Here is a 72,089-nt window from a genome sequence, read left to right on the forward strand (position 1 = left end):
ATTTTTGCCGCCCGTCTTGTGTAAACTAATCTAAAAATAAAATAAAATTAAAAATTTTCAAAAAGAAATTAAAAGTCAAAATAGGCCTAAAAGTCCGAGAAAATTGTATTTTACCTTTTAAATTATACCTTGATGATCAATTTAATCTATGTACTTATAATTTTAATTTTGCACCTAAATTATTTGATTTTTGATCAATTTTATTTGTTGTTGTTAGCTGTCTTTTATAATCAAACGGACATTGTTGATGTGGTACTAAAATTTTGTTTGAAATTTTATTTTGTCTCCCAAACTATCTAAAAAATATCAATTAAATCTTAGATTTATATTGTTTAAGGATTTAATTGATATTTTGGAGATAGTTTGTGGGGTAAAATGAAATTTCAAATAAAGACAATAATAAGTGTTGTCTAATTAATAGATGGTAGCTGATGACAAAGGTGAAATTGATCAAAAATTGAATTGTTTCAGGTGTAAAATTAAAATTATAAGAAATATAATAGTCAAATTGATCATCGAAATATAATTTGGAAGCAAAATGAGATTTCTTCTAAAAAGTATACTATTTTTTATTTTTTTAAATCTTTTGAGAACTTTTTTTTGGACTTTTTAATTCATCTTGTTGGGTTGAATGTAGAAACATAAAACTTTTAAATTTTTTATTTTAAAAATCACTAAAAATGGCAAAAAAAAAAAAAAAAAAAAAGTCAATTCCAAACACTGATTATCTCATTCTGTCTTGACAACTGAACAAAGAATCGCATTTTCATCATTGAAAGAGATTCTGATTCCATCTTTTCATTCCTACTATGCCTAAGAGCCTTCTCGTCGTGAAATCTAAAATTAGGCAAAGTTTAGAAAATTCCAAATAATTTATCTTTTTATTTTTTTATTTTTTTTATCATATCACCTCTCTATTTTTCTGCACATCTTTTCATAAAAAGATAAAAAGTGCATTTATTTAAGTCATCCCAAACAACCCCTTAGTTTATTTGTTTGGATTAAGTGATTTAGAGAGGTAATAAAAAATTAAAAAAACTCAGGGGTGTGTGGTATTATGGTTAAAGTTTGGGGTTTAAGTCCCAAGTCACAGGTTCAATTCTCTCCCATAGGGCTAATCTCCTCAGCAAAGCATAGTTGGTTAGAAGGTTGACTCTCAAGTTGTCTAATCAGCACTTGGTGTGAGTTCAATATTCCTCCGCTGTATGAGTCCTGACTTAAGCGGAACTTGTCTTGGGAGGTCGGGGTAAGTTCCCAGGAGAAGCGGAGCTTGTTTTGGGAGGTCGGAGTAAGTTCCCAGGTTATAGTCTCCTTACTCGGAACGGCTAACAGGACACCCTAGTGATTTCTGCAAGGGGCGCTACCTTGGACCAGCGGGAGGGTAGAGAGGATTTTCTTGTAATAAAAAAATAAAAAATAAAAAATAAAAATAAAAAAATAAAATAAAAATAAAAATCAAATCTATTGGTCTTAATCTCCTATTTGGGTTATTGAGGAGAAAAATGGGAGAAAAAGAAAAAAAAAGTTGGAGAAAAATTAATTAATTTCTCTTATATCCACTATTTGAATATCTGTAAAATGGAGAGAATGAATGAAATGCTTATTTGATTTTGTATAGTATCAAAATTGTCCATTTAAGTACTAAAGAATTAGAAACATGAAAGACTATTTTACTAATATAATTTTACAATAGTTTGCCAAATTTTTTATGCAATATATTCAAATAAGATAAGGGAGAAATTTTTTTTTTTTTTTTGTTCTTCTTTTCTTTTCAACTTAACAATTGAAAGAGAAAACAATTTTTTTTTTTTTTGGGGTAAGGCTAAATAGAAAGCTAAAAAGACTAAAAGATAATCATTTTATTAAAACTATTTTTATTTCAACGAACCAAACATCACCTCAGTCTTCCTAATTGAAATCTTTCTTAGTCATATTTAGATCCACATTACTTATGTCTTTAAAAAAAGAGAGGAGAAATTAAAAAAAAAACAAATTCAAGATTTAAGTTTTGTAACAAAATAAATCTTGAATTTTTAATTTTATTGGTAATTTAAATCTTAATATTTTGATTTGTTTTCAATTTAAGCCATTTGTCTATTTCTGTTAAGTAAAATTAGTGAAAATTTTGTATTTTAATCATTATGCTCAGTGGTGGCTCTAAATGCAACCTAATAACTTGGTTGAACACCCATTCCTTTGTACACCCCAATTAAAATTTTAAGATATGTTTGGTAACGTTTACGTTTTCAGTTTATATTTACAAAAATTTTATAAATTGGTTTTTGTTTATTTTTTTGTTTATTTTTAGAAAAACATAAACTACAAACGTGTTTGGTAATTGACAAAATGTTTAAAAAATTTTAAAAATATAAAAAATAGTGCGAAATGGCAAGTGGTGGCAAGTAGCGGCGGAAGATGGTGGTGAAAAGTGGTGACGGTCGGTGGTGGCGGGTGAGTGGTGGTGGTGGTGGGTGGGTGGGTGACGGTGGTAGGTGGTAGCGAGGGGGTGGTGGTGGTGGTGGTGGCAGGTGGGTGGTGGCGGGTGGGTGGTGGTGGAGGGTGGGTGGGTGACGGTGGCGGGTGGTAGCGAGTGGGTGGTGGTGGCAGGTGGGTGACGGATGGCGGGTGGTGGTGGGTGGGTGGGTGGTGATGGTGGGTGGGTGGGTGACGGTGGCGGGTGGTGGGTGGTAGCGAGTGGGTGGTGGTGGTGGTGGCGGTGGCGGTGGTGGTGGGTGGTAGCGAGTGGGTGGTGGCGGTGGTGGCGGGTGGATGGGTGACGGTGACGGGTGGTAGGTGGTAGCGAGTGAGTGGTGGTAGTGGGTGGTGGCGGGTGGGTGGCAGGTGGTGGTGGGTGGTGGCGGGTGGGTGGTAGGTGGTGGATGGTAGTGGCAGATGGGTGGTGAGTGGTGGTGGCAAGTAGGTAGCGGGCGGTGGATGGTAGTGGCGGGTGGTGGCGGGTGGGTGGTGGTGGTGGCAAGGGGTGGGTGGTGGTGGCGAGTCGGTGGCAGGTGGGTGGTGGCTGGTGGGTGGCTAATGGGTGGTGGTGGCGGGTGGGTGGTGAGTGGTGGTGGTGGGTGTTGGTGGCGGAAGACGGTGGTAGAAAATGGTGGCGGGTGGTGGCTAGTGTTGGGTGGTAAAAAAAAAAAAAAACTCAAAAGTCAAAACGGAAACACATTTTTTGGCCAAATTTATAAACTGAGACCACTGATTTATAAATCAAAAATTTTACCAAACAAGTTTTTATTTGAGTTTTTAAAATTTTTGTAAATTTAAACAGAAAACTGAAAACGTAAGTGTTACCAAACGGCACCTAAACTTTTTTCTTTTATGTTCAACACTCCATTTAATCTCAACTTTACCCAACTCACTTATCTCTCCACCTCCATCGCCTCTTTGCTGGAGTCACCTCTGTCGCCACTTCTACAATTTTGTTTCTTCTTTTGCCACCCTCTCGTTTGCAATCTATCGGCGATCCCGCTGCCACCACATCTTCTTCTTCTCTTTCTTTTCCTCCTCCTCTTTCTTCTTTTGCTTCTTTACTCACCTTCTCCCTAAACCCTAGATCTAGGGTTTTAAAACGGTTTAAAGAGGAGTAGGGGGCTGGCCTGGGGATTCATGGCGGGAGAAGGGGTGCGATGGCAGAGGAGAATGACGTGGCGGCAACGATCGCAATGGTAGAGAAAAGGATAGAGAATGACCACATCAACTATATGTACATCAAATGATAGAGACCGCTGAAAATTACATTAGAACACAAAGATCTAGTAAAAAATGATAAAAATCTCAATATGCATGAATCTGAATAAATAATTTTATAACTGAAAACATATTACGTTCTCTGTCTCAAAATATTAATATTTTTTAGAAAATTTAACATTTTTTAGTAGTATAATTATTACACTTCAAAAATATTAATGATAATAAATTTAATGGTAAATTGCAAATACACCCCCTGAAATGTACTTAAATTACAAATTATCCTCTGTGACTCTAGAAATTACATTATGCCCTTAAGGTTTATAATTTCATAACAAATAGGTCTTTTTATTAATAAATCATCAAGTTAATTAACAATTTTTAATAATGTTAAAATTTTATTTCAATTAATAATTCAGATAATTTTATTATTGTATAGGTAAATAGTTAGAAATTTCACTTTTTTAATTAATTCTGTTAAATACAAATTTTTAACATGGAGATATTTGTAATTTTCAAACCATAGGGGACAATTTATATTTTAAGCAAATCTCAGGGGGTATATCTGTAATTTATTCTAAAATAGAAATTCATGTTGTTTTAATAATTGATTTTAAAAAGAGAATCATCATGTTTGGTTCTTTTTTTTTTTTTTTTGAATTATTTTTCTAAAAAGTGATTTGAAAACTCTATTTTGAAAAATAATCTTTGTTTGGTTCTTAAAAAATACATTATTGCAAATTTAAGTTTTCCTCCAATTTAAGGAGATAGATAATTTTTTTAAAAATATCACATCAAAAAATACTCTCATGTTAGTTATATATATATATATATATATATATATGTACATGCTATATATGTATATGATAACATAATTTGATCTGTATCCATTTATGGGTACATATTCTACCATTAAATGTGTGACTTTATCATAAAATTTTCACTCATAAATTTATATTTTCAATTTGTTTTCATAAATTGTTAAAGCTAATATAAATTTTGCTTCATATTTGAAATTGTAAATGTATATTTAAAAATTGTGCAAATAATTTTTGAAGCCCATTATTAATACACTAAATACCAAAAAGATTAAAAAATACAAAAAAAAAAAAATGTACATTTTCATATTTTGAAAATTTTATGAAAACTTTGTACAAAAAAGTGTACCAAAAGATTAAAAAATACAAAAAAGTGTACATTTTCAAAAAAAAGTGTAAACTCAAGAAAAAGTAATCACAAGTCAAATTTTGAAAACTTTGTCCGGTTTTAAAATAATCAAATAAAAACTTTAAAATTTAAAAAGAAATGAGTTTAGAAAATAAGAACCGAAAACAATGAATAATATTTTTAAAAAAGAAAAAATAAAATAAAAAATTAATATTTTAAGATAGAGAAAATAAAATAATTTAAAATATAACTTTTAATGACAGAAAATCACGTGCTACAAGAACTACACATGCTTTGTTTTTCATAAGGAAAATATCTCAGACCTCCAGTGGGGGTGACCTCTAGTACCCCACTGTTTTTTAATTAGCTCAAATTTATTTATTTATTTATTTATTTTTCTTTTTCTCAATCTTACTCTCATAACCCCACACGTGGAGGTGGGGGGTGATGGGGGTCATCTCCACTGGGGTCCCAACAGTGTTGTTTTCATAATTTCAACCCACGTGCTAGCTAGTAAAGTTGGTCCAGATTCTTTTGGCAAGTTAGGTTAAAAGCTGCGTTTATAGCTGGAGGGCTAAAAAAAATGGACAATGATAGAGACTATTAAAAATGGTGTTTTAAAGCAACCATTAATGATGTGACATTCACTTTTTTTTTTTTAAAAAAAAAAAGACACAACAACACTGTAGCAGTGGGTGAGACCTACTACCACATCATTAGTGGTGGTACTAATTAGTGCTCTCACTCATTTTTTAAAAAAATTAGATGACTTTTTTAGTTATGGAATTATTTGACGAGTGTAAAAAAATTATATATAAATTTTTAATTATACTTTTTATATTATATAGGGTTATATATGAGTAAAAATTGGGCGGAATAGTTTAGTTATTTTATTATGATGTGACATCATAAATAACTATTAACCAAAAAAATCAAAAATAACTTTTAACCATCTTCTCAAATTACTTTCTAAAAAATATCAAAAAACTTGATAAAAAATCAAAAATTAACTTTTTACAATCTTCTCAAAACACACAATGTGAAACTTTGAACAAAAGATCATTATGCGAACATAATTAAATTTTACTTACATTTTACATAACTTTATTTTATTTTCAAGTCTATACTGCAGGATTGTTGAGTTGAGGGTGTCGTTTTCGGAGCGCTTTGTTTGCGAAGTAGGTTATTTGAGTTTTTAGTTATTTAGGTTAAAATAATTGTGTAGGAAGATAATTGAATTTTTTTTATAGTTGATTTGAAGATTGTGAGAGAAAAAGTAAAATGATTAAATGTGACATTTTATTTTATTGACTATTTTAATCTATTTTATTTTTTAGTGAATTATTTTAACCTAACTCACTTCCCAAAAACACATCCTAAACTCTTAACTCGCGTTTTTACTTTTTTTTATTTTTTTTATTTTTATTTATTTTAATACTATACAATAATCCAAGGGGGTGTGATAATTTGGTAAGTTCTTGTGATAGAAACTTTGAGATTCCAGATTTTACTTTTTTCGGAGCTAGCTATTTGAGCTAGAGTACATATGGTTGGTAAGATGAACTTTCTAGGCTTGAACAAACAGTATATAGTGTTAAGAGTGTGGGTTCAAATTTATACCTGTTTATGAGTCCGCGATTTACTACTACATGGTTGAGTGGCTCTGCTGGGTGATCCTCAGAGGTCACCTCTCTGCGATTAGACCTGTAATATTATACAAACAAAAAATTCATACATAATGACGTGATTCATTATGAGCCTTTAAAACACCATTAAATATAAATTTATTTATAATAATAATAACGTCACATCATTCTTGTTAATTTTTTTCGTATAAATCTTATTTATTTAAAATTTTCCTCTTATTTATTTAAATTTCACACAACTACATAGTCGATCATTTATTTCTATTCCAAGACAATCAAAAGGTATAAATTAACGAAAAAATTACCAATAAATAAATTATATTATTATTTCACTACAACAAAAAAGGCTTTTGGTGACAGACTGATTTTGTCTCCAAACATCAAAATTTCGTCACTAAAGTGATCTGCGACGAAAAAAATTTGTCACCACGTTCGTGGCCTACACGTCGTCACTGAAAGTACCTGGTGATGAAAAACAATTTCGTTGCCTATTTTTCATTTTTGGCGACGAAATGTTTCGTCTCTAAATGTTGAATTTTTCGTCCTCTAAAACATCAATTTCGTCACCAAAACTAAATAATATTTTATTTTAATTATTTTTGGCGACGAAATATTTCGTCACCAAATATATTTTAGTGACGAAAGTTTTCCTCACCAATGATATGGGTTAAGGTGACAAAAAAATTCGTCACTAAAATGAGCAAAAAAGAAAATTATTCAATGACAAAAAATATTTTGTCACAAAATATTTCAATTTAGCGACAAAATATTCAGCAAATGTGACGAAATTATTTGTTTCGTACTATATCATTAATGACAAAATTATTCGTCATGTTTTTTGAAAACTAATAGCGACATTTTTTATTTCGTCACTAATAAAAATTAAAAAATTTGAAAATGGAGGTATTATTTTTTTTTCAAATTTTTTTCTTTTCAGTAACAATTTCCTGCGCATTTCAATAACCTGTTCAATAAAATATCTATTACAAATCAATACAAAAATCTGTTCATTTTCATAAACATCACAATCGAATTTTAGTACTATCCACAAAAATACAATATGAACTGCATGCGGATTATAAACATGTCTCCTAATATCCACAAAAAACGTCTATTAATATCCACAAAAATATAATATCAACCGCATGCAGATTACCAAACACATCTCCTAATATCCAACAAAAAACATGTTTACTAATATCAACAAAAATAAAATATTAAGGGCGGATTACCAAACATGCCCTGTAATACGAACAAAAATATAAAATTTATAACACAACCAAAATACATGTAAGGTAATATGAACAAAAACACAAAAATGAGCTACCATCTGCCCTCCAAATTACCAAACAAGTCCATATCAAATCTCGAATCTGCAAAAAAATGAAACACAAAATATAAAAAATAAAAAATGCAAGTTAGACAATTATTATCTTATCCATAAAATATTCAATTTAACATGCATTTTTTGAATTAGTTTTCAAACCGGGAGTCCCGTGCTAGTTCCGTAAGTTTCCACAACTCACATTGGTCCCTCCCGAGGTGTTTGAGGTGTACCCTGGGCCGTCTCGTGGCTGTTGCACGATTTTGGCCTCCATGGCCTATTTTTAAGCTTAAGTGTGAAAAAGTGTATTTTTTAACTTAGTTTCAAATCGAGAGTCCCGTGCTAGTTCCGTAATTTTTCACAACTCACATTGGTCCCTCCTGAGGTGTTTGATGTATTCCCCAGGCTGTCTCGTGGTTGTTGCACGATTTTAACCTCTGATGGCTTACTTTTCAAGCTTAAGTGTGAGAAATTACATTTTTTGACTTAGTTTTCAAATCGGGAGTTTCGTGCTAGTTCCAAAAGTTTCCACAATTCACATTGGTTTCTCTCGAGATGTTTAAGGTGTTCCCCGGGCCGTCTCGTGGCTGTTGCATGATTTTGGCCTCCGGTGGCCTATTTTGAAGTGTAAGTATGAAAAAGTGCAATTTTGGATAGTTTTCAAACCGGAAGTCCCATGCTAGTTCCATAAGTTTTCACAACTCACATTGGTCTATCCCGAGGTGTTTGAGGTGTTCCCCGGGCCGTCTCGTGGCTGTTGCACGATTTTGGCCTCCGATGGCCTATTTTGAAGTTTAAGTGTGAAAAAGTGCATTTTTGGACTTAGTTTTCAAATCGGGAATCCCGTGCTACTTCTGTGATACCCCTATTCCATAATATGTTAATTGGCCCTTAATATGAGTATGATTATGTGTTTAATATGATTTTGTGTGCTATTATGTGAAAATATATGGTTTTGAATTTCTATCTGTTCACCGTGGGAATATCTGTTTGATTATCTGCTTTGGAAATTAAATTGAAGGCCTTATTGGCCACAGAACCCGAAATTGATTGCGCCATTGTGATTGGCATAATTTTTAGAGCCTATGGTAAAGTTTAATTGAAAAATTGATTCAAACCAGATTAAGTGGATTAAATTGGTGAATTAGTACCCAATTATTTATTATTATTAAATGGAGCTAGTGGGAACTTATGTAAAGAGGCACTACACGCTCTATTCTCTCCTTATAACTTCATTTGGCTAATTGAACTCAAGATAGAGAGAGGGCCGGCTAGAGAGAGAGAGATGGAGAGTATTGTGTAATTTTTGGCTCAAGCTTGGGGATTTGAAGATTTAACTCAAGAATTGACTAGAGCTTGGGTGTTTGAAGCTCTTAGGTGAGTGAATTTGTGAATATTAGTTGTAATTTTGTGAATTCAAGTTTGATTAATGGTCTAGAACTTGGATTAGTTTGATTATAAGGAAATTGAGTTGATTTTGTTGTATTTGAAGCCAATAGATGCATGCATGTAGGAAATTACTATGAATTTCCATATTTGAACACAATATGCATAATATATGTTGAATCTTGTATGGAATCCATCTATTTGATCATCTCTTCACCAATTAAGTTGATATGAGTGAATATTTCTCACATGCAAGAGTAGATCATGGAGGTATGAGCTTTGCATGTTTGAATTTGATGTATTGGTGATGAGTTTGGGTTAATTTGAGGCATACATATAAGTAATTCAAGAAATGGAGCTTCATTGTGTTATGATTTGGTGTTGGTATCATGTGGGTATATGTATGTGTGAAATTGGAGCCATAATATGCAAGAAATGTGGTTGAAATGTCGAAATTGAACTCAAGAAACTATTCTGGAAAATCCAGAATTTATGATGTCCACTCGAGTGGGGGAACCGACGCTCGAGCGAGGAATTCATGCTCCCAATATTTTTTTGCAGCCATGGGTCCGCTCGAACGGGGGAAGTCCATGCTCGAGCAGGGAGCTATGTAGACAAACATTTCGCTCGAGTGCCCGAGTTCACGCTCGAGCGTGAATTTGATGCAACCAGCACTTTTGCAGACCAATTGGGTCCGCTCAAGCGGGGAAGTCCACGCTCGAGCGGGGACCCTGTTTTTTGAAATTTTGTTTATGCGTCCTGTGTTTCGTTTTCCGTTCTCCTTCACTTCTAAGTACTCTTGGACATGCATTAAGCATTGTAATTGAGTTAAAGAGATAAGAATAAAGCCTAAAGAGGAAAATGTGAATTTAAGAACAGATTGAATTATTGGTGACTCTTTTGTGTTCATGGAATGTGTAGGGTCGAGCTCCAGGGCAAACCAACAAACCAGTCACTGTGAGTAATATCAATATTTGGAAGCTTGTCATTTGTCCAATTGCTAATTTTCTTATAAGCCTTATGCCTTATGATTTGTTAGTTTGAATTGTGGACAAATGTCTGACATGAATGAATGGGCCAGAGGCCGTTTTGACAAGAAAGAATGAATGGGCCAGAGGCCGTTTTGATAAGAAAGAATGGATGGGCCAAAGGCCATTTTGACATGAATGGATGGGCCAAAAGCCGTTTTGACATGAATGGATGGGTCAAAGGCCGTTTTGACATGAATAGATGAGCCAGAGGCCGTTTTGACAGGAATGAAAGATAAATGGGCCAAAGGCCAGTATGTTTGAAACCACAGTCACTTGACTTAAATTGCGTATATAAACGTTAAATAAAAATGTAAATTGGGCCCAAGGCTGTTCGGAGTATGTTGTTCTACATATAGTTTGTATCTTCTTATTTGATATTATTCACTGGGCTATCGCTCACGCTCATTCATGTATTTGTAGGTGAGCCAAGAGAGGTCCAGACTTAGCCCCAGTGAAGTCTGTGTGAAACAACCGAGTTTTGGAGAGTCAGCTCTAGTGTCTCATGCACGAGACTCGTCTTCGCCCTTCTGCTATGCTATGTTATTTTTGTCATGTTGGCGAGGACTTTGCATATGTCTGTATATAGTTTTCATGGGTTAACTTAGTTTTTGGATGATCCTGTTTGTTCAGAACTTATGCTACTGTATTTCTACTGTGAGTTATTAATGTATATATGTTTGGTTGTTTGCAGGTGCCATGTAAGCACACTCTATGGGCAAAGTTTTGAACTACTTTTGTTTGGCCCCCATTAACTCTGTTAAAATACATTTGTTTTGGTTTGAGGCCGTAGGTAATCTCATGATTACTGGCCAGTTATGTCCTTAGCCCACGGGGGCGGGTTCGGGTCATGAAAACTTCCGTAAGTTTCCACAACTCACATTGATCCCTCCCGAGGTGTTTGAGGTATTACCTGGGCCGTCTCGTGGCTGTTACATGATTTTGGCCTCCGATGGCCTATTTTTCAAGCTTAATTGTTGCTAAAAGTGCATTTTTGGACTTAGTTTTCGAACCGGGAGTCCCGTGCTAGTTCCGTAAGTTTCCACAACTCATATTTGTCCATCTCGGGGTGTTTGAGGAGTTTCTTGGGCTGTCTTGTGGCCGTTGCACGATTTTGGCCTCCGATGGCCTATTTTTGAAGTTTAAGTGTGAAAAAGTGCAATTTTGGACTTAGTTTTCAAACCGGGAGTCCCATGCTAGTTCTGTAAGTTTCGAAAACTCACATTAGTCTATCTCGAGGTGTTTGAGGTGTTTCCTGGGCCGTCTTATGGCAATTGCACGATTTTGGCCCCCGAAGGCCTATTTTCAAGCTTGAGTGTGAAAAAGTGCATTTTTGGACTTAGTTTTCAAATCGGGAGTCCTGTGCTAGTTCCGTAAGTTTTCACAGCTCACATTGGTCCCTCTTGAGGTGTTTGAGGTTTTCTTTGGGTCGTCTCGTGGCTGTTGCACGATTTTGGCCTCCAATGGCCTATTTTCAAGCTTAAGTATGAAAAAGTGCATTTTTTGACTTAGTTTTCAAACCGGGAGTCCCGTACTAGTTCCGTAAGTTTCCATAACTCACATTGGTCCCTCCTGAGGTGTTTGACGTATTCCCCGGGCCGTCTCATGGTTGTTGCACGATTTTAACCTCCAATGGCTTCGTTTTCAAGCTTAAGTGTGAAAAATTACATTTTTCGACTTAGTTTTCAAACTAGGAGTCCCGTGTTAGTTCCGAAAGTTTCCACAACTCACATTGGTCCCTCTCGAGGTGTTTGAGATGTTCCCCTGGCCGTCTCGTGGCTGTTGCACAATTTTGGCCTCCGGTGGCCTATTTTGAAGCATAAGTGTAAAAAAGTGCAATTTTGGACTTAGTTTTCAAACCGGGAGTTCCGTGCTAGTTCCGTAAGTTTCCACAACTCACATTGGTCCATCCCAAGGTGTTTGAGGTGTTCTCCAGGCCATCTCATGGCTGTTGCACGATTTTGGCCTCCGATGGCCTATTTTAGAAGTTTAAGTGTGAAAAAGTTCATTTTTGGACTTAGTTTTCAAACTGGGAATCCCATGCTACTTCCGTAAGTTTCCGCAACTCACATTGGTCCCTCCCGAGGTATTTGAGTTGTTACCCGGGCCGTCTCATGGCTGTTACATGATTTTGGCCTCCGATGGCATATTTTTCAAGCTTAATTGTCGCTGAAAGTGCATTTGCGGACTTAGTTTTCGAACCGAGAGTCCCGTGCTAATTTCGTAAGATTCCACACCTCATATTTGTCCATCCCAAGGTGTTTGAGGTGTTTCCCAGGCCGTCTCGTGGCTGTTGCACGATTTTGGCCCCCGAAGGGCTATTTTGAAGCTTAAGTGTGAAAAAGTGCACTTTTAGACTTAGTTTTCAAACCGGGAGTCCCGTGCTAGTTCCCTAAGTTTCCACAGCTTACATTGGTCCCTCCCAAGGTGTTTGAGGAGTTCCCTGGGCCATCTCGTGGCTGTTACACAATTTTGGCCTCTGATGTCTTATTTTTCATGCTTAAGTGTGAAAAAGTGTATTTTTGGACTTAGTTTTCGAACTGGGAGTCCCATGCTAGTTCCGTAAGTTTCCACAACTTATTTTGGTCCCTCCTGAGGTGTTTGAGGTGTTGTCCAGGCCTTCTCGTGACTGTTACACGATTTAGCCCTCTGATGGCCTATTTTCAAGCTTAAGTGTGAAAAAGTACTTTTTTGGACTTAGTTTTCAATTCGAGAGTCCCGTGCTAGTTCCGTAAGTTTTCACAACTCACATTGGTCCCTTCTGAGTTGTCTGAGGTGTTCCTAAGGCCGTCTCATGGCTATTACACGATTTTTGTCTTTGATGGCCTATTGTCAAGCTTAAGTGTGAAAAAGTGCATTTTTAGACTTAGTTTTTAATCCGGGAGTCCTGTGCTAGTTTCGTAAGTTTTCACAACTCACATTGGTCCCTCCTAAGGTGTCTGAGGTGTTCCTGGGGCCGTCTCATGGCTGTTACACGATTTTGGCCTCCGATGACCTATTTTCAAGCTTATTTGTGAAAAATTACATTTTTAGACTTAGTTTTCAAACCGGGAGTCCCATGCTAGTTCCGTAAGTTTTCACAACTTAAATTTGTCCCTCCTGAGGTGTTTGAGGTGTTTCCCGGGCCGTCTCATGGCTGTTGCACTATTTTGGCCCCCGATTGCCTATTTTGAAGCTTAAGTGTGAAATAGTGCCTTTTTCGGCTTAGTTTTCAAATCGGAAGTCCCATGCTAGTTTCGTAAGTTTTCACAACTTACGTTGGTCCCTCCCGAGGTGTTTGAGGTGTTGTCTGGGCCGTCTCGTGGCTGTTTCACGATTTTGGCCCCCGATGGCCTATTTTCAAGCTTAAGTATGAAAAGTATTCTTCGTTATTATGAACTATGAATCACATGTTAGCCTTGTGTCCTAAAAGCCAATCTAAAAACCATTTGTAATTTCTACCTGGTAATATTGCTGAATTCGAAATAGTATATTTCAAAATGATTATAAAATATCTAAAAAATAATAACTATTAATAATATAATGGTGCAGAAGATGCATTTCATATAATTGAACCTTGTAATGATTTTGGTTTCCAAGGATGCTAAAAGAGGAGTTGAGCTCGCATCGGATTATCCTCAAATATGGAACAATTAACTTAATCTTCTACACAACTGGAACCATACATAGCCCATGAGAGAATGAAATTTGATATCATCAAAACACAATAATGGACCTAACGAGGACATTAGTATGAAAATTGAAGAATAGTATTCCACAACCATTTTTTCAAAGAAAAAAATGACATGTGTACATGTACGACTTACCAACCTAGAAAATAATGAAACGTGTGCAGTAGGCCCTATATGTATACATGATGCTTGTGTGGATCCACAATGAGAGATGAAGAAAACCAGTGCAATTCTCTGCAATGTCACTAGCACAACCAACCTATTAAAAGGATAACCATGCTACAATTGAACAAACACCTCAATAAAAATTTATTTCTACAGCCAAATAGAGCAAATAAATCAATAGACCGAACTCAATTTATGTCAAGAAATTAATTAATTATGAAAAATAAGACAGAAATTACAGGTTCTAGAGGATCAAGAGATTCATCATAAAACCATAGAACAATGGAGTGAACATTATGTAGACATCCCCGAACGTCCCGGGAGGAAATCCCCCGTTTTGTTCATTAGGCTCACTACAGTTCAGGACTCAAAGTCACGGTCCTGTATCTAATCTCGCAGAGTGCAATGCAAGACCGATGAATCATCAAAGAGTCCAAATCCAACAAATCATTTTTAAAAATAGATTTTTTTGAAAGAAGTGCCAAACATGGACTGCTTTGCCAGATACAGAGTCGCCACCTAAATATTTTATTTTGGAAAATTTAGGAAACCTTGACTCGTTGCCTAAGGCCACGTGTCCGTCATCACCAAAGTTGCATCGGCTCGGGAACTTGGGTACTATTGGGGAAGGTCACTTCGTGAGCACCCCCGCTCGCCCAATCAAAGATCGGCCTCTACTAACCATGATATCTAGTTTTGAAAACATTATGCATTCTTATTTCGGTTATTAGCCTAGATTTACTATGTGATGCGCACAGCATACAAGTATAGACTGGATCGCCTGAATTGGAACAAAACGTTTCATGTTTGTTTTTGAAAGCGGTTTGCTACTCGCAAGTAGGCTAAAAATGCAGATTTTGCCACCCTCGGGTGGGCTTAGAAAACATGATTTTGTCACTATCTAGTGGGCTTAAAACTCACAGTCAATGCATTATTCCAATTCAGATAATCCAACCTTCACCCACAGGCATTCAGGTAGTTATATCATATAAGCATATAGCCTCATGGTAAACATGCTGTCATGGCAACATTCACACGCATGCAAGATGCTAAAGCGTAAAAGCTTACCTAGTACTCCGAGCCAAAACAGAAACTAGGTTAGAAATCCATGCATGATCCTAACTATACAGAAATGCCTAATGCAACACATGCAAAAATGCAACTACAATAGGCTCGGCTATTTTAAAATGACATGTGAAATGCTACAGCTAACAAGTATTCAACTCGGAATTGAAATACAAATGCAGTTAGTATGATGTGCCGAGCCCGGTGCATGCAAGACAGATGAATGGATGCAAACATGCGAGCATAAGTATGCTGATTGAAACATGCCCTAAACTAACCATCATAAGTTGGTAAATAAAAAGGAGAAAAACGTCTCTGTTTGGTTGTGATTTGTAATCAATTTTCTACACGTGTGTTTGAGTATGATGTTTGGTTATGGTTTTGAAATCAATTTTTCACACTCTCTGTAGAGAACTCTGATGCACAGGCCGCATTTTTTGTCAAAATTTTGCCTGAGGAAGTCCACCCGGATGTCCTTGGGGACGTCCACCCGGATGTCCTCTGAATTCCAGATTTTTTTTTTTGGCAATTGATTTACATACTCGGGAAAAATATTTTCTGAATTTTTAAAATTTTTTTATGTGTTTTAAAATAATTTTGAGTTGTATGTTTAGTTATGAGTTGTAAATTTTTGTGTCACATATCAAATGTCACATCAATAATTCTCCACTCAAATCAAACCTCTTTTCCAAAACTATTTTCAAAACTCTTTACCAAACAAATTTTCTACACTCAAATCATAATTCTACAACACACAAACTCAAAATAAAACTCATACTCTCAAATCACATTTACAAAACACAACCAAACGCAGGCGTGGAGTTGGAATACATACATCACACAGACGCACACTTATTACAATTGTGCCCTCGCTCGGAGGGTCCGAAAGAATAATACAGTCCGAATAAATAATTAAATATTACAAAACCCTAATTAATTAACAAATTAACTAGGAAATCGGATAAACTAGCATGCAAGCTTATGGACCGCCTCAGCTCTGTTCCGAACGATGAAAGATGCATGCTTGAGTTGCCTGGTGCGGAAATCCATTGCGATGCCCCGATTCGCCTCTGTGCAAGGCTCTGGAAGGCTGTTGATTTCTGATTTGCTGCAACAGAGAGCAAGAAAGTGGCACAACAAAGTATTTTCACATATGTATGCATGACTACTCTTCAGGGAGTGTAGTCCTCGATCCTCGTGCCACCAATCACGTATCTCGATGCTTGATGGCCGAGGAGTCGAATTGCACGACTCGATGTGAAATGAATGCACATGAAAACGCAAGAAGACCTAAACTCCATCATAGATAATCCGGAGTGTCGGCGACCGGGGATTGAGACACGTTCCGTCACTCGAAGTACAAAACGTCCCTCGTTTCCCGTACTTGGGCTAACTCCTATCCCAAACACAATGCAAATGAGATGGCATATGCAATGCGACTAACATACAACCTAGCATACACAATGCTATGAAATGACATACACAATGCTCTAACATGCGACCTAGCATACACAATGCTATGGACCGAAATGGCATACACAATGCACGATGGACTTACACCAACATGAGTGGATCTCAGCCACACTCACATCAGTGCCCATATGATGGAAATGAGACAACTGAAACACATGCAAACATGCATGATGCAAGGAATCGATCCTAAGGCATCGAATGTCACTCTACCAAAGCATGGAAAATGATGCAATATGGCATACAAACACACAAATTCTAGCTCTGAAACATGATACAAAATGGTCCCGAAACATGCAAACATGGCACACAATGCAACTTAAGGGGCCCGGGTACTGAAACAAGTGAAGTGCGTTACTCTAGAGGTACCAAAAACAGTGCACGAATGGCAAAATCAACCCCAAACAGACCCTAGGCAGGTCTGAAACAGTAGGGAAATGGCCTAAAATGATGGCTTGGAATGCAACGAAATGGAGCTCATTCAATGATCGGTAAATGAGACATACAAGCCCGACTCTCAAACGCATTTAAAGAGTATAAAACATGACAACATGGCATTCAAACAAGCTCTGAAATGTGATGAATAATAGGCTTAAAACATGAACACACCTCAGTATATGCATGGAATGGATCTCAAAACTCAAAGCTAAGCGTGGACCTTGAACTACAAGCATGCAAAACTAACATCATTCAACCACAAGACCCAAAAACAGTGCTAGGGAAGCCCAAAATAAGCACATTATCAGTGTAAGGCATGGCCAAAATATGCTAGAATCAATGGCCTATAAAACATGCAAAGAAAGCTAGTGAACCATGAGTTGCTCTACAACTATATGAAGCATATGAGAGCTCACCCAACCAGCCAAAAAGAGAAGTATTTCATGCCAAAATATGCCCAAATAACTCTTGAAACTCAATCAACACATGCAAGAATGATGAGCCCCTTTGGAAAGCCACGCGAGGGGTTGTTCTACACATACATGATAGACAAACAAAAGGGCAAAACCACCTCTGGAAATAAGTTATGAAAGCCCTAAAACTCACCAAAAAGAGCCTGAAATTGGTCTAGGAAGCATGCAATGAAAGGCCCCCTTAAAAGGCCTTGAATGAAATTGTTCTACACATGCATCATAGACATAAAATATGGCCAAAGGGGCTCCGAATAGAGCTAAGGAAGATCTCAAAACTCACACAATAGGGCCTGAAACAAGACTTCAAAGCATGCAAGATGGAGCCCCTTTGGAAGGCCAAAAAGGCCAACAAACAAGACAAGGAGAGAGGGGGTTCCCCCCATCTGATTTTAGGGCTCAAAGACATATCTAAGCCACTGAAAATCCACTGGATTTCAGTGGCTAAAAGGCCAAACCAAGGCCAAACCAAGGCCAATGCAAATGCTCTAATGCATAGCCCCAAGCATGAGGGAATGAAGCATACAAAGGGAAAGGTGACCCCAAACAGAAAAGTGATCTTAAGTAAACATGTTTATAAGCTCAAAAGGAAACTTTTTTAATTTTATGACAAATCTCAAAAATTCTCACAAGTAGGGCTAAGATATGATGCAAAACAATGCTTAAAAGAGGGAAATTGTGTGTTACCCTTGAAGCTCAAGAAGATAGCAGCAAAAGGGGTCCAAACTCTGAGCTAAAACCAGATTTTGGAGCTCAAAATGATCCTCAAAGAACCTCAGTCCAATGGTAGTTGAGTTTGATCAAGGGTGCCTAGGCAAAGGAGAGGTATATCCCCAAATATAGCTCTTGCTATGTACACAAAGGCAAGAGAAGGAGAGAGAGACAGAGATTTGGCTCTGGAATTTCTAGTGAGAGAGGGATTTTTTAGAGTGAGAAGCTCCCAAAACTTGCTTAGGAAGATTGTTCTTGAAAATGAGAGATATAACTCATATATAGCCATATACAAGAGTTGGTTCAAAAAAATCTGAGTTTGGAACAACTGGAGGTTGTGGAAGACAGCTGGAGGATAAATATCTGAGTTTGGGACCTGTAGACCACTTTCTGGTCGGCCAGCCACTTTTTCTGGTCGGCCGACCACTTTTTCAGGAGAGGGTGGTCGGCCAGCCACCTTTTCGGGTCGGCCAGCTAGTTTAGGAAAATTCTGCTTTTCAGCTCCAACTTCAAATGGCCATAACTCCTTCATATGAACTCATTTTCAGGTCATTCTTGTGTCCAAATTGAAGCCCTGGAAGTTAGCTTTCCAATGGAATCAAACTTGCATTAAAATTCCTCTTGTAAAAAATGTTATGCCTATTTTGGTGAAGCCGCGCAGATTCGGTCCAACCGGATTCATGCTGAACTTCTCCCAAACTAGTTTTCTTCTCTCCTTTCCTCTTTTATTCAACTCCAAACCCCCTAAACAAAGTGTTTTGAAAGATTTTTCAAAGATTTCATCTCTCTTTCATTCATTTCTACTTTGTCCTTGCTCGGTTTATCGAAAAGCGCAACATTTGACAAAATGCGAGCCTCGGAACATCGTAAAAATTTTATTTCAAAAACGTTTTGAAAGAGAAGGTTTTGAGATCTAAAATCTTTTGATCAAGATTGTTTTGGTCCAAAAAGGGGTACGAAGTTGAGATTTGACTCTCTCATTGCCGAAGAAACTGAACCTTTCCCTTGCATACCTTTCTCCACCATGTAAAACATCAGTCGCGTCCAAGTCTTAAGAGCGGTAAAAAATGGGGTGTCTACACATTACCAAGAGCATTAAATGAAGGAAAGGTAATTATGAGACCAGTTAAATAATTCAATGGAGAAAAAATTGAGTGAACAATACCCCGAGCATTAAATGCATGGACTCAACTATTTATGAAGGACAATTGCCAAATGACTTTGGATCTCATCATGTTCACTTGAGACCTTGGAATCCAAGACCGTGGAGCCAAACACCTGACAAAAGATCAAAAAGAACCAAATGAGCTGCAGAGAAATGGTAATGTTGGAAAAATGTATAAACCAATACATTTAAACTGGTCTAGAGCATTAGTACCAACAGTATGTGCCAATCCCATTTGGTATTTAATCCTCTCTATTCATGACCTACATACAAAGAATTCAGATAATCTCTAGAGGACTATATGGCAACAAAGAAAGAAAACAGAGAATGTTGGTGAGGGGACCGCAACAATGTAGACAATATTATGCATAATTGAATCAATGTATGTCAATAAAATTTGACACATTAGATGCTATAATCTCTCACAAGATAGAGCAAAATGGATTGTTGTCATAAGGAACATCATAGCTAACAGCTACAAGCTAGCATTCATTACAATGGTTAGGTATACATATAGCGGGTTCAGACTTAGGGGGGTCGGGCCTTTTCTCTTTAGCCTTAGGTGGACCAACACCAATGAGATCTGCTACCTTTCTGGTCTTCCTCGCTTGGGTTGCAACTAAAACAGGATCAACATTCCCAATAATAGTTAGTATCCCCTTCTCACTATCCACCGATATCTGATCAATGCATGTTCATTCAAAACATATGTAGCATGATTTTACACGTCATAGTTCAAAACATAGTAAATTTCGACAAACTTGTCAACCCATTCTTCATACCTTGAAGTTTAGTGACGACTTCAATATATTACTTTTGCACTTATGGTAGTGAATGTTGACTTTGACCTCTATTTTCTACATAGAAATGCAAAGAACAAGAGCTGTGAATTTGAAAGAACTAGAATGAATAATAGCGAAATTTCACTAAAAACTAGGCCTTACCTTCACCTCCATGGCAGCGAAAATGATCAAATTGAACTATATGTTCCCTCAACCTAGGACTAATGTTGGAAACCTATTTGTAGGAGTAGGACTATAAATAATAATAATAATAATAATAAATGTCAACTTAGTAAAGAAAGATCGAAAGCAGAATATAAGGTGGTTGCACATTTAGTTTTTCATTTTTTCATTTTTCCTGTGATGCAGGGCAACATGAAGTCTATAATGACATGGACCAAGTAATAATGTGATGTAAATGTCAAAACCGAGTGGGATGTTTGTGGAAATTTAATAGCTTAGAAAATTCTTGACAGTGATTGTTTCCTTAGAAAATTGTTTGACAGTGATTATTTTCTTGAAGAAGGGTTCAAATCCTCCTCCCGAACAGCTCATGGTATTTTAGTGATGTAGACAAAGAAGTGAATTCCACAGGCCAATTCTTCCTAGGATATGTACTCAAACAACAAAATTAAGGTCACTAATGTCAATGGAGAGAGAGAGAGAGAAAGAGAGAGAGAGAGAGAGAGAGGGATTTTGACAATTCCATTATATGTATTTTATACCTTTTTACAACAAAAAAAGGAGGATAGGATTGAATCTGATTTGAAAGATTGGCATCTGCTAACAAACCACCACAAATCAGTACTTCAAAAAAGTTCATCACTAAATTATAATATCTCTGTGATATTTGCATCAGCAGATACTATCTTTTGGATTAGTTAAATAATGTTATTATAGTTTCAAATGGATGGATTTGAATGAAATAACTCCGCAATTATAGCTATTTGAAATCATCAAGATATATAAAGCTAAACATTTTCCCAAACATTTGCAAAAATTTGTCGCCTAAATGAGTTTTTATGATAGACCAAAATGCACAAACCATTCAGACTAAATTAAAGACAAGCTTTGGTATAATCATTATAAACAAATTGCAGACAATAATACCATGCTTAATTGAAGCAATGTATATACTAGTACACAAAAATTATTAAAATTTGAACACATTAGATGCCATATTCTAGAGACCACACACAAATACATGTATGGGCAAAATCTCATGACCGAATGCCTCAAAGAAACCTCATCAAGAATGGACAACAAGAACGCTCACTCATTTGCCTCTCTGTCATTAAGATTTCTTGTAAACAGTGATTCTTGTACCATTTAATTTCATGTAGCCCAAGTATAAAAATACCATTTAATTTCATGTAGCACAAGTATAAAAATAGCCTTCAAGCTGGAACTATGTATGACTTTGTTAGAGACACATAAAATTACAGAATAGTTGATGCAAAAGAGACTTAAGGGGTTCTTTTTTGTGATCTTGGACTTTCACCTTGAGCAGTGTTTGGTACCAAGGAAAGAAGAGTTTTTTCTTAGAGATGAGAATCCTAAAGAAAGGCAACGCATATGAATTATTAAAATAGAACTGGTAATGGATTCATAGATTCGAATTGAATTGATTCAGCCCAGTTTGAGCTCCACATTTAATATCCGTTACTTTGGAGATCTCCAAAAAAATGCTAAGTGAGAAATTAACCCTTCATTTGTGTTTCACACACACACATACATATATCCCATTTTAAAGAATGAATGTGTTGTTGTCTCTATAGCACCTAATTAAATGAAGTAAAACCTGATCCAAACACCACAACTACAGATATAGGATAGGATCCATTCACTCAACCAATTTTTGTTATGCTGTTCTTGAGGATGATGATGGTTGTCATATCCTTTCCCAAGTTAATTGCTGGCCATTAATCACATAGGTAATTTTTTTCAATAATGCTAGAGATCCATATTTTGCATCCAGATGTATTCACAATGATGTGACAAACGTAGTGAATCCCATATAATTGAGTATATTACCAACAAAAAATTAACACTTATCAAATTATATCATTATGAGTTGAATTATAAGAGATTTTTGAATGTCTCAAAACATTTTCTCTTTTATTGAAAAAATAACCATATGTCATGTCAGTTGCTGGCCATCAATCACAAAGATTTTTTTTTTTTTTTTTGGTTGAGAAAATCACAATTCAATGAAATTTTTAAAAATTAATTATAAATTAATGAAAAATTTATTATTGTATACTTTAATATTTGTAAAATTTATCATTAATTTATAAATTTTTTTTTAGATATACACTGCCATATAATCTTTAATTTTTCACCAAAGAACAAACTTAACTTGTGAAACATACTTATCCTCATGAGTACCGGGGGGGTCACGTGCCCCCCTTAGATTTTGGATTTTTTTTTTTTTTTTTGCAATCATAAAACAAAAATTAAATAAAAAATTTTAAAAATATTATTAGAGTGAAATGTCAATGACATTTTAAAAATTTTGAAAACAATAATGGTTGTTTTGATTGAAATGAAGAGACTATTATAAATAAACTATATTAGCTATGGAAATTTTTGAATGTAACGACGATGTCATTATTAGTAATATGCAAGTATAAGTAATCTCACTATAAAGATATGAAATTTATTAGATTGTTAGTTACATTTGACATGTGAGATTCACTCTTTATGCGTTTATTTACCATTAGTAGGTGATATTACATACCAATGATGACGTGATATTACCATTATATTGAATTTTTAATCAAATTTTGTATCAAAAAATAATTTATCATTATATAATTTATTTTAAGGCTTACATCCATATTTTTTTTTTGTATTATTCATGATACACTAGTTACAAATATATATATATTTTTTTATGTTTCCTGAAATCAATCGTAAAAAATTTACGTGAAATATTTTTGTAAAAATTATTATAATTAGTAAGTGCCCCCTCTGAATTAAATTTCTGATTCCGCCACTGGGTGGAAGTGATGATAGTAGTAGTGGAGAGCTAATGACAATGGCAGCAGCTACAATGGTAGGGTAATGGGGTGACAACAATGATGATGTGGTTATAACAGTACTAGTCAATATTTATACATAAACAATTAGAATTAAATAAGAATCCTGCTGTTTAAATTGTTTTGAACTTTTAATCTATATTTTAAATGTTACTTAAATTTGTAAGTCATACATTGTGATTATCAAATGACTTAATTAATCTTCACTTCATAAATTTAGTTTTAGATACTGAATGAATTATCAAACCCCAACTTATTAACTACTGATTAAGGCACGCATTTCACATGGACACATGGCTATTTACTTGTATGATCTCTTCTTCTACTATATAAATGTTGCTTCCTAAGCTCCTCAATTCTCAACTCTAAACTCTCTCTCTCTCTCTCTCAGAGTGATGGAAGCCTCAGCTGCTAAATCTATTTTTGTATTTGTTTATGTCCTCATCATCACACTCAGCACCCTGCAAGAAACAAATGGAGTTTTAAATGGAGAGACTCAAAAAATGATAAGTGAGGCTAACAAGAATGGCCCTTATCTAGGGTTGGTTATTCCAAACCTATTTGAGATGAACCCTCTTCTTCAATCTCCAAGCTTCACATCTTCCAACCTTACCATAGATTTTCAAGGTAAGTGTTCCCTTGAAAATAAAAAAAATTTCCTAGATCACTCCATTTTAGCCTAGGTTCAATTACCTTTTCTTACTTACTTTGCATTTCATGCATGGTTCTAAATCGCGGTATCGGGTAACGTAATGGTATCGATCGCGGAGTATCGATGTCGGTAGGTCGGTATGTATCGGGAATCGGGTGTCATGGCGATGAAGTTTTAAAAATCATTTCACAGGTTTTTCAGCTTTTTCTTTCATGTACTGGTCCAAACCGGTGAGTATTGACCCATCGTGGCTTGTGTAACGGTTACAGACTGCTACGTATCGGGACTTGGCTGATTTTCCTGCGATTTTCGATTTCAGCACTATACCGTCCTATATCTGTTGCGGTGCTCTATTTTTCCGATACAAACCAGCCGATACGTAGCGTATCGGCCGGTTTTTAGAATTATGATTTCATGTTTCTTTCTTTCTTTTTTTTTTTTTTTTGAAGGAAGGAGATTTTGATTCGGAAAAATTGATGAAAAGGATGTCGTATTGGTCATGACTGGACTTGGCATGGTACATAATTGAGAGTTCTTTATACACAAATTAGAGCACAAAAAGTAAATTCAAAGTCCACTTTATAATTCAAATTCATCCTATTGCGTGAGCCATGCTTAAAGTGAATCAAAGGTCATGAAATTCACTTTCCATGCATTTTTCTATATTTTAATTCTGTACACTTAACATTTATGTTCTTTTATATTTCTATTTTTTATAAATAATTTGGCATTTGTGTATATATATTAAAGATAAATGCAGGGATAACAACACAGCTATTGGTGAGTTTATTTGAAGTGGAAGGAATAGTGCATTATGGAATAGCAGGGAATGCAAACCCAAGTCTGATATAGGGGATGTTTCCATTCCTCAGTATTGGTCCCATACTGCTCTTTGTATTCTCCCCCTACCGACTTAGGTGGAGATATCAACCATACCCGTCAAAGTTTGACACTTCAAATGTTTGTCCCTCGACAAAGTCTTTGTCAACATATCTGAAATATTATCACCTGTGTGAACCTTTTCGAGTTGCAACAATTTCGAATCTAACACATCACGAATCCAATGGTATCTCACATCAATGTGTTTCGATCTCGAATGAAAAGTAGAATTTTTACTTAAGTGAATAGCACTTTGACTATCACAATAAAGCACATACCTTTCTTGCTTTAAACCCAATTCTTGCAAAAATTTCTTCAACCATAACTCTTCTTTGCAAGCTTCTGTAATAGCAATAAATTTAGCTTCGGTAGTTGAGAGAGCAACACATTTTTGTAATTTAGATTGCCATGCCACAGCTCTCCCCGCAAAAGTCATCAAATACCCCGAAGTAGATTTCCTAGAATCAATATCACCGGCCATGTCAGAATCTGTGAACCCATCAAGCATCGGCTTACCATCCCCAAAACACAAACACACCTTCGAAGTCCCTCGAAGATATCTTAGAATCCATTTTACCGCTGCCCAATGTTCTTTACCCGGATTAGAGAGAAACCGACTCACCACACCAACGGCGTGAGCAATTTCCGGCCTTGTACAAACCATGGCGTACATCAAAGAATCAACTGCTGAAGCATAAGGAACTTTCAACATCTCTTCTTTGTCTTTCTCATTTGTAGGACATTGATTCGAACTAAGCTTGAAGTGACCCGCAAGTGGACAACCAACCGGCTTTGCTTTATTCATGTTGAACCTCTCAAGAACTTTCTCAATGTAGCTTTCTTGAGACAACCAAATCAGCCCTTCTTTGTGATCACGAACAATTTTCATACCAAGAATTTGCTTTGCCGGTCCCAAATCTTTCATAGCAAAAGACTTGCTCAACTCCAATTTCAACCTGTTTATCATGGTAGAATCTTGACCTACAATTAACATGTCATCAACATAAAGCAAAAAAATAATAAATTTGCCATCCGAAATTTTTTTCATAAACACACAATAGTCCGAAGTGGTTTTAGAAAAACCATTATTCATCATGAAAGAGTCAAATTTTTTGTACCATTGTCGCGGGGCTTGCTTGAAACCATACAAACTTTTCTTCAATTTGCAAACAAATTTCTCTTTCCCTTTTTCCACAAAGCTTCCGGTTGCTCCATGTAAATTTCTTCGTCAAGATCACCATAAAGAAATGCGGTCTTCACATCAAGTTGCTCAACTTCAAGGTTCATACTTGCAGCCATGCCAAGTACAACCCGAATAGAAGACATCTTTACAACCGGTGAGAAAATTTCATCAAAATCAATACCTTTCTTTTGCCCAAAGCCTTTCACTACAAGACGTGCCTTGTGCCTCAGATTATTGCTATCATTCTTCAATTTGAAAACCCATTTATTTTTCAAAATTTTCCTCCCTTTAGGCAACTTCACTAAATCATAAGTCTAGTTTTCAAGCAAGGAATTTATCTCCTCGTTCATGGCCTTTTTTCAATCACCTTTCTTTACATGCTCAATTGCTTCTTGGTAGCTCTCAGGCTCCTCTTGATCATAAATCAACACAAATTTATTAGGAGGATACTTTCTTGAAGGTTGTACATCTCCCCCGTTTTCATCATCAACTGAAGATGAAGGAGATAAATCCATGTCAATAAGATCACTAGCTTTTGGCTCCGGTTGATCGCCTTTGCCAAAGTCTTCAATTGTTTGGTCTTCAAGAAACACAACATCACGGCTTCGAATGACTTTCTTGTCGACCGGATCTCACAATCTATACCCAAATTCATCACGCCCATAGCCAAGAAAAATACATTGTCTTGACTTACTATCAAGCTTGGACCTCTCATCTTTTGGAATGTGAACAAAAGCTCGGCAACCAAACACTCTCAAGTGCTCATAAGACACATCTTTACCGGTCCAAACTCTTTCTGGAACATCACCATTCAAAGGATAGGAAGGAGACAAATTGATCACGTCAACCGTTGTCTTCAATGCCTCACCCCAAAAGGATCTTGGCAATTTAGCTTGTGAAAGCAAACACCTTGGTCTTTCCACAATGGTACGGTTCATCCTCTCAGCAACTCCATTTTGTTGAGGAGTCTTCTTAACTGTCTTTTGATGCTGAATACCTTGGTTGCAACAATACTCATCAAATGGCCCAATGTATTCACCACCATCGTCTGATCGGATACACTTCAATTTCTGCCCTGTTTCTCTTTCAACCATGGCCTGAAAGTGCTTAAATACTTCTAGAACTTGATCTTTAGTTTTTAGTAGAAAAACCCAAATTTTTCTTGAATAATCATCAATGAAAGTGACAAAATAAAGTGCACCACTATGTGTTCTAACTTTTAAAGGACCACAAACATCCGAATGAATCAACTCCAAAACATTTTCTTTTCTAGAAGCAACATTTTTATGAAAAGAAACTCTATGTTGTTTACCCGCCAAACAATGAACACAAATTTTAAGATGTGTTCCTTTCAAACCGGGTAGATGCTCTTTTTTGAACAAAACTTGCAGCCCCTTTTCACTCATATGGCCAAGCCGCTTGTGCCACAATTTGGTAGAAGTATCATCTTGAAGTGCATTGACAACACCTTTACAAATTTTTCCTTGTATCGAATAAAGTGTATGAGTCTTCTTGCACTTAGCCACCACCAAAGAACCTTTTGTGAGCTTCCATATTCCATCACCAAATTTGTTGTTGAAGCCTTTATCATCTAGCTTCCTAGTAGAGATCAAATTGAGGCGAATGTCGGGAACATTTCTCACATCTTTAAGCAACAACTTGCAGCCCAAATTTGTTTCCAAGCAAACATCACCCTTACCAATAATCTTGGACAAACCTTCATTAACCATTCGAACAGAACCATAATCTCCTTCGGTGTAGGTAGTGAAGAAATCAACTCAAGAAGTCACATGAAAAGAAGCACCGGAATCAATCACCCAATTGCTCTCTTGGCCCACAAAATTGATACAATCATCTTCACAAACGACCATGAGATCACCATTGGTAGTAACTGCCGTTGTGTCTTCTTGTTTCTTGTCTACACTTTTGTCACGCCTTTTCTCCTTATTCTTGAGCTTTTGGCATTCCCGCTTCATGTGCCATTTCTCATGGCAATAATGGCACTCAATGTCTTTCTTTGAAAAAAAACCATCTTTTGATTTGCCACGACTTTGATCACGACCATGAGGAGTCTTACTCCTCCCCCTTGTTTTTCTTCGGCCTTTCACAACAAATGCTTTTGAATGAGAGGAACCCGCTGATTTTCTTCTAGTTTCTTCATTCAACAGGCTACTAGTGACTTGGCCCATTGTGACAACTCCATCAGGTGCCGAATTACTGACGGTCACAACCAAAGTCTCCCAACTTTCGGGCAAAGAACTAAGTAGCATCAAAGCCTGCAACTCATCATCAAAAACAATTTTCATAGAGGCAAGTTGGTTAACAATACTCTTTATTTCATTCAGATGTTCCGGAATAGGGCTGCCCTCTTTATATTTTAAATTAACCAACTTACGAAATATAAAAGCTTTATTTGTGGCTGATTTTCTATCATAAAGGCTCTCTAATTTTTTCCATAAATCATGTGCTGAAGTTTCAGTAGCAACATGATGAAACACACTGCCATCAATCCATTGACGGATAACACCAATAGCTTTTCGATTAAGCCTATTCCATTCATCATCTTTCATACCCTCGGGTTTGCCACTAACACCCTCAATGGGTCCATACAAATCTTTACAAAATAATAGGTCCTTCATTTTAGTTTTCCAAGTTACCCAATTACTTTCATTGAAGCTAGACATACGACCCACATTCCCCTCCATTGATTTACACAAATAAATACCAAATAAATCGTAAGCTCTGATACCAGTTGTTAGGGAAAATATGTGATTCCCCACAAGTAAATCAATCAATGAGAATAAAAACTAATGCGGAAAAATTAAATCAAAGGCAACACAAAAATTTTTACGTGGTTCCCTCAATGTGAGGTACGTCCACGGGATCGAAATCCGATTCCACTATCAACCAAATAAGTTCCAAACGATTACAAACGAGACACTAATGGTCTCACAAAACCACCCTTAGGTGAATTCCAAATGATAACAAATAAATAAGAGGAAAGACCTCACCAAATAGATGAACCAAAATCTTCAGAACTAGAGTTGAAGAAGACCCAAAATAACGACCCAAATCAATTTCACCAAAGCATCCAAACAAAGATGCACCAACTTCTTGTTGTTCCACAAAGCAAATCCCACCAACAATTGATCAAAATTGTGCTGCAACCTCCCAAGCAAAAAACAACGGCTGCACTTTTTCTTTTTGGGAAAGATAATGCCAATCATAATATTGTGGATCTAGGGTTTATTATCAAACCTTAGTTATTTCTAAATTGGATTGGATCTCCACAAATATAATATATAAAAATATATTATACCTAAACCAAGTCAAATTAAAATTCTTTAACAAACCAATTGGGTCCCACACTCCAATAAAGAGGTATACCCAACACTTTGGAATTGGCAGGTAATAAACCCCTCCTCCTACACCAACACAACACCTAGCTAGCTTTAGGTTTCGTTTGACAATATTAATTTTTAGTCTAAAAGTTAAAAATTATTAAAAAAATAAAAAAACCCATAACTTATATAAAAAAAGTCAAATTTTTTTTTTCTCTCTACTTTTTACACATCTTTTCATAAAAATAAAAAAGTCATTCAAAATATATTGGCTATTTTATATTATATTTTAGTAAAAAAACTAAAAAATTACTAAAAAAATATGTTCCTAAACGAGACATTAACTGCAAAGGAAATCAAATAATAATAAAATGTGAGTTTGGAGATCAAAGTCTCAAATGGGAAGACAATTAATTTATGGAGCATTGGTCACGTTTAGAGAGTGGGGCTATATTATATGGATATAGAGATCCTCTCCAGCAGTTTTGATCATGAATGTGTCTAACTAATCTTGTATAGGATACCATTCTATATTTATCCTCCTTTGGCAGTTAAGCCGATGTCATAACTTGATAATTATTAGTTAAACAATAATGATTCATACCATTAAAAAAAAAATCACCAATAATACTAATGCATTGAGAATGTCAAAAAAAAAAAAAAAAAAAAAGCCATAGGCAGTGGATGGGGCCTACTACCATATTATTAGTGGTGTTATTAGAGCATCACTTTTAATACTCTCAATCATTTTTCTTAGTTAAAATAGTAAAACTCAATATTTTATGTTTTTAACAAATAAGTACTCATAAGATTGAGAACCCCTAAGCGAATGCCCCCCTTGGCTTTGGCCTATTTGTAACCCCAAAATATATATATATATATATATATATATATATATATATATATATATATATATGTGTGTGTGTGTATGACTAAATTTGGTGGTCATAACATTCAAAATGATATGCATTAGCCTCTGTTTGAGAAGAAATGTTGGGTTGGGTTTGGATTATTTTAGTCATAAAAAGAAAAAATGGATTTTAGCTTAATAAGGCAAAACATTTACATTCAACCTGTAATTATTATGTTTTTTCTCTCACAAAAAGTTAAAAAAATCAAAAAAATCCTTTCTAAACGAGACTTTTTAGCTCTAAGCTAGAATACCCAAAAAGCTAAAAAGCTAACTCACTTCTCAAACGGCCTCGTTTGGCAAGTGACCTTCTTAGCAAAAAAAGTCAAAAAGTTACTAAAAAAATCAAAAAGCCAACAATCCATACAAAAAAGTCAAATATTTCATTTTCTCTCTACTTTTTGCATATCTTTTCGTAAAAAGTCAAAAAGTCATCCCAAATATATTAATTTTTTTTATATCATATTTTAATTAAAAAATCAAAAAATTACTAAAAAAGTCTGTTTATGTGCACACAAAGTAGTGTCTAGTCGGGCTAGGTTGGAAAAAAAATAGAGATCAAGCCTATTGGCCAAGCCCAATATAATTTTTTAACGAGCTCGGGCCGAACTGGATCATGGGTCAAAATCTTAAGCATAAGCCTTACACAATGGGTTTGGCTCAGACGAAATTAATTTTCTACTTTTTCCATAATGTTTTCATAATTTCTAATGGGCTCAAGGGTTGGCCCGATGGGCTGCTTCCCACGGGACAAGATCGTAGGCAAACCAATAGATGGGCCCATGACGAGGCACTATTAACAACACTCTTATCACTATTAAAAACACTCATTATATCATCCTCTAATAAATATTTATTTGTATTTAGAATTAACGGTTTCTATTTTACAACTTACAAGAAGATAATAATAAAATGATTGATTTCATTTGCTACCATTGTTTAGGTTTTACCCCACCTTTATGTGAGAACTTTTGCATTCTGTGCACTGATTTTCTTTGTAAATAATAGTTGTCTTTACTAAACTCAAAACTTGAAATCATGCAGAGGTATGGAGATGGGCCTGAAGATGAACTATCACTGGAAGAGAATGGAGACTACACAAGAGAAATTGGATACATAAAGTATGCAAATTATGCAACAAATGTAACAGAATGCAACTTACATGACAACTTCCTCAACAATGTTTGGTACCAACCAGAGGAAGTTTTCCCCATTGATGGAACTCCTGAGGAAAGGCAACATGCCTTTTGGATCCCAGTTGATTCCCATTACTTTGAATTATCCAAAAACCTTGAGGTAAGCCTCCTCACAATTATTTTCTCATTTTTTTTAATTGTCCAGTTGCACAGTTCGGAGTACTATGGAATATTGTTTAAATGATATTTTTAACAAATAAAAAATTAGAAAACATATTAAATACGATGTCATTGTCTCCCAACTACCTAACAAAGGTGAGTTGTTATTGTTTTAGTTGAGAGTATCATGTAAACAATGTCACATGATACTTTGGGATTATTGAATACACTATCCATCCAGTTGGGCTCTTGAGACTTACCACGAGTTCTATTTTAATAATTGAATCTATTTATTTTGTAATTTCTATGTATAAAATTCATATATTATGTTATTACAATTTTTTTTCAAAAATAAAAATAAAACAAAAAAATAGATGGTAAGTATGAGTTTGATAATAAACAGTCGATTTTGTTTGAAAATAAATATAATGAAATAATATAATTATGATTGATAGATTAATTTGATATATTTATTTATTTTTATTTTTTTATGAATAATTTAGGCAAAAAGACCTACAAAAATTAATGAATGGATCAAAAACAGCCGTGGCCCACGAACCTAATTAGACTGTCTAGCAGCACACCAAGACGGACTAGGAATAGTATGCTCCTTCACGAAATAAAACAAGGAAAGGCTATGGCACATCCACTTCATAGAATTTAACATCAAAAATTTGTTTTTTTAGTTTGGTTTAAAAATAGGACATTCTGGTTATAAGTCAATTTATTAATTTTTTAGGTCAAGGTCAAAATTGTAATTTTTTTTGGGCCAAAATATACAATTTGTTCAAAAGGATAATTATTTGTCGAAATCAACCTATCTATCTATTTTTTGAAATCATCTAATCTGTCTATCTGTTAAAATTCACCAAACTATTTGTCTGTTGAATATTACACATTTCACTATCTCACCACCACCATTTGCTGCTGCCAACGACTTTTCCGGCCAATTTTCTGGCTCCTTTTTCGACGTCGGTGAAATTTTTTGAAGATTTTTCCAGCGCCTGCGACTTTTCTAACACGTCGTTATTACCAAATAATATTTTACCTTGGATCTAATGCTTTACACCCTCTTTAAATTGGATTTTTCACTAATTTTCTCTTAAAAATATTGGTACAAAAATAAAAATACCATGTGTTTTAAAAGAATTTGTTGTTTTTATTTCTAAAAAACACTTTCCTCTAGGATTGGAGGGTCTAGGTTGTGAATCGACTCCGGGCCCAACTAATCAGTTATCTATGAATTATTTTTGTAGATTATCAAATTAATTGAATATCAGTAGTCATACAAATGTGATCCAATTCCGTGACTACTAGTGTCATATAAGATAAACGATCATCAGATTGATGCCATGTTAATGTTAAGTGTTGAATCTATACAACTCTCTAAAAAACTCTCTCTAAAAAACCTCCATCTCTGGCCTCACCGCTGGCCAACCGGTCACCGCCTTTGGCCATGGCGGTTGGCTGGGCTAACTTTTCTTCTTGTGTTAGTGTTTTTTTCTCCTAATAATCTTGAGCTCCCATTTGTTTTCCCTTTTTCTCCTATTCAGATCTAATCTCTAGATTTGCCTAGGATGCTCTTTGTTTTGGGTGATTGTTTTCACAGCTTTGTTAGGTGGGTTTGGCGGATTCTTTCTTAGATTGAAGAGGTTCGGTGGTAGTGGTGCTTCGGCCATGGGGTTCAGTTTCGGCCTTGGATTTCGGTTTACGGGAGTTGCGTTGACCATGGGTGGGTTGGTTCAGGAACTTCATTCGGGCACTTCTCTGCGAGCGGGAGTTTGAGGGGTGGAGGATCCAGAGTTGTTTAAGATCTTCATTTGAGCGCTCCGTGTGAGTGGGAGTTTGAGGGGTGATTTTTGTTCAACTTTATGGTGGTCGGAGCTTGTGTTCGGTTAAGAGGAGAATGGAGCCGGGTCTACAAAGAGGGGTCTGTTCAGCGTGTTGGTGAGGATCAACCGAGGGAGGTGTTTGGGAGAGGAAAACCGTGGGAGAAATTTAAGATGGAAACTGGATTTTCAGGGCAGAAGCGTTGTGAAGAAGAACCGAACCAGTGGCTGCTGAAGAAGAACCAAAGAAGAAGGTAGCAGCAGCAAAAAAGGAGGCACCAGTAGCAGCTCCGGCAGAGGTCGAAGTCGAGAGCAAGGAATTTGTTGACTCAAGGAGGAGAAACCAGCAGGTATTGAAGTCACAGGTGGTTCTCGGCAGCAACCTGAGTGTCCGGCAGCAATGATACAGACTCAAGCGTAGAGAGCAAGGCGTAGTGACAGCAGCCCAGTCGAGAGCAAGACGTGGGTGTCCGGCAATGGTGGTTCGAGACAGGTAGTTCTCGACGGCAATGGAGCCTGTGTGTCCGGCAATTGTGGAGGTTGAGTGCCCAAGAGAGTCAGGCGCGAGGCAGTCCGACAATGGTGTAGGGTGTAAGAATGTGTGGCTCAAGAGTGTATCAAGTGTCTTAGTTAGATGTGGGGTGTATAGCTGTGTGTTAGGTGTTAGGTGGGGGCTCAAGAGTGTGTTTTATTTTACTCTTTTCTTTTTTCTTTTTTTTCTCTAGTTGCTTTTTAAAATTTAAAACCGTGAGGCTAAGAGGTTGGTTGTAAGAACGCGAGTAGCAGTAGTAGGAGAGTGAATTTTTACTCTTCGAATCTCTCTCAATGCGTTTTATCTCCTTGTACCTTCAAATTTCATATTTAATGGAATTTTTCTTTGCCGATCAAAAAAAAAAAAAAAATATAAGATAAACGATCTACTTGAAGAGCACCATATGGTAAGAGAAATGTTAGAGATCATGAAAGTTTTGTCATGAAAAGGGTCATGAAAAATTTGTGACCCTTAGATTACCTTGATTATTGTGTGGTGCTTTATTGTAAGTGTAATCCAAAGGTCACAAATCTTTCATGATCATTTTCATGAAAGATTTTTCATGATACCTAGCATTGCTGATATGGTAAATGCTTGAAATTATCAAAATGAACCCAAAGTGAGCACATAGCACATAGAGAAACTAATCCCAAAAATAAAAAATGGAGAAAATGAAAAGATAACTAAACTGGTTCTAATTGTGTGGATTACATAATGAATTTCCATTAACAAATTTTTGAAGTACACAGAATTCAATCACAATATCCCTCTCACACGAGTCTAATTCTATAATCACATTCTGTGCACATAAAACCCCAACAGCTGACTTCTTAAACCCGTCTACCTTGTTTGATCATTTAGAGTTTGGAACTAGAGGGCTGCCTAAACTCAACAACATGTTTGTCTGAGACACCAAAGGTGACAAGAGTCCTAAGAGGAACTAGTGCAAGCATATACCTAGACAATGCAGCTTATAGAAACTTCTTATATAGAAAATTCAATGTGAGCCCAGTTGACATGGAGAGTGCAGCTGTGGCACTCATTTGTTTTCAACAAAGAATAACTTTCATCACCATCAGGGCTCTCTCCGACTTGGCCGGTGGCGGTTCTGCCCAGTCCAATGAGGCTGCTACTTTCATTTCTCTTGCTGCTAACAACTCTGTCACAGTTGTTGTGGAATTCATCAAGAACTTGTCAGCCAATTACATAATTTCAAGTGCTTAGATGATCAATCAGAGAGTTTGATTCTAAGTAGATTGTCTTGCTGCTACTATGTTTGAATTAATAAGAGGCATAGCATGGGACTCACTTATGCTTTACTGTTTTTTTTTTTTGTTTTTTTTTGTTTCTGTTTTTGTGTGTATTTAATGTTGTATTTTCATAACTTGTTCACTTAACTAGTGGTGGATGAACAATAATTGGCTATGTATTGATTCTGGGCTTAAGGCCATTTTAGGTGTTGTGTTCAAAATTTTCGTTTTTTTTTTGTTTTTTTTTAACTAATAAAATTAATAAAAAAAGTTCGGAAACATTCATGGTTTTTATTTTGTGCGAAAGTGATTTTAAAAAATTCAAGAAACAATTTAAAATTATTTCTTAAAAAATGGTTATCTTGAAAAAAAATTCTCAAAAACAGTTTGCTATACAAGTTTTTATTTTTTATATAATGTTTCGTATTATCTATTTTCAAGAATAAAAAATAAAAAAGAAAAATGATAGCAAACACATCTAGTTGATCCCTTTCTAAGATTGAGGATCAACAAGTGGCCTAAAAGGGTGTTCATGCAGTAGAGCTGATGATAGTTTTTGATGTTGCTATTGGGTGTTCATTTCAGTTGATTAATGGGATCTGTCAATAAGTGTAAATTTGGATATTTGGGCTGGAATCTGATAAAGTGCACAGGGCAGCAGGAGGCTGATGTTGCAATTCTTGTTTGCTGGTGTATTGCATATAAGCTGCTGGTGGTGTTTGCGAGGGGTGGAGTTGGGCAGCCCTTGCTGTTAGATAAATGAATGGCTAGGCTCTGGCTGTGTGTTTGGCTATGCTATGCTTGAATGGCTATGCTTAGGTGCTAGATGAATGATCTGTTCTGCTCTGTCTGGGTTGGGATGGGTGGCTGAATGGCTAATAAAGGCTGCTTGAAGGTCTGGGTTGGGATGGGTGGCTGAATGGCTAATAAAGGCTGCTTGAAGGTCTGCGTTGGTATGTGAGTTGATTACGGCAGAAACTTTGGTCTCCAACCTCCTTTTTTATGTTCGTTTTCATTTGGCTTCTCGCCAATCTTGGGTTAAGTGCTTGCATATGATTGTGCTTCCTTTATGGTGCCAACCTAGTTGGGACTGTGAAGGTTAGCTATGATGCTTGTACACTTCCCTGATTTATTGATGTATCTTTGCTTGTAATTTGCTTCTTTCATCAATAAATCTTTTCTTTTGCTGATCAAAAAAAAAACAAGTGGCCTAAAAGCCACACAAAGAACCCCTTCCCCCGTGAAGCACCAAAAGAACTTGAAAAGCTCAGTCAATGAGTAAAAGTCTCTACATATTTATAGTCACTGAGTTCTTCATCAAGTTAATCTAAGTTAAAATATGTTTCCTTGCAATTCAATCCAAAACTAGTAAGAAAACACTCAAAACAAAATTTTAAGAAATCAAGATCAATTCTAAGTTTTCTCAGGAATCCGAACCCAACCATACAAAGAATGGGAGTCTAGTTGCTCAAACAAACTAAAATACTAATTTTGACGCAGATAAAAAATATCCAAGGCGGCGCCTTACACTCTGACTACACCCGATCCCACACGGACAATAGTAAAAAAATTCCTGCAGCAGTTCTACACTGAAGCACACAAAATTTCTACCCGAGCACATCTAGACAACATAAACAAGGCAAAAAAAACACCACCAAATCAAGAAGTTTTAAGGTACCAGACTGCTGCAGAATGAATGACTTTTTTTGCTCGTCGGTGACTTTTATTAGATTAATGACTTTTTTTGCGCATCTTTAGCATTTTTCATAAATGAATAGGATAATTTTTCCTTTAACCATTTGCTTCCCAATTTTTATTAGATTAATTAAAAAGATTAAATTCTCTTGAGAAATTCAATCTACTAAATAAGAAGCTCGCAACTAAATAATATTAAGATCATACAAACCAATTAAAACTAGTTCAGTTGATCAGAATTCTTACATGTCAATTACACAACATAGAATATCAGGCATTGGTTTGAGATGGTTTGGCCTACATGCTACACGGAGTGAGTTTATCCGACTCTATGGTGTGAAAACTATGAGACGAAGATTAGACTTGTTCTTGCTCTTCCAATTCAGGAAGACGGAAATCACGGGTTGGGTTGGTCCAACCAAGAAAGGCATGGGAGTCTTTGGGCATTGCTTGGGCTGAGTTAGGTAAAGACTGGTTGCCTAGAAAGATCTCTCACTGCACACTTTCTATATATCTGTCTCTATTATTGGCTGCATGCTATAGTTATGAATCCGAGATAGAACAATGGGGAGGTTGTGTTGGGTTGAGATGATGAGAAAGAACAACATTAACTTCTTTTGACCAAAATATGGCTTTGAATTTTTTTAATAGAGCCATATGGAAGAATAGATCCATGTGGCTGACCGAAGTAATACAGATTAAGGCTGGTTGAGTTAGGTGGTAGAAATACTTGGGATGGTTACACTAGCAAAGAATCATTAAAACTTTGGCCTCCCTTTAAGTCATATTTTTTTTTGGAAATGTTGATCACAATTGGTGTTTAACTTTGCAGCAAGGATTCCCTGTCTCCAAAAATTTCTGTCCTCTGTCCCAAATCACGCATAACCATTGGATTATTTGAGAATCTCAAGACATATTTAATGATTGTAAATAATTTAGGACATGGAGACAGAAATTTTTAAGGACAGAGATCCTTCTTCTGTTTGCCATTATTTTAAATAATTTCTCTATCAAATATCCCAACAGTAGTTTAGTAAATTGGTGCCTCAAACAAGTTAATAATGAAGACATTTTCTTCTGGGTCATATCATCTTTTATCCTTTGCTTTATATGCCATGTGCAGAAATTTAGAAATGTCTTTTCGTTTCTCATACTTTAGTATCCGTCTGTACGTAAGTTGGAGAAGAAATATCAAGTCCTTTCCACTCAAACTATTGAACTTCAACCTAACGTTATTCTCATCTTAACTAAGGTAGTGATTCAGCATTTTCAGCCCAATACTCTGCAGGTGTAGTTTGTATTCATTATGTATACATATAACATAAAGTAGTTTAATTAGTGTCTCCGAACAGATTTAGGACTTGTTAATTGGGTTTTAACTCTAAGGATCCAGACTTTTGTGAAAATCTTTAGTATCTATAGGCCCTCCATTCAAAATTTTAGCAGCAGAAACAAGAAGAACGAAAAGAAAAAACAGGTGTAAATATGAGAAGTCAACTTTCTTCTTTCGTATTTGAATCTCTCTGTCAAGATTTTAGCATTAAAAAAAAAAAAAAAACAATAAAAAAAAAACACATGCATTGCTAAACAAGCAATAAAACGATGAATGTTTCGGAAGTTCACTGCTACTTTTGCACTTTTTTGATCTATCCACTTTTCACAATTTTCTCTTGTGAAATTTAGGGCTTCATTAAAATGAAGAGGAACTGCTGCAATTTATGACAGAGTTCACATTGCTCATAGAACTTCATTTCATTTTTATTCAGCCTATTTAACCGATAAGAATATATTATTGCGTCTCTGTTTCATTTGACAATGATCAAAGATTTCCTTAGATTTGCTCAAATTTGATTTCTGACAAACTTGCAAGTGCGATTTTACATTTTGTTTTTTTTCTTGAATTCTATCAAGGTTATTCTCAACATGTGCATAGTTAAGATAGTGCAGTCACATCATTTCTCCGTGTCTGGAAGGCAACTCAGGATCGTCCTCATTATGTTTTCAATAAAATTGAGGATTGTTTTTTTTTTTTTTTTGCATGCAAAACGAATTTATCATTGAACCTTAGCTGTTCATTAAATTATACATTTTATGAATCTTGTTCCTATATGTGCAATGCGTTAACTCTTCTATGTCAAATACATATATTACGGATTGAAAAGTTATGGAGGTGAATCAAGGAGGTTGGAAGCCGGTGTTGAGAAAGCATGGTGATCAAGGTTACAAGAGCAGAGAATGGATACTGATATTCACACGATTTTCGTGGATAATTTGCCAGAATCAATGGATCCAAAAGGGTTGTTTAAAGTCTTCACCAATTTTGGGATTGTAAAGGATGTGTACATCCCAAACAAAAGACGGAAGTTGACGCGATCCAGATTTGGTTTTGTACATTATGTCTATCCCGTAGCAGCAAAGATGGCAGTCCAGAAAGCTCATGGACTCTGGTGTGACAACAAAGCATTGAAAGTAAAAGTAGCGGATTTTGCCAAAGGTAAGGAAGAACATCAGAGGTTATCAAAAGCATCAGTTGGATGGAGGGAGCTTGGTCATATTAACAGAGTTCCAACTGAATGGAGGGCGATTGGTAATACTAGTAGAGCTCTAGGTATGGTCCAAAGGGGGAAGTCATATGCACAAGCTGTTAGTGGAAGAGGGCTTGAGATCAGTACTACCATGACTATAAATGCTTTTGAGGAAGGCATTGGTTGGCTCTATAACAGTGTGATTGTTAGATTTAAGCCATCAAGCCGTGTGGCAGAGTTTAAAGAGGAGCTGCCGATTAAAGGAAGGGGTGACATTCAGGTTAGACACGGAGGAGGCAGAGATCTAGTTCTGACTTTTGACTCAGCAGGCAGCATGAAAGAGAAAACAAAACAAATGGAGGGTTGGCTTTCTGAGTGGAGCGAGTCAGTCAAAGAATGGAAACAGGGGATGGCTATCAATCATGAGAGGCTGATTTGGCTTACATGTTATGGTGTGCCTCTCAATCTATGGAATAGTAAAACGTTCAATAGTATTGGGAGGTTGTGGGGGGAAGTCATTGGCATGGATGATGATATACTTAGAATGCACTCATTCCACTGTGGAAAGGTACGGGTAGCCACAAAATGTATGGAGTTCATTAATACAATTATCAACTTAAGCTGCAAGGGGACAACTTACCCAGTAACAATATGTGAAGATCAGGTGGCTAGATCAGAGATGCTGTATCAACATTGTAAGCGTTACAATCTGCAGAAAAAAGGGGATAATCGCAGCTCCAATGGTGAAGGAAAGGAGTGGAGGTCAAAAGTGGAGAGCAAGAGGGTTGAGGATGAAGCTGAGGTGGAACGCCAGGTCAGAGGTGAGCTGGACAGAGAAGGTGATGTGAAGGTAGCAGGGTCTGGGACAAGGCATGAAGGGCATAATGATACTGCTGATCTAGATAGGTGGCGGAGCAGGTCTATGGTTGTAGAGACTGACATCAACTTGGGAAAGAAAAACAGTGGGGACGCATGCAAGGGAAGGTCAGATACACTAGTGCAAAACTCTATGCAACTTCAAAATGTTGAGGCTAAAGAAGTTGTTTCTCCAGGTTTTATGAGAAGTCTAAGTGGGTTTGAGAGGCATAGAGCTGGGTTTAACATTGAAGTTTTATTACGTAAGGCCCAAGATGAGGGTGGAAATTTTTTGGGCCCAGCTTGTCTGGGGAAGGTATATCCGAGTTCCAGCCCACAAAGGATAATTTTGCTCATAACGAAGGAGTGCTGGAAGCCCAATTCAGAATCGAGAAGGAGAAGAACAGTGTGGCCAAGAATAAGTCTGTAATGCCAGCTCCAAAAAGAACAGTGAACAAGAAAGGAAAAGCAAAAAGGACGCTGAACTTTCAAGGTAAGAGGAAAGGATCTCTTCACCTAGGGGATGGACCATCTTTGAATCTTAAGAAATGAGCAGTGTTTCGGTCTGCTGTTGCAGCAATATCCCTATCAATGGCCAGCAAAGCTGGTAGTGGGCAGCTTCTACTCAATGAGGCAGAGGCATCCCTCCAATTAGGGCATGTTCTTGGGTTGAAATGTAAAGGTAATGAGAAAGAAGTCATTAGCAAGTTGATGGAGCTGGAGTCAAATGATAAAGAAAAAATGGTGAATAGGGGTGGTCAAACCGACTGATTTAGATGACCCGCTGCTTTGGTGAAAATTTGGTCTCTAATGAAGTTAGTTTCATGGAATGTAAGAGGGCTTGGTCAGTCTATTAAAAGAAGGAAAGTCAAAAAATTATTTGTTGAGAGAAAGGTAGATATGGCGCTGCTTCAAGAAACTAAGAGGACATCAATTGATGAAGAGTTTGTTAGATCATGTTGGCCGGTTGAGAAGATGGAGTTCATGGCAGTAGATTCAGTTAGAGCAGCTGGTGGCTTGCTTTGCATTTGGAACCCAGATGTTTTTTAACTTGTGGATTGCTGCTATAATAGGAATTTTATCCTTTTGACAGGTACTCTTTATGGTAGCTTTGATTGTGTGTTTGTTAATGTTTATGGTCCAAATGATGTTACCAGCAGAAGTAGGGTATGGGCTATTTTGCATAGGCTGAAGTCAGGGGGTGAAAAACCTTGGTGTTTGGGGGGTGATTTTAATGAAGTTAGAAGTATATCTGAAAGAAAGGGTTGTTCTAGAAGGGATAGAGGTATGTGTGATTTCAATGAACTAATTGAAAACCTGGAAGTGTGTGATATTCTAATGTTGGGAAGGAAATTTACCTGGTGTAACTCTCAACAAGGAGATAAATGGAGTAGGCTGGACAGGTTTTTGCTTAGTCCAGAATGGTTGCAGAAGTTCAATTTCAAATTATGGGGTCTACCAAGAAGGCTATCTGATCATTGCCCTATACTGCTCTTGGAAGATGAGAGGGATTGGGGTCCAAAGCCTTTCAAATTCCTGATTGCCTGGACCCTTCATCCTCTTTTCAAATCCTTTGTAGACAAAATTTGGAAGAAAACTCCTGTAGATGGCTGGGTTGGTTTCCAATGCTTAAGGAAACTTAAATCCCTTAGAATAGCACTGAAACAATGGAACCAGGAAGTTTTTGAAAATGTGGATTATAAACTCAAGCTCTTGGAGGAGGAATTACATGTTCTTGATCTGACAGCTGAGGAAAGGCCACTGTCAAAGGCAGAGTTGAACAGAAGAAGAGAGGCTAAAGAGGAAGCATGAAAGTTAAGTACTATGGTGGAATGGGTTTGTTTACAGAAATCTAGAGTTAACTGGGTTTTGAAAGGTGATAAAAACACAAAATTCTTTCATGTGATGGCTGCATCTAGAAATAATAGAAATGCTTTGTGCTTGCTTTCTGTTAATGGGGTTATAAAGGAGAATCCAGCTGATATAAGGGCTGAGGTATTGCTTCATTACATAAAGCTTTTTTCTGAATCCTGGTTCAGTAGACCAAGTTTATCTAGCCACTTTCAATCCATTGGAGGAGATGAGGTTAGAGCTGCTTTAGAAGCGGAGTTTTTAGAATCAGAAGTGTTAGTAGCAGTTAAAACTTGTGATGGAAACAAGGCTCCTGGGCTTGATGGGTTCAACTTGATGCTGTTTCAGAAGTGCTGGCAGTCAATAAAAGGGGATGTGATGCAGTTTATGAGTGAGTTTCATCAAAACTCTAAACTGGTGCATGGAATTAATAGCTCTTTTGTTGCGTTGATTCCTAAAAATGATAATCCTACTTGCCTCAGTGACTACAGGCCTATTAGTCTCATTGGTTCGCTTTACAAAGTGCTTGCAAAAGTTTTGTCAAACAGAATCAAACTTATAGTGCCAAGGATTATTAGTGAATCTCAATCAGCTTTTATAGGAGGTAGAAGCATCTTGGATGGAGTGCTGATTGCAAATGAAATTGTTGATGGTTGGAAGAAGAATCAGAGGAAGGGTATTGTTTTGAAGCTGGATTTTGAGAAAGCTTACAACTCAATCAATTAGGAATTTCTCTTCTCTATGCTTGCAAGCTTTGGGTTTGGCTCTAAATGGATTAAGTGGATGCAAGAATTTGTCTCATCAGCTAAGATCTCCATTTTGGTTAATGGATCACCGACATCTGAATTTAGTCCTCAAAGGGGGCTTAGGCAAGGTGATCCATTATCACCTTTTCTTTTTAATATCGTGGCAGAGGGTTTGAACATATTAATGACTAGAGCTAGGCTGATAGGCTTGATTAAAGGTGCAGTGGTTGGTTTAAATGATCTCAGCATTACTTATTTGCAGTTTGCGGATGACACAATAATTTTTTTGTGAAGCAGATAGGGAGGAGGTTCTTACTATTAAAAGGATTTTGAGGTGCTTTGAAATAGTGTCTGGGCTGAAGATTAATTATTATAAGAGTGTGGTGTGTGGGATTGGGCTTACTGATGAGCTATCTAAGGAATATGCATCCATGCTAAATTGTGTTCATCAAAGTTTGCCTTTAAATTATTTGGGTATGCCCTTGGGGGGTAATCCAAGGAGAAGACGGACTTGGAAACCAATAATTGATAAAGTTAACCAGAAGTTGGCTTCTTGGAAAAGGAGGTTCTTATCTTTTGTTGGTAGGTTGACTATGATAAAGTCTGTGCTATCATCCTTACCAACATATTATCTATCTTTGTTCAAGATGCCTGAAGGGGTTGCTAAGGAGATTGACAAAATCTAGTCCAGATTTTTATGGGGAGGTGATGCTCTAAGAAGGAAAATTCATCTAGTAAACTGGGGGGAAGTAACACAAAGCAAAAGTTATGGGGGAATTCTTCAGTTGGTGGAATTCTTCAAAATTAATATCTCCCTTATTGTTGGTGATGGAAGGAACATCAAGTTCTGGCTTCATAATTGGGTTGGTAACGTATGTCTCAAAGATGAATTTCCAAGACTATATTCTCTGCCTCTTGACAAAAATGAATCTGTGGAAAGGTTAAGCAGTAGGAGAAATGGAAATGAAAAGTGGAGGCTGGTGTTCAGGAGAGCCTTGTTCCAGTGGGAACTAGAAGATTTGAGGAGACTGAGAATAATGCTTCTTAATGCTCCAGCTATTCGGGATGGGATGGTGGACAGGTTGAAATGGAATGCAAGAAATTCTGGGGTTTTTACTAGGTCTTCTGCCTATGAGTGGAGTGCAGCATCTGTTGAAGCTACTAGTAACTTAGTAGGGTGTATATGGAAGAATTTGGCTCCACCTAAGGTGCAGCTCTTTCGGTGGTTAGCATGGAGGGAGAGAATTAAGACAACCAGCTATCTTCAAAGACTAGGTGTCCTTAATGCTGCTTCAGACATTAACTGTATTTTCTGCAGGGATAAAGTAGAGAATATAAATCATGTGTTGCTGTCTTGCCCATTTATTTGGAGGATTTGGTCAAATAATATTAGTTGGTGGGGTGTTTATTGGGCAATGCCTAGATCCGTGTTTGGTTTGTTGCAGTGGTGGATTGGATTAAAACTAAAAAAAAAGGAGTTATCCATCTGGAAAGCTATACCATTGGCGGTGTTTTGGTCTATTTGGAAGCAGAGGAATGAAAGCATTTTTAAGGGCTCGCCGGTGAATTTTGAAGGGCTATGTGATTCAATAAAGGTCAGGGTAGCTGTATGGGTCAGAACTTCTAACCCCTCATTTACTTACTCAATTAATGATATTGTGTATAATCTTAAGCAGGTTAGATTTTGTCTGAGGGGCTGATTTGGTCTGGATTTGATTTTCCTGGGGCTTATGTGACTTTGCCTGCTGTTGTATGGTGTGCACTCAACCAACTTTGAAATGCTGAGTATTCTGCAGCCCAAGTTCTGCATCTGGTCTGAATGTTGGACTGATCTGTCTTGCATCTGAGTTGCATCTGTGTCTCTAGGCTTTTCTGCAGCCCAAGTTATCATGGTCTAATCAAAGGAAATGGATTCTGCTTTTTAGGTCTGATCTGGGCTGAATATGATCTGTTCTATATGTGTGAATCTGCTCTGTTCTATTTGTGTCCTGAATCTGCTATGATTGGCAGTGCTGATGGGTGGAGTGTGTTGCTTTGGTTTGGGTTGTTACAGAGAACATTATGTTCTATTAGAGGGATTCAAGCCCAATGCTAATCTGTGGAATGCTGAATTGGTAGGTGATAATTGAAGGAGTCAATGTACTGCTATGTTTAGTCTGCTAAGTTGGTTGTGGTTATGCTATGGTGTTTAGCTGGAAGTCATCCTAGCAGCTGCTCTCTTTCCATGCTAGAGTGTGGCAATCAGTTTGAGGATGCTTAGTCTTGGTGTTTGCTGAAGGTGTGGGTATGCTGTACCCAACTGCACTTTTGGTGGCTTCTTTAACAAACTCTGGCAGCTGCTCTCTACTGCTGCTATTCCAAGTCAGTTTCGATGTTGCTTTTAGGTGTTTAAAGCTGCATGATTTGCTTGAGGTTGGGAGCTTATCTATATAGATGGTAATTATGCTAGCAATAAGAGCTCAAGGCTCTCAAAATGAGGTCGAGTTTGGGCTATGTTTCAATTCTGTTTTTTGGTTTGTTTTAGTGCTCTATGGTGTGTCTGCGTTGGTCCCTTACCAACTTTGGGGTGCTAGCAAATGATAGGATGAACTTTGTGGTGCCAACCTAGTTGGGATCATTTAGCTCATTGTGATGCTTTTGCACTTCCCTTTTCTTTGTTGATGTAATCTGTCTTGTACCTTGTACTTGTTTTATTCCATCAATAAAGTATCTTTTTTGCCGATCAAAAAAAAAAAAATGTGCAATGCGTTGATTTTTTATTTTATTTTATTTTTTAAACATGTAGATTATATTGGATGTTACAAGTAACATGGCAGCAGAAGTTGGAGGTAGACCATGGTTCAACATCTGGAAAAGCAAGACATCAACACCAGAAATAGTTAGCCGTGTTTTTTTTTTTTTTTTTGATCAGGAAAAGAAAATTTATTGATGAAAATCAAATGTACAGAATACAAAGATGAATATCAATAAAAGGAGGCGAGTGCGAAAGCTTCAAAGCAAACTAGACGATTGCAACTAGGTTGGGACCGGAAAGCAAGCCAATCATTTACTAGCATTACACCATGGCTGCAGAGAAACCAACCGAACAAACAAAAAGCGAAGGAAATAATAACCACTCTCACACCCAAAACACTGATCTTAACAGTCCATCTACACCTCATACCAAACAAAATCCCTTTCTAATTTGGACCCTCATAACAAATAATCACCTCAAACCAATACCCCATCTCTTGAATTTTGGAAGTACCAATGATGCTTTCAATAACTTCTTTTTCCTTTCTTTATTCCTTTGACTCGCATTGTTGGGATATGAGGCCTTATGAACACCTCCACCCTTATGCCTCTTAGAAGATTCCTCAATCTTAACCGAATTACTACTCACTATCGGAATAGAATATTTTTCAACAATGTCAACCCCTTCCACAATTCCTTTTGCCCCAAGAGAGAAAAGTGAACTTGGCTCATAAGATACTTGCACAATCTTATTTTTTCCAATAGGAACTCCAAAATCTACAGCAGTGGATTTGGGCCTCCAAAATAATGAATGAACACGCCCATATATATGTTGTGGGCCAAGTATAATCTTTAAATTAAGAGGTCTCATTTGCACCAAGTTTACCAGAGCTCCTCCATAAAAACCATTTCTCTTCACACACTGATTGCTAGTTGATGATGACTCGTTTGATTTGTTTGAATTTGAGGAAAACACCATTTTTTGTCTCCAAACTCTTTTTTCCCTATTGACAGAGATTTGATCTTTCCCTACACTAAATTTGACTACTACATCTTCATGAAAATCAAAAGGTTTCACATATCCTAACAAGGTAAATGTTTCCTTTGTACTCCAAACTTATCACCGTATTTATAGGCTTCATGCTATTTGTTATCAATCTGACCTTGCCATATTCAAGAGAATCTGAATTGTTAACTTCAACAAATTGGATTACCTCACCCCATAAGCTACTAATGCTTTTGAATGTGTTAGCATTCCATAAGTTAAATGGAACTCCATAACAGCACAGCCAAACACATCTCTCATAATTGAGATTTACCCCTTTTCTTCATTCTGTTACTAAAACACACCAATCATAGATCCACCCCTTCAATTGCTCATACCCCTCCTTCATAGCTTGTGATGAGTTGAAGGTTAGGACTACACTTCTACCTCCCCCTCTTCTGACTAATATCTCACCCAGACCTTTTTTTGCATAAATCGTCTCTAAATGCAGGAAAAGAGAAAAAGTTTTTGAGCTTCACTATCAAACTCACAGAGAGCCATTCATTATCTAACTCAAAAGCTTTTGCCACTAAATAATCCTTCTTATCAGTAACTCCACTTTTTACTGCTTCAGCATAAGATTTCTGACCTCCTACCACTATTAAACCTTGCTTAGACCACCTTTGTAAATCCATCTTCAAATGTTTATTTGATTCTGGCTTGTGTTGCTTTAATTGAGGCTTGGTAAACATTGCATTTTTAAATTTTAGCTCCTTATCCTCAACCCACAAACCATTTGCCTTTTGAACAGCCAAATTTTTTGCTACTGAGCAATCGAATCTAATGAAGCCGAATCTTGTACCTGTTACTATCCTTCTCTTCGCCGGGATAAACACATCCTTCACTGCCCCAAATTTGTTAAACATGATATACAAGCTCTTTGGACCCATTGATTCAGGAATGTTATCCACAAAAATAGTGAACAATCCATCATTTTGGACACCGATATTGCTACCCTCTTTCCTCCTCAGAACTGGGTTCCAACCTCTACTAACTCTACCCTCTCGGAATCTTTTTTCCATCCCGTATGACTCTACTCTTTCCTCCATCCCATAGCTGAAGTTGCTCTGTATATCTCACTGTTCTTAACTTCTCCAAATCATAAACCAAGAACAAAATCAACCCCAATATTGACACAAAGAAGTCCAAACCCAATAGTGTAATTAAAGGATACCAGAGTTACAAAGAGAGACACAAGAGTTCACAAACAAGTCCAAAACACAAGCAGAGAGACCGAACCCAATAGTGGAATTAAAGGAAACCAGAGTTCACAAACAGAGACCCAAGAGTTCACAAGGATGAAACCTCACCTTGTAAGATCCGTCGCTGAAGATCGAAGTTCACATGGCGCGGATCTGACCTGCGGACTCACCATGCAGATCCACATCTCTTCTCCCCCTTGTTTGCCGCTAGAGCACAGATCTGATGGAACAGATCACTGTTCGCCTGCTCTGGATCGAACGAAACCAAGAGTGAAACCAAATCGATCCAATTGAATGAAGAGAGATAGAGAGAGTTTGTCGCCCAATCAAGCAGTGATCTTCGCACCCTGAATGTGGAAGGAATATCGTTGGCTTTTTCATCAAATCACATTTGTATTTTAAAAAAAAGATAAATGTAATTTGAAATATAAAACTCAATACAAATGTAATTTGATGAAAGAGATAACAATATCCGATTGACGTGATTTTTTTACAGGTATATACTCAATACTTTCTAAAATATAAACGGTTCAAATTATCGAATTAGGCCCTGAAATGGGCCCAATAACGCACGCACCAGTTGCTGCTGCGCACCATGCGTAGCAGCAACCCCAAACTCAACGAACATTGTTGATGTGGTACCGAAATTTTGTTTGAAATTTTATTTTGCCTCCCAAACTATCTAAAAACTATCAACTAGACCTCAGATTTATATTGTTTAGGAATCTAATTGATATTTTGGGATAATTTGTGGGGTAAAATGAAATCTCAAATAAAGATAGCAACAAGTGTCATCTAATTATAGACGACAGCTGACGACAAAGGTAAAATTGATCCAATATTAAATAGTTTCAAGTGTAAAATTAAAATTATAAGAAGTATAATAGTTAAATTGATAATTAAAATATAGTTTAGGAAGCAAAATAAAATCTATTCTGAAAAGTCAACTGTTTTTTTATTTTTTAAAATCTTTTGAGGACTTTTTTTTGGACTTTTTAAATTTTTTAATTCATCTCGTTGGGTTGAACGTAGAATAGAAACACAAAACTTCTAAATTTTTTATTTTAAAAATCACTAAAAATGAAAAAAAAAGAAAAAGAAAAAAACCATGACATAAGTCAATTCCAAACACTGATTATCGCATTATGTCTTGATAACTGAACAAAGAATCGCATTTTTACCCACGTTTGAGGTTTATTTAAATTATAAATTATTTTTTTATAATTTTAAAAATTATATTATGTCTCTTAAGTTTTTTAATTTCATAATAAATAGGTTCTTTTATTAATAAATAATCAAGTTAATTAACAGTTTTTAATAATGTTGAAATTTTATTTCAATTAATAATTTAGATAATTTTATTATTGTATAGGTGAACAGTTAGAAATTTCACTTTTTCAATTAATTCTGTTAAATAAAAAATTCTGACAGAGAGGTATTTGTAATTTTTCAAATCACAGGGAGCAATTCGTATTTTAAGCAAATCTCAGGGATTGTATTTATAATTTATCCAAAATAAAAATCAAATCTATTGGTCTTAATCTCCTATTTGGATTATTGAGGAGAAAAATGGAAGAAAAAGAACATCAAAATTGGAGAAAAATTAATTTCTCTTATATCCACTATTTGAATATATATATGTAAAATGGAGAGAATTAATGAAATGCTTATTGATTTTGTATGATATCAAAATTGTCCATCTAAGAACTAAAGAATTACAAACATGAAAGACTATATTACTAATATAATTTTGTAATAGTTTTGTTAAATTTTTTATGCAATATATTCAAATAAGATAAGTGAGAAATTATTCATCAGGTTTGGTTCCATTTTTTTGAATTATTTTTAAAAAAAGTGATTTAAAAACTCTATTTTGAAAAAGGATCATTGTTTGGTTTTTAAAAAAAATGCATTATTGCAAATTCAAGTTTCCCTCCAATTAAGGAGAGAGACTATTTAAAAAAAAAAATGTCACATCAAAAAATACTTCCATGTTAGTTATATATATACATGCTATATATGTATGAAAACATAATTTGATATGCATCCTATCATTAAATGTGTGATTTTATCATAAAATTTCCACTCATAAATTTGTATTTTCGATTTGTTTTCATAAATTGTTAAAGTTTATATAAATTTTGCTTCATATTTGAAATTGTAATTGTATATTTAAAAATTATGCAAATAATTTTTGAAACCCATTATTAATACACTAAATACCAAAAAGATTAGAAAATACAAAAAAAAAAAAGTGTACATTTTCATATTTTAAAAACTTTATGAAAACTTTGTACCAAAAAGTGTACCAAAAAAAAAAAATTGTACATTTTCAAAAAATGTGTAACCTCAAAAAAAAAGCAATCAGAAGCCAGATTTTGAAAACTTTATCTGATTTTCAAAATAATCAAAAAAAAACTTCAAAATTTTCAAAAAAAATGAGCTTAGAAAACAGGAACCAAACATAATGATTATTTTTTTTCTTCTTTTCTCTTCAACTTAACAATCGAAAGAGAGAACAATTTTTATTTATTTATTTTTTGGTAAGGCTAAATAGAAAGCTAAAATCGATCATTTTATTAAAACTATTTTTATTTCAACAAACCAAACATCACCTTAGTCTTCTTGATTGAAATTTTTCTTAGTCATATGCAGATCCACATTACTTATGTCTTTAAAAAAAGAGAGGAAAAATTAAAAAAAAAAAAAAACAAAAAATTCAAGATTTGAGGCTTTTTCTTCTTCACTCACATTCTTCTTAATCCCTAAATCTAGGGTTTTAGAGGGGTTTAAAGACGAAAAGGGGGGCTGGCTTGGGGATTCATGGCAGGAGAGGGGATGCAACGGTAAAGCAGAATGACGTGGCGGCAATGATAGGAAAAGGGTGTCGCAATGGTAGAGAGAAGGACCACATCAACTATATGTACATCAAATGATAGAGACCATTGAAAATTACATTAGAACACAAAGATCTAGTAGGTGTTTGAGTTAACCTAAAAAAGGTAAAAAATCAAAAAATCACTATAAAAGTAAAAAAATTTATACTATTCACAATTTTTTTTTGGTGGAAAACAATAATACTAGCCAAAGGCGAAAAAGACCGAAATGCCCCTTTGAACAGGAAACATGTAAAAATTCCTCGGGAAAAAAAAAATATATTAAACTTTGTACATATTGGCCATGTTTGTTTGGACGGACTGGATTAGTATTCCCATGACTAATAGTTTTAGGATTACGAATCCATTGGATTATGTATCCTATCTTAACTAACAATCAAGTTTAAAATAATTAGTCCGTACTTTAATTGTTTAACCAAACATCGGATTAATAATTTTATTGGATTATTAGTCCAATCTCAAGCTCATGTCCACCCAAACAAACATGGCCATTCATTAGTCAAGCCGTCCCACCATCCCCTTAAACCACAAAGTCATACTGGTCATCACGTCACTGTCTGTCAGTACGCATAACCCCATAGGAGCAATACGGTAATTTCCATATTTATTACAATATTATAATGCATATTTTTTTTTTTTTTAAAAAATCAAAAAGTTATCCCAAACACTCATATTCTTTTCCTACTTTTTTAGTCAAAAAGTCAAAAATTGCACTTAAAGCATTCCCATCAGCTCCCTTAAACCTCATCCTTACCTATTTTAAGGGATAAATAGCTCCTATACACCTACATCAGCTCCCCTAAATAATCATTTAAATTAGTTTTTGCTACAGTGGCTCCCTATTTGTAGGGAGTCACTGTAGCTCCCTTATATATATATATATATATATATTGCTTTGCTTTGATTTGTTTAGAAACTACAGTACACATTTATGATTTTTATTTTTTTTAAATTTATAATTAAAAATTATATTTTAATAAAAAAAAATAGGGAGTTTGTTAATAGAATAAAGAAAGAATAGGGAGTCTGTTGGAGAAAGTAAATGAAAAAATGATTTCTAAAATAGGGAATGATTTTTTTTAATAATATTTTAAGGTAAATTTAAGTAAACTGGTGGGGATGCTCTTATATAGATCATCCCAAACAACCCCTAGTAAAAAATGATAAAAATCTCAATATGCATAAATTTGAATAAATAATTTTACAACTAAAAACATATTATTCCCTCCGTCTCAAAATATTAGTTTTTTTTTGAGAAATCTAACTTTTTTTGATAATATAATTATTGCACTTCAAAAATATTAATGTTAATAAATTTAAAAGAAAGATAAAATAGAAATTCATATTATTTTAATCATTAATTTTTTTTAGAAAAGAGTAATATTTTTAAATAATAAAACATAAAATAAGAAATTATATTTTGAGATGGAGGGAATAAAATATTTTAAGATATAAGTTGTGTGTGGTTTGCCTTTGGAACAAGAATGATTCCTCTGATTTCAAAGGCAAAATTTTCAAATCACTTTTTAAAATTCATAACTAAATACAACTCAAAATTATTTAAAATTCAATTTAAAAATTAATTTCAAAATTCATAACAAAACACACAATTCAAAACTCTTTTAATGATATAGTGTTGAAAATGGTTAGTGGTGGGATTATTAAATTATTTTTATAAAAATCTAAAAATAATAATTTATATATCTAAAAAATATCTAAAATAAATATATATATTTTCAAATAATAGGTTATAATTGTAAAAAAAAATAAAAAAATAAAAAAAATTATACTGTTCCGGTCAACCGATGACTGGATAAACCTATTAAGCTCTTTTCAAAATTTAAATTTTAAAAATTCCTTTCAAAACTTATAATCAAATAAAATTTTTCTTTTTAAAATTTAATTCATAATTTCATATTCAAATCATAACTCAAAAAGGAGAATCACTGAGTGTTTTGGAAAGATAATTAAAAATTACTTTTTAATTTTTTAATTTTTTTTTATAAAAAAAATGAGTTAAAAATTGAAAAGTGATTTTTAACTTATTTTTTTAAAGAGCTGTGATTGGGAGCCCGAATGTGGGAGCCCCGAATGCCCCTAATATACAAAACGTCATCGTTTTTGTATTTTTTTTTGTATTTTTTTTTTCCAGTAGAAGAAGGAAGAAGACGAAGAAGAGAAGGAGGGGGAGGGGGAGGGGAGGGGAGGGGGCCATCAAACTCTGGGCTGAGGCAGGGGGCGAAGGTGAGGACGGCGAGGCAGAGGCGGAGCTGCGACGAGCGATGGCGGGCAACAATCGGGCGGCTGCGACGGCGGGCGGCGAGGCGACGGGCTACGGTCCTCTCTTCTCTCTCTTTCTCTCCCTCTCCCTCTCCCTCTCTTTCTCTTTCTCTCCCTCTCCCTCAGCCTCACCCTCACCCGTTTCAGACTAGAGGAAGAAAAAAAAAAATTGAATTGGTGAAACGATGTCGTTTCACCAATTCGGGGCATTCGGGAGAGCCTCATTCGAGGCACAAATCTTTTCTCTTTTTTAAAATAGTTCTGAAACTAAACTAAACGTAATCCTAAATTTTAATGACAGAAAATCACGCAGCACACGAGCTACACGTGCTTCGTTTTTCATAATTTCGACCCACGTGCTAGCTAGCTAGTAAAGTTCCTAGTAAAGTTGGTTAGCTCATAATAACACGGAGATTTGTTGGGTTTGGAATATAAATTTTGATTAAAAAAAAAAAGTAAAATATAATTATATTATATATATATATATATATTTTAAGATCTTATTTGAGAACATATTTTTTTAAGTAATTTTTTGATTTTTTAACTAAAATATGATGTAAAAAAAAATCAACCCCGCTACAGACCCCTAGTGACATGGCAGATGAGGTGGCAGCTGATTTGTAAACATAGCTGGAAAAAAAATGAAAAAAAGAAAAAAGAAAAAAGAAAAACAAAATCTGGAAAAAGCGGGAACCCAACCTGTCTCCACGATATTCCCTCGTCTATCCTCACCTCTCGCCGCCATCCTCCTCTTCCACCGTAGCTCTTCGTTGTCGACGATGGCCATAGCTCGTCGGGAACTCTGGTTGTCCCTATTTGTCCATTTTACAAACCTGTATCTCTGTTTGTCGCTCTCATCTATCCTCAATCTTCGTCGCTCTCATCAATCTGGTTGTCCTCTGTCTGTCTCCATCGTCTGTCCTCAGCTTCTCTGTTGCTCTCTATCTTCCGCTATGTCTCTGTGTCGCATGTAATCTGGATCGGTGGTTTATGAGGTAAAAAATCAATTTCATATGACTAATCCAGCTTGAGTTCTCTTTCAGTTATATGCTAATTCTGAAATCTGAATAGTGAAATGAGTAAATGAGTTCTCTTTCAGTTATATGCTAATTCTAAAATCTGAAATCTGAAATTTGTCATTTTGGAATCAGTTATATGCTAATTCAGTTATATGAAATTAGTTTTCTTCCCTAATCTGAAATTTGGAATCAGTTATATGGTAATTCATTTTGGAATCAGTTATTTGAAATATGAAATCAGTTATATGCTAGTTCTCTTCCCTAATCTGAAATTTGTCATTTTGGACCTATGAAATCTGAAATATATATGAGTAATATGAAATATGAGTAATTGTTATATAATATGAAATATGAAATTTGGGCAGTGTTATATAATCTGTAATCTGAAATTTGGTTCACAGTGATCATTCTGAATGGAGTTTATATAAAATCTGAAATATGAAGTTTAGTTCCATAATTGTTATATAATGAAATCAGTATTTTTTTTTGGGCATTGTTAGGGAACTGATATTTGTTTAATTGTTATTTTAGTATGCAAAGTGGAAGAATGGAGGTTGATTCAAATGTTGGTAAGAATCCTTTAATAAATGAGGGCGAAGACGTTGAAGAACCTAAAAAGGGTATGTGTTTTAGCTCAAGGGAAGAGGTGTACACATTTTATGGCAAATATGCTAAGTATGTTGGATTTTCTATAGCTCATGGAGCACAACATTTTGGAGATGATGGGCAATTGCTAAACTTTGCAATTGAATGTTCTCGAGCGGGGCAGAGAAAAAAGAAACCATAAGTCAACCCTCTGAAGCCATGCTTGTCCAAAAAAATTGGTTGCACAGCAAGGGTACGAGGTAGTGTACAAAAGGATGAGAGATATAAACTAACCATAGTTAACCTTGAGCATAATCATGATTTGATTCCCACCGACTCACGTCATTTTGCAATGAATAAGAAAATTTTTACTCCTGTGAAGAGAAGATTAGAAATTAATGATCAAGCAGGGATTGGGGTATCTAGGAACTTTCATTCAATGGTTGTTGAAGCGGGGGGATACGAGTCATTGACATTTGATGAGCGAGATGCAAGAAATTACATTGAGAGAGCTAGAAGGTTGAGGCTTAGGAAAGGTGATGCCGAATCACTTCAAAATTATTTTATGAGGATGCAATTAGATCTTAGATTTATATTGTTTAAGGATCTAATTGATATTTTGGAGATAGTTTGTGGGGGTAAAATGAAATCTCAAATAAAGACTATAACAAGTGTTGTCTAATTAATAGATGGCAGCTGATGACAAAAGTGAAATTTATTAAAAATTGAATTGCTTCAAGTGTAAAATTGAAATTAAAAGAAATATAATAGTTAAATTGATCATCGAAATATAGTTTAGAAGCAAAATGAATTTTCTTCTAAAAAGTGTACTATTTTTTATTTTTTTAAATCTTTTGAAAACTTTTTTTTTTTTAGACTTTTTAGTTCATCTTGTTGGGTTGAATGTAGAAACATAAAACTTTTAAAAATCAGCCCACGTTTGGGAAGTGGGTTGGCTTTTTGGCTTTTTTGGCTATTTTAGCCTGGGCTAAAAAGCTTGGTTTGGGAAGAGCTTTTTAGCTTTTTGGCTTTTTTGAATTTTTTTGTGAGAGAAGAGTGTAATGATTATGGGTTGGATGTGATGTTTTATTTTTTGTGGCTAAAATAGCCTATTTTGTCTTTTGTGGCTAAAATAGCCAAAAAAACCCCAAAATTTTCTTCCCAAACGTAGGCTAAAAATGGCAAAAAAAAACCATGACATAAGTCAATTCCAAACACTGATTATCTCATTCTGTCTTGATAACTGAACAAAGAATCGCATTTTCATCATTGAAAGAAATTCTGATTCCATCTTTTCATTCCTACTCTGCCTAAGAGCCTTCTCAGCATGAAATCTAAAATTGGTTTATTTGTTTGGATTAAGTGATTTAGAGAGTTAATAAAAATAAAAGGATAAATTATAAACACACTTTTGAAATTTATTTAAATTATAAATTATTTTTTGTAATTTTAAAAATTAATTATATCTCTTCAAAATTTTAATTTCATAACAAATAGGTCCTTTTATTAATAAATCATCAAGTTAATTAACAGTTTTTAATAATGTTAAAATTTTATTTCAATTAATAATTTAGATAATTTTATTATTGTATCGGTGAACAGTTAGAAATTTCACTTTTTCAATTAATTCTGTTAAATGAAAAATTCTGGCAGGGACGTATTTGTAATTTGAGCAATTCGTATTTTAAGCAAATATCAGGAGTGTATTTATAATATATCCAAATAAAAATAAAAATAAAAATCAAATCTATTGGTCTTAATCTCCTATTTGGATTATTGAGGAGAAAAATGGGAGAAAAAGAACATCAAAATTGGAGAAAAATTAATTTCTCTTATATCCACTATTTGAATATCTGTAAAATGGAGAGAATTGACGAAATGCTTATTGATTTTGTATGGTATGAAAATTGTCCATCTCAGTACTAAAGAATTACAAACATGAAAGACTATTTTACTAATATAGTTTTGTAATAGTTTTGTTAAATTTTTTATGCAATATATCAAATAAGATAAGTGAGAAATTATTCATAATGTTTGGTTCCATTTATTTTTGAATTATTTTTTCAAAAAGTGATTTAAAAACTCTATTTTGAAAAAGGATCATTGTTTGGTTTTTAAAAAAAATGCGTTATTGCAAATTCAAGTTTCCCTCCAATTTAAGGAGAGAGACAATTTAAAAAAAATGTCACATCAAAAAATACTCCCATGTATCATAAAATTTTCACTCATAAATTTGTATTTTCGATTTGTTTTCATAAATTGTTAAAGTTTATATAAATTTGCGTTATATTAGAAATTGTAATTGTATATTTAAAAATTGTGCAAATAATTTTTTAAACCCATTATTAATACACTAAATACCAAAAAGATTAAAAAATACAAAAAAAAAAAAACTATACATTTTCATATTTTAAAAACCTTATGAAAACTTTGTACAAAAAAGTGTAGCAAAAAAAAAAAAAAAAATTGTACATTTAAAAAAAAGTATACATTTTCAAAAAATGTGTAAACTCAAAAAAAGCAGAAGCCAGATTTTGAAAACTTTATTTGATTTTCAAAATAATCAAAAAAAAAATTCAAAATTTTCAAAAAATATGAGTTTAGAAAATAGGAACCAAAAACAATGATTATTTTTTTCCTTCTTTTCTCTTCAACTTAACAATTGAAAGCGAAAACAGTTTTTATTTATTTAGTTTTTGGTAAGGCTAAATAGAAAGCTAAAATTGATCATTTTATTTAAACTATTTTTATTTCAACAAACCAAGCATCACTTCAGTCTTCCTGATTGAAATCTTTCTTAGTCATATGCAGATCCACATTACTTATGTCTTTAAAAAAAGAGAGGAGAAAATACAAAAAAAAAAAAAAAAAATTCAAGATTTGAGTCTTTTTCTTCTTCACTCACCTTCTCCTTAAACCCTAGATCTAGGGTTTTAGAAGGATTTAAAGATGAGGAGGGGGCTAGCCTGGGGATTCATGGTGGGAGAGGGGATGCAATGTGTAACAACCCTGACCCATGATTAGCGTTAATCCATGCTTAATTATGCCTAATAAGTAATTAAAGTGAAATGTTGCATTATGTGTTGTCTTATATGTGTTTATATCTGTTTAACGTAGAAAGATCTGTTCATGATTTCGTTTCGGTTTGCGAATTGAAGGCCTTATCGGCATCAAATTTAGAAATTGACTTGATTTATGTATTATTTGGAGTTTTTAGAACATTATGGTAGGTTTAATTAAAATTCGATTCGGACGATTAAATTAGATTAATTTAACGCCCACTTAATTAGCCTTAATTAATTATCATTACGTAAACTTATATAAGGCTTCTTATGTGCCTTCACTATTTGTTTTTCTTCATTTCAACACATTTGAGCTCACACACACAAGCAAAACGTGGGAGAGAGAGAGAGAGAGAGAGAGAGAGAGAGAGAGAGAGGTAGAAGAAAATTGAGATCAAAAATTGGGAAATGAGAGAATTGCTAGGAATTATTATAGATTTGCAAAGAATTTGGGAATTGAAGCTTCCTTACTTGTGCAATTTAGACTTTAGGTAAGAGTTTTAGTCTTTGACCTTGTAATGTAGTTGATTAATGTATGAAAACAAGTGAATTAGGTGAATTCGTGTAGGAATTGAGCTAGAATTGAAGAAAGTTAAGTCATTCCATACATGCATGCATATTTATAGCATATTGAAGTTGTTTTCAAAGATTTCCCCCATGCATGCTATAATCCTAGCATGAGTTGAAGAATTCATAACATTTCTCATCAATGGACCTCATTTGATCATGTTTTAGAAGCCATGAACCCAAGTGAACACATGCATGTCATGTTCATATCATGTTCTTACATTTCAAGTTGAATTTTTGCATGTTTGACATACTTTTGGGCCGTGATTTCATGAAATAATCTTCAAATCATAATGATTTACAAGTTCTTAGATATTTTCCAAAATTTTGGCCCAAAAGATGAGTTTTGAAGTGTGGAATTCGAATTTGGAGCTTGGAAGTGCAATCTAAAAATTTCAGATTCTGCACTTTCGCTCGAGCGACAACCTTTGTTTTTGCATTTCCGCTCGAGCGACCAGAAGTTCACTCGAGCATGAAATACATTCTCCCAGAAGTTTCATGTTTTTGCAGACCGCTCGAGCGGCAAGAGTTGCGCTCGAGCGGGGACATGGGCCTCACGCTCAAGCGACCATCGACCGTCCATTGGGCGTGAAAATCATATAATCAGCACTTTTTCAAAATTTGCAGAGCGCTCCAGCGTGGGAAGCTGAGCTCGAGCGTCCTCTCACACATTGCATGTCTGCTCGAGCGGGGGAAGCTACGCTCGAGCATTGACCTTGTTTTCAGAAAATTTGACCAAGTGTTTTCAAATGCATTTTTGCTTCCTCATTCTATCTTAGGCATTCCTAGGCTATGATTAAGACTCAATAAGAGGTTAAGACCTAGAAACACACTAGGAATGAAATGAATAAAGTTAAGTGCCAACTGAGTGTGTGTTTCATTATGTGTTTCTGCTATGTATGTATAGGTCACGCGCCTCAAGTTATTTGATTTGCCTGTTTTGCAAGTGGAGCCATCAGTGAGTTATAACTCTGTAAAGTTATGTTTACCTTTAATTATTTTCTGATGCTGTGAAATGATCAGTTTTTTGAAATGCAATGTTTTGTATGAATGAATGATTGTCCAAATTTCTGTAAAGTATTCGTGGTATTCTTAGGACAAGGCCCTTGCTCGGGGGTAACAATACCGTGCCTTTACAAGCAAGGCCTTTTCTCGGGGGTAACAATATTGTGGTTCAAGCAAGTTACAAGTTTTCCGGTACCGGAGGTTCCCAATGGAACTAACAAGCAAGTTAACGCTAATGGATGTACCATGTATAACGAAGCATGAACTTTGATTTCTGTATGAAGTTGAACAAGAGAATAAATATAAAATCTGTTTTTGTTATGAATTCTAGTTTCTGATTTTGTTATGGACATCATTCATTAGAACCCTTTACTTTATTATTATTCACTAGGCTCTAACTCACTATTTATATTATATAGGTAGGTGAGCAGGCACGTGGCCAGACACAGAGTTGAGGACCGGGCGTCTCAGTTTTTGTCAGCCTCCCTTCTGTGCCTCCCAAGGAGGTTCCCTTTTGAGAAGTCTAGTTTTGTAACTTTACTACAGTCGTTTTTTCTTGTTTGCTTATTTGTACACTGGGCTCAATCCCCTTTTGGTTTCATCCTTATGAATGGATGATGCATGGTTAATGTATTTATGACGTTATATATATATACAAGTTCGTTTTGAAGTTTTCCGTCTCATACATGTTAACACAGCTCTATGGACATTGTATATTCTCTATATTTGCTTCCGCAGCCCCTTACTATATATTGTTTTGTCAAAAGGCCTTTGGTAATCCACAGATTACTAGCCGGTTACGACACTAAACCTATAGGGGCAGGTTTGGGTCGTGACAAAGTGGTATCAGAGCACGAGTTATACCGCACACACGAGTCCATAAGAGCTATAGGATGTCCTAGAAAGAATTAGGGACATTTCATCAACATGTGTGAATGTGTGATAATCTTTATACATGTGAGAATTGAATTTGAATCTGAATAATAATAATAAAAAAACAAGATTATTCCTATGTTTATTGTTACCTTGTCTCTCTATAGCAAAATGGAGAATGCAAAGGGGAAATGATGTGAGTGAATCCTCTGAGGCCCGAATGAACATAATGGAACAGATGCTTGCGGCTTTGACTGAAGCCATGACGCAACAATTGAGACAACAACCCTTACCTCCTCCACCTCCGCCAATACCAGTATAACCGAACAATAGTGACATCATCAATTTGACTCAGAAATTTATGAAAATGAAACTGCCGACCTTCTTGGGTGGCATTGAACCATTGAAGGCAGAAACATGGTTGCTAGAAATGGAAAAGTTATTTGAAGTATTCCTATGCTCCGCAACTCAGAAAGTACTCTTGGCTACCTACACTCTAAAGGATGAAGCTCGAAGATGATGGTTGTTGGTCTGAAACAATAATGGGGACATGACATGGGCTCAATTTAACGAGATATTCTACAACAAATACTTTCCTCAATGCTTCAGAGATCGAAAAATGTCAGAATTCCAAGAACTCAAACAAGGCAGGATGTTAGTGGCCGAATATGAGGCCAAGTTTACTGAGTTAGCTTGTTTTGCCCCACACATGGTGGACACCGATTATAAGAAATCACGAAAGTTTGAGGGAGGACTAGACCTGGAAGTATTTGATCGAGTAGGCGTCTTGAAATTGCCTACTTATGTGGAAGTGCTTAATAGGGCATTGATGGCAAAGGCCATAATAGCAGCCAAGACACAAACTATAACTCCAACAACTGAATGGAGAGGCAAAAGGGTCGGATTCAATTTCAAGAAAGGCCGATCATTTTCGAAGAAGCAAAATACTGGATCGTCAAGTAGCTCAAGCCAAAGTAGCGGGTCTATGCTAGTTTGTCCAGAATGTGGAAGGAAACATAGGGGAATGTGCCATTGTGCATTTGGTGCTTGCTTTCGATGCGGCAAGACGGGCCACATGATTAGGGATTGCTCGATGAGACTCGATACGACTACCCGTCCTGTTACAAGTTCAGCTGGGTCTGTTCCTGCACCAATAACTAATGTGATGGCCAATACTGGAGGAGAAACTTTGAGACAAGGCCAGGTTTTTGCATTAGTACTTGGGGATGTACAGAATACTAAGTCAGTAGTATCAGGTACAATCTCTATCTGTGCTCAGAATGCCTATGTGCTTATTGATTTTGGTTTCACGTATTCATTTGTGTCGTATGCTTTTTCTCGGAAATTAACTAGACCATTAGAACCTATGAACTGTTTACTATCTGTATCTACATTGTTTGGGGGTTCTATGATATGTGCATATGTTTATCCGATATGTGATATTATGATTGGTGATATGACATTGTATGTTGATTTGTTACCCTTGAGCATTGATCATTTCGATTGTATTCTGGGCATGGACTGGTTGACTAAATACTGTGCCACCATTGACTGTGCAAGTAAATCTGTTGTGTTTAGACCACCTGGTATGCCTGAATTTATTTTTACTGGGAATGGGGTAGTTCCCTCACCATACTTGATTTCACTTATGAAAGCCAGAAAATTACTGAGAAAAGGTTGTTGGGGTTACTTGTGTAGTGTGCTAACTGTATCTTCGGATAGTACCAGTGTGGAAACTATTCCAGTGGTTTGTGACTTTCCTGATGTGTTTCCTAATGACCTACTCGAGGACCTAATTGATAAGGAAATTAAGTTTACAATTGATACAGTACTTGGAACACAACCTATTTCCAAAACTCCCTATGGAATGTTAACTTTTGAACTGAAAGAGTTGAGAGTTCAACTCCAAGAACTCTTGGACAAGAAATTTATCCGCCTAAGCACATCACCTTAGGGTGCTCTAGTCTTATTTGTAAAGAAGAAGGATGGGTCTTTGAGGTTATGTATAGACTATCGTGAATTGAATAAAGTGACCGTGTGTAGACACCCCATTTTTGACCGACCTTAAGACTCAGACGTCGCCAGTTAAGCACTTGGTGATATTGCATGTTGTGCTTGTTCAGAAGTCTCAGAGTCGCGGCTGTGAGCCCTGCCTCTGGACTTCCGAACCCTCTTCTGTGCCTTGTCTCGGTTTGCGAACCAGACTCGGTTTTCTCTGTTTCTTTTTTTAAGGGGAGGGAGAGGTCCAGTAGACCATCTCTCAGTGGCCGTGGGCTACATTTGGTGGCCGTAGGCCATTTTGCCCATTTCGGAGTCTGGCTCCCGGTTTTTCGGGATCGTTGGCTGTGTGCCTCGGTTCGGGACTGCCTAACCATCTCCGTTTGTTCTGATTTTTGGCATACTTCCTATTTTCTCCCTTTTGAGGGACACTGGGGTCTGAGAAACCCACTTCGTGGCCGAATGCCACTTTCGGTGCTTAATAGCCCATTTTCGGGACCTCGAACTGCGCGTTTTGGTCCCCGAACATTCGTTTTGCAACGGTTTTCGTTCATTTTTGGCAGGTACCTCTGTTTTATCACCGGGGAGGTCACTGAAGGGTGGGAGGCCAGTAATTGTTGCAGCAACCAGTTATACATCCTCCGACGCCCTCCGGCGCCCGTTTTTCACACTTTTGGGCTAATGTTGAACACCTTGGGGCCACATTCTTGAACTTTGAACCACATATTTGTGATGTACATACTTGGGACCCTAAAAAATGGTGGCCGGCCAGTAATTCCACCTGACCCTTTTGAACCCCTCCTTCCGGGCTAATGTTGAACACCTTGGGGCCACATTCTTGAACTTTGAACCACATATTTGTGATGTACACACTTGGGAGGACCCTAAAAAATGGTGGCCGGCCAGTAATTCCATTTGACCCTTTTGAACCCCTCCTTCCGGGCTAATGTTGAACACCTTGGGGCCACTTTCTTGGACTTTTAACCACAAGGTTGTGATGTACACACATGGGAGGACACCATCATGTGGTGGCCGGCCACTAAATCAGCTTGACCCTTTTGACCCCTAGCCGGCCGGTTAGGGGGTGTGGCCGGCCGGCCACCTGCAACCAAAATAACTGGCTGGCCGAGATCCCCACACTGTTCACTTTATAGCTGTATAGCTTTATCCCCCAGAAAATATCAATATCCGGGGGATATTTTGTGGGGGAAAGTTGGCCTCCTTTTCCCCCACCTTTACACCCCCTTTTTGGTCCATATAACCAGCTGGTGGCATCACATATAGGGGTTAGAAAATTTGTTCTTCAAGCCTCAAGATCCATATCTCCCTCCATCCTTCTCATGTTTTCTTCATCACCACCAAGCTCTACCATCACCACTTCATTTCCAGAAACAAGGAGGGCTTCTCAAAGGCTAAAGGAGCTGCAAATTGGTCCAAGAAGCAACAAAAGCTTTGGTCTTCAAGGGTGAGTGACATTTCTCCTCTTTTGACCTTTTTTCTTGATCCATTTGTAAGCCCTATATGCTTTTTGTCTCAAGCTCCGACCAAAACTTAAAGTACCTTTTTTTTGAGCTCATTTTCACTTTTCATTAAGGACTCAACCCTGTTTGAGCCCTCCATGATGCACTTGCTTCATTGATCCTCTTATATGTCATAATCTTGCATGCTATTTTTGGCCCATGAGTAATCTGTTTTTGAGCATGATGTAATCTGTTAATGTGCTTATTTTGAGCCCCTATTCAACATTGAAGAAGGGCTCAACACCATTTGGGACTTCCATGTTGTACTTACCTTTATACTCCTTTTTTGGTCCCATTTTTGCATGCTATGGAAGCCTACCATGCTTTTGTTTTTGGCCATTTTACAGTTCTGGAAATAGTCTTATTTTGGTCCATTATTCATGTTTCATTTAGGGCCTTTCATGGTTTGGGACCTCCATATGCCACTTCATGTTATATCTCTCTTTTATTCCCCATTCTTGCATGTTTTGTTAGCCTATCATGCTTTTGTTTTTGGCCATTTTACAGGCCTAGAGATGGCCTTATTTTGGCCTATACTTCATGTTTCATTAACATTTTTTTTCTGTTTGATGATTATTTTGTATACTTCATGTTATAGCACCTTTTGAGCCTCAATCTTATGCCTTTTTTTAGCATGTTTGTATATTGATTTGAGGTTTGCCATATACTGTAAACATTCATATTTTTGGTCCCTCTTCAATGTTGTAGAAGGAAATTTTTCAGTTTGGATTTTTCTTATATCACTTGCTTCATTACCCCTCTCTTGGCCCCTATTCTTGCATGCCATTTTTGCCCTACCTATGCTTGCTGTTTGGCCATGTTTATAACTGTGAAAGTGCCTTTTTTGGGACTGCCTAGCTTCTGTCTTTGCATTACATGTCCATATCGTGCATGTTTGGCATAGCTATAGGCCATTTTGGGTGCCTAAATTCGCATTTCGGGACTATTCCATGCATTTGGTGTCATTTCGCCTCATTTCGGGACTGTTTTACCCCATATTTCATTGCTGAAATTCTATTAGAATGATTGCTTTCCATTTCTATGTCATTGCATTGCGTATGCCATTGCCTCGGTTTGCGTGCCCGTGTGCACGCATTTCGAGGCACTTCGTTTTCATCCATCGGCATCCTATGTGAGTGTGGCTGAGGCTCACTCATGTTGGTATAAGCCCATATCATGTTTTCCATGCCATTGCATTGCGTATGCCATTGCCTCGGTTTGCGTGCCCGTGTGCACGCATTTCGAGGCACTCCATTTTCATCTACCGGCCTCTTATGTGAGTGTGGCTGAGGCTCACTCATGTTGGTATAAGCCCATATCATATTTTCATGTCATTTGCATTGCGTATGCCATTGCCTCAGTTTGCGTGCCCGTGTGCACGCATTTCGAGGCACTTCATTTTTCATCTATCGACCTCTTATGTGAGTGTGGCTTAGGCTCTCTCATGTTAGTATAAGCCCATGTTACATCTTCCATGCCATTTCTGCCATATTGCATTGCATATGCCATCGCCTCGGTTTGCGTGCCCGTGTGCACGCATTTCGAGGCATCTCATTTCCATCGCATTGTGTATGTTAGGATTGTATCTTAGTTGCATTTCATGCATGTCATGCATATTGCATCGTGTTCGGAATAGGAGTTAGCCCGAGCACGGGAAACGAGGTACATTCCGTACTCCAAGTGACGGAACGTGTCTCAATTCCCCAGTCACCGATACTCCAGATCATCCATGATGGAGTTAGGTTTTATTGTGTTTTCATGTGCATTCATCCTACATTAAATTGTGCAATTCGACTCCTCGGCCATCATGCCTCGGTATGCGTGATTGGTGGCACGTGGATCGAGGCATGCATATATTTGTGAAAATACACTGCTATGCCCCTTTCCTGCTCTCTGTTGCAGCAAAATCAGGAATCAGCAGTCTTCCGGGGCTCGGCGCGCTTTCCAAGAATAAACTGCTAAACAGAGGCTAATTGGGGCATCCCGGTGGATTTCCGCGCAAGACAACCCGGACATGCATCATCCATCAGAAGCAAGGCAGTCCCTGGCTTGCACGCCAGTTTTATTTATTTTCTTAGTTAATTTGTTAATTAATTAGGAATTTGTATATTATTCGGACTGTAATTATTTATTTGGGACTGTATTATTTATTCGGACCCTCTGCGCGAGGGCACAACTGTAATAAGTGTGTGTGTGTGTGTGTTGTATGTCTTCCAACCCCACGTTTTTCTCCCTTTTATTTACCAGCTTATGATGGTTAGATTAGGGCATATTTCAATTAGCATACAGTATGACAGCATGTTTGCATCATTCATCTGTTTTGCATGCACCGGGCTCGGCGCATCATACTAACTGCATTGTACTTTCAATTTCCAAATTGAATACATGATAGTTGTAGCATTTCATATGCCATCTTAGAATTGCCGAGCCTGCTATAATTGCACTTTTGCATGTGTTGCATTAGGCATTTCTGTATAGTTAGGATCATGCATGATTTCTAATGAAGTTTCTATTTTGGCTTGGAGTACTCGGTAAGTTTTATGCTTTAGCATCCTTGCATGCGTGTGAGTGACTGCCATGAATAGCATGCTTACCATGAGGCTATGTGCTTACATGATATATCTGCCTGAATGCCTGTGGGTGGAGGCTGGGTTATATGAATTGGAGTAAATCATCAAATGTTTCAAGCCTACCTGCGGGTAGCAAACCTTTTTCAAAAAACGAACATGAAATGTTTTGTTCCAATTCAGGCGATCCAGTCTATACTTGTATGCTGTGCGCATCACATAGTAACCTAGGCTAATAACCGGTTTAAGGGCACACAAAGTTTTCAAAAATTGATATCATGGTTAGTAGAGGCCGGTCTATGACCGGGCGAGCGGGGGTGCTCACGAAGTGACCTTCCCCAATCGTACCCAAGTTCCCGAGCCGAGGCAACTTTGGTGATGACGGACACGTGGCCTTTTGGCACCGAGTTAGGGTTTCCTAAATTTCCCAAAATAAAATATTTAGGTGGCGACTCTGTATCTGGCAAAGCAGTCCATGTTTGGCATTTCTTTCAAAAAAATCTATTTTCTCAAAAACGATTTGCCGGATTTGGACTCTTTGGTTCAGACTTAGAACCGTAACTACAAAGTCGAGTCCGAGCTGTAGCGAGGTCCCCCGCGGGCTTGTTACACCGTGAAGAACAAATAACCACTACCCCGAATAGATGACCTATTTGACCAACTTTAGAGGGGCCAAGTATTTTCTAAAATTGACCTCAGATCCGGGTACCACCAATTGAAAGTTAAGGCAGAAGATGTAGAGAAAATTGCATTCAGGAGTAGATATGGGCACTATGAGTTTTTGGTAATGCCGTTTGGAGTGACTAATGCACCTGCTGCCTTCATGGACCTTATGAACAAGGTATTTAAACCATATTTGGATGAGTTTGTTGTTGTGTTTATTGATGATATTTTGATTTACTTTAAAAGTAGGGAAGAACATGAGAACCATTTGCAAACTGCTTTACAGATTTTGATAGAAAAGAAGTTGTATGCAAAATTGTCTAAATGCGAATTCTGGCTTGACAATGTAGCATTTTTGTGACATGTAATTAACAAAGACTGTGTCTATAGACACCCCATTTTTGACCGTCCTCAAGACTTGGACGTCATCATTTGAACACTCGATGATCATCCATGCTCGTGTTCGTTTTGAGTTTCTGAAGGTCTTGGCTGTGCGCCTTGCCTTGGAGCCTCCCAACTTGTCTGTTTGTGCTTGGTTGTGGACCAAGAGCTTGTTGTTTTGTTTCTGAGGGAAGGGGGTGGCCTGTTGGCCAGCCTTACAACCCATCGGCCATGCCCTCTTTCCATCGGCCATAAGTGGCGGCCGGTCGGCACCTTTAATGGCCGGTCGGCCATACCTTTTGGCTGAGGCCCTTTTCTTTGCTTTTTCAGATATTTTGTTGCCAGCTGTGACAGCTGGTGAGCATAGATTGCATCCTCCATACGCGTATATGGAGAGATTGAACCAAGCATCTAGCTTGTTCAACAAGCTTGAGACTTGGATTTCTATAAGAGGGGTGGTCCCTCTCCCTTTCCAGAGGTTCTAAAAATTTGCATTAGATCAAATATATCTTTCTCTCTCTCTCAAGAACTCTCTCTCTCTCTCTCTCTCTCTCTATATATATATATATATATATTGCTTAAAAGTGAGTGTTCTTCACACATTTTGCCTACAATCCTTAGCCAAACCTCTTGACCTTGGAGCTGAGATTCCACAGGACTTGTTTTAGCATCCTAAGGTTGGTTTTGGCTCAGAAAAGCTGCTGGTTTTGCTGTTCTTCAAAGGTGAGTCCCATATCTTCTTTTAAGCTTTGTTTTGCGTAAGTACTTAGCCATCTTTGCATGTTTCTTTTGGCTTAACTTTCAACTGCAAAAAGTTTCATTTTCCAGTGCTTAAAGTGTTTGTTTAGGCCTCTTTGGTGTTGGGGGTGGTCTACCCCCTTTTATGCCTTATTTTGCCTTGTTTTGAGCCGTCTCTTTAGGCCTTCGAGATCATCTTCTCTTGGCCTTTTAGCCACTGAAATCCAGTGGGTTTTCAGTGGTAGAAAGTGTGTTTTGAGGCCCCAAATAGGTGGGGATTGTCCCCCCTCCTCTTCTCTTGCGTGCTTGTGTTGATGGCTCACCAAGTTAGCATGTTTTTCTACCTCCTTGAGGCTTCATCTTAGTATGTCTTAGGCCTTATTTTAGCATGGCATAACACTGTTTTGGATTGGTTTGGTTACTTCTTGCATGCTTCTTGCACTTGTAGTGCAATTTCACTCACTAGCCTAACATGCATCATGCTTTGGACCATCATTCTAGCATGTTTTTGGCTTCACTCCAGCAAGCTTTTACTCATGTTTTTCTATGCTTAGGCTCTGTTTTAAGTTGTTTTGGTCATGTACGCCTTGCTTTGTATAGCAATAGTTCAATCTTGCTCACTAGCTTTGAGTTTCCAAGCCACTAGCATGCATTGCTTGGGCTATTTGCATGATTTAGCATCATTTGATACATGATTTCAGTGCATGTAGTGTGGTCATACTCTTCCATGCTTCACTCTTTCAATGCTTTTGGAGGGTTGTGCTTTATGCCTTAAACATGAGCCGATATGTATGTCATCTTGCCTAAGCTTTTGGGCTGCTATCTGAATGTGTTTTGGGTCTTATTTTTCCATGATACAACTCTGTTTTTGGTTGGTTAGAGCATCCCTCATTTGCTTCTTACACTTGTAGTGTAATCATGGTCATTGGCCTCGCATGATTGGTGTTTTGGCTTACCATGCCAGCTTGTTTTGGCTTCATTCCATACATGTTTTGGCATTGTTTTGACCTGTATTGGGACTGTTTTGAGTCATCTTGGCCCTTTGGGGCTTGCTTGATGTGGCTATGGTACAAGTACCTTTGCTAGCCTTAAGCTTGGAGCCTCATAGCATGCCTCATTTGTCATATGTGCATGTTTTGGCATCATTTGGAATGATATTTCAGAGCATATAGTGTTGTCACACTTCCTTGTTTTTCACTCTTTAATTGTGTTTGAGAGTTGAGCATTGTGCCTTGTTTGTGGCCTAACATGTATGCATGTTTATTTAGTCCATTGAGCTTCATTTCCAACATGCTTAGGCCTTTGTTTTGGCATGCATGAGGTCTATTTGGAGCTGGTTTGGTCCATTGGGCATTATATTACATAGCCATTGTGTTGTGTCCTTCACTAGTTTTAATGCTTAAGGGCTCTAACTTGCCATGCTTATGTTATTTGCATGTTGTTTGGAATGTTGTTACATTGCATTGTGTTTGGATTGAACGTTAATTCAAACACGAGAAACGAGGAACGTTTCATACTTGAAGTGATGAAATGTGCCTCATATCTCGGTCGCTGACCCTCTTGATCATGCATGATAGAGGTGGAGGCTCTTATGTGTTATTTGTGCATTCATTGACATTGAAATTCTGCAAACTTGGCTTCTCGGCCATCGTGCATTGCGATGCTCGGTTGGTGGCCCGAGAGTCGAGCACCGCACTCCCTTGAGCTTGAGAAATGATAGGGAGGGTGGTTGTGCACACATACTTTGCAAATACACTACAATATCTCTGTTTTTGCTCTGTTGCAGCAAAAGGAGAAATTGCCGGAAGCAGTGGCCGACCGACCACCAAGTCTGCCGATCGGTTATCAAAAGTGGCCGATGGCCATCCCACTCGGCCGACCATCCCTCAGTATGTTTTTAAGGTGGGTCAGAAGCATCTTGGAAGTTGGCACAATTTTTAGAAGTCTAAAAGAGTGCAAACAGAGGCATCATGAGGCACGGTAGTGGATTTCCAAGCAAAGTTGACCGAGCATGCATATCCCCCTCGCTTCCCAAGGCCATTTGTTTAAATTGCTTAGCTAAACTAGTTCATTAGCTTAGTTATTTTGTAATTAATTAGTTAATGTGTTAGCTAATTTAATTCATTATTGTAATTTCTTAATTAGCTTAGCATAGCTAGTTTTCAATTCGGTTGTGTAATAATTAGTCTAATTAGATTATTAGATTAGTTATTTAGCTTAGCTTAGAATAGCTTAGCTTTCATTCGGACCCTCCGTCGAGAGGGCGTAATGTTGTAATAAGTGTGCGTATGTGTGTGCATGTCTTCCAACTCCACGTCTTTCTCCTTTTTACTTATCCGCTTTCAGTGGTTAGATCAGGGCATATTTCAATTAGCATACTTATGCTTGCATGAGTGCCTCATTCAGTTTGTCTTGCATGCACCGGGCTCGGCGCATCATACAAACTGCATTGTATTTCAATACTAATTTGAATACATGTTATCAAGTTGCATTCATATGCCATTCTAGGTAGCCGAGCCTATCTTAGTTGCATTTTTGCATGTGTTGCATTAGGCATCTTAACATAAGCTAGGATCATACATGATTTCTAACATAGCTTTTGTTTTGGCTCGGAGTACACTGTGAGTGTTTATGCTTTAGCATCCTTGCATGCGTGTAAGTGTTGCCATGTTTAGCATGCTTGCCATGAGGCTATGTGCGTAACTGCTATAACTGCTTGAATGGCTGTGGATGAAGGCTTCATTACTTGAATTGGAACAATTCATCAAAATGTACGTTTTAAGCCCACTTGGAGTGGCAAATCATGTTTTTCTAAGCCTACTTGAGGGTGGCAAATCCGCATCTTAGCCTACTTGCGAGTAGCACTTCTAGACCATTTTCACGAACAAGCATGAGATGTTTTGTTCCAAGTTGAGTGATTTAGTCTATACTTGTATGCTGTGCGCATCACATAGTAATTCTAGATTAATAATCGGAATAAGAACGCATGCGTTTTCAAAAACAACATATCATGTTAGTAGAGGCCGATCCTTTGATCGGGTGAGCGGGGGTGCTCATTGCATGACCTTCCCCTCTCGTACCTAAGTTCCCGAGCCGAGGCAACTTTGGTGATGACGGACACGTGGCCTTAGGCACGAGTCAGGGTTTCCTAAATTTCCTCAAAAACAAAATATTTAGGTGGCGACTCTGAAATTTGGCAAAGCAGTCCATGTTTGGCACTTTTTGATTAAAATCGATTTTCCAAAACGATTTGTCAGATTTGGACTCGTTGGTGATTTATCAGTCTTACATTGCATTTTGTGAGATTAGATTCAGAACCGTGACAGGAGTCCGAACTATAGTAGCTAAGAACTACAATTCGCGCCCTCTCCAAAAGGGGGGTGCCCGGAGGAAGTTCGGGCAGTCTACAGTGTCTCTGTTGACCCTCAGAAAATTAAAGCCATTGTGAATTGACCAAGACCAACAAATGTGTCAGAAGTTAGAAGTTTTCGGGGACTTACATGTTACCATAGAAGATTTTTGAAAGACTTCTCAAAACTTGTTATGCCATTGACCTAGTTAACCTAGAAAAATGTCTCATTTGATTAAAACGGCCAAAGAAAGTCTGCCTCCCAAGAGTTGAAGACCAAATTAGTGACTGCATCGATTTTGACTCTGCCTAATGGTACTGATGGGTTTCGGATTTAAAATGATGCATCCTATAAAGGCTTGGGGTGTGTCTTAATGCAAAATGGAAAAGTGATTGCTTATGCCTCTCGACAACTCCGTCCTTATAAAAGGAACTATCCAACCCATGACCATGAATTAGCCACTGTGATTTTTGCTTTAAAAATTTGGCGCCATTATCTGTATGGAATGACTTGTGAAATATACACAGATCATAAAAGTCTCAAATATTTCTTCATCCAAAAAGAATTGAACATAAGATAGAGAAGGTGGTTACAGTTAATTAAAGACTATGATTTACAGATTTTGTACTATCTAGGAAAAGCTAATACTGTGGTAGATGCCTTGAGCCGAAAGTCAATGGGAAATTTGTCATGTTTGCTCACCGGTCAGAAAAAACTGCTATGTGATTTGGAAAAGAGTGAGATTGAAGTTGTATTGCGAGAACAAGGTGGAATTTTAGCTGTTATCTCCACCCAGTCTACAATCATTGAAGAAATTAGAGAGAAACAACTGCAAA

The 72,089-nt window shown here is 36.5% G+C and overlaps 1 protein-coding gene and 1 pseudogene across 2 annotated transcripts; both read left to right on the forward strand.

Moving 5' to 3' along the window:
- The first annotated feature begins 23,626 nt into the window (after positions 1-23,626).
- Positions 23,627-35,166, forward strand: LOC114295290 (bark storage protein A-like; annotated as a pseudogene). Its single transcript, XR_014344607.1, has 6 exons — positions 23,627-23,852; positions 24,327-24,394; positions 24,628-24,771; positions 29,295-29,347; positions 31,235-31,486; positions 34,708-35,166. The product of XR_014344607.1 is annotated as a bark storage protein A-like (transcript).
- Positions 35,167-41,071: 5,905 nt separating this feature from the next.
- On the forward strand, positions 41,072-41,983 carry LOC145802625 (uncharacterized). The gene is made up of 2 exons (XM_082895384.1): positions 41,072-41,183; positions 41,265-41,983. The coding sequence occupies exons 1-2, from the start codon at positions 41,072-41,074 to the stop codon at positions 41,981-41,983; spliced, it is 831 nt and encodes a 276-aa protein (XP_082751510.1).
- Positions 41,984-72,089: the final 30,106 nt, after the last annotated feature.

Source organism: Camellia sinensis, chromosome 11 (genome assembly GCF_055761805.1).
Source record: "Camellia sinensis isolate YWXY chromosome 11, ASM5576180v1, whole genome shotgun sequence".
Classification (NCBI taxonomy): domain Eukaryota; kingdom Viridiplantae; phylum Streptophyta; class Magnoliopsida; order Ericales; family Theaceae; genus Camellia; species Camellia sinensis.

What these genes read in the sequence shown, in the direction of transcription:
- LOC145802625 (XM_082895384.1), top strand. Translation starts at nt 41,072, where the DNA reads ATGGCGCTGCTTCAAGAAACTAAGAGGACATCAATTGATGAAGAGTTT. An exon ending in AGATTCAGTTAGAGCAGCTG is followed by an intron (nt 41,184 to 41,264) that starts GTGGCTTGCTTT and finishes TCCTTTTGACAG; the next exon opens with GTACTCTTTATGGTAGCTTT.